Below are 60,948 nucleotides of genomic sequence, written 5' to 3'. Positions count from 1 at the left end.
GCTTCAATTCATAAGCTACCTCTCCTACCTTCTTGATGATCTTATAAGGCCCATAGAACCTTGGCTTGAGTTTCTCTGCCCCACTCCTCTTAAGGGTGCTTTTCTTATATGGCTACAACCTAACAAATACCAAATCTCCCACCTCAAAAGATCTTTCAGTCCTTTTCCTATCAGCATACAACTTCTGTTGGTTCTGTGCATGTTGTGGATTATCCTTGAGGGACCTTATTATGTCTTGGCTTTGCTTGACAAAATCACTTGCTATAGGTACTTTTCTATCTAAAAGTACTAGATCAACAAAGGAAAGGGCATCATAACCATAAAGAGCACAAAAAGGATGCATACCAATAGACATGTGATGAGATGTATTGTAACAATGCTCCCATAGGTGCAACCATTTCACCCAAGCATGTTGTTGATTTGAAACATAGTTCCTCAAATATTCCTCTATCCATTTATTAACTATCTCTGTTTGTCCATCTGTTTGAGGTGATAGCTAGTACTGGGAGTGAGTTCAGTTCCTACCAAATGAAAGAGCTCCTTCCAAAAAGAGCTGAGGAATCTACTGTCCTGGTCACTGACAATGTTTCTAGGCAGGCCATGTAATCTAAAAATTTTCTTGAAGAACAATTCGGCCACTTGTGATGCCTTGAAATTAGATGTGATAGGAAATAAATGTGCATAGTTAGTTAGTCTATCTACCACCACATATATGCAATCCTTACCTTGAACCTTGGGCAAACTAGTGATGAAGTCCATGGAAATACTTTCCCATTTTTGTTCAGGAATAGGAAGTGGCTACAACAACCCTGCAGGAAAAATTTGCTCACTCTTGCTTTGTTGGCATACCATACATTCCCTAATGTGTTTAAGGACATCCTCCTTCATACCATTCCATGAAAACTGCTCTCAAATTTTCTTGTATGTCTTGAAGTATCCCTGATGACCAGCCAAAGGTGTGTCATGAAAGGCCCTCAATATCCTCTCCTTAGTTTTTTATCCTGGCACTAAGAAGATCTTCTTCTTGTAATAAATAAATTTATCAACAACCTTGTACCTATTATCATCAACTAACTTATCCAAAATCTTGGTGGCACAGGAATCTTTAGCATACTCTAAAATTATGGAGACTTTCCAATCAGGAGAGATAGATGTTAAGGAACACAATGTGGGCTTTCTTGAGAGAGCATCAGCAACCACATTATTCTTTCCTTTCATGTATTCAATATCAAAATCATAAGCTTGCAATTTTCTTACTCATTTTTTTTTATGATCATTCAAATCCCTTTGGTTCAAGAAGAACCTGAGGCTATTGTGGTCTGTCTTTACAATGAATCTCCCACATACCAAATATTGTCTAAACTTATGAAGTGCATGCATGATTGCCAACATTTCATTATCATAGATGGAGTAACCTTTCTCTGATTCATTTAATTTTCTACTCTCAAATGCTATTGGATGTCCCCTTTGAGTTAGGACAGCCCCTATACCTTCTCTAGAAGCATCACATTCAACAACAAAAGGTAAAGAGAAATCTAGAATTGCAAGCATAGGGCATGAACTCATTACCTCCTTAAGCTTATCAAACATTTTTTGTGCCTCTTCTATCCAAAAAAAAGATCCTTTCTTTGTCAAATTAGTCAAGGGGGCAACAAGATGGGAAAATCCCTTGGCAAATCTCCTATAGTAGCTATAAAACCCAAAGAAACCTCTCAACTGTGTAAGATTAGTGGATGGACGCCAATCCAAAATTGCCTAGATTTTTTTGTTCATCAACCTGTACTCCTTTAGAACTTATAATATGTCCCAAATATAGTATCTTTGTCAAACGAAACTCACATTTAGATAGCTTAGCATAGAAGGATTGCTGCTCCAAGATTTCAAAAATAGTGTCTATGTGCTTTAGATGCTCTTCCCATGTTTTAGTGTAAATCAAGATATCATCAAAAAACACCAAAACAAATTTTTGAAGATGCTGGCTAAATACCTTATTCATACAAGATTGGAATGTTGTAGGTGCATTAGTGAGGCCAAATGGCATAACAAGAAATTTAAAGTGCCCATAGTGACATCTGAAAGCAGTCTTTTTCACATCTTCACTCCTCATTTGGATTTGATGGTACCCTGATCTTAAGTCAATTTTTGAGAAGTATATAGCACCATGTAACTCATCAATGAGTTCATCTATGTGTGTTATGGGATACCTATTTTTTATGGTCTTCTTGTTTAGAGCCCTGTAGTCTATACACATTCTCATTGTACCATCCTTTTTCTTGACAAGTACCACAAATGATGCAAATGGACTAGAGCTAGGCCTTATGAATCCCATGTCCAAGAGTTCTTTAATAGTTTTTTTAATTTATTCCTTATAACCTTTTGGATGGTGGTATGAGGTTGTTATAACTGGTTTGGCACCCTGTTCTAACTCTATAACATGCTCAAAATCTCTATCTAGTGGTAATCCTGGAGGCAAGTCATTGAAAACTATATTATGCTTATCAAGAATCTTTTGAATTTCAAAATGGAAATTACCTTGATTCTTTGGAGAGCTTGTTGGATGGATTATGACTCCTTCTACCCATGCTACTTGTCCTCTTCGAAAAGTCCTCTCCATCCTCTTTGCAGAGACCGCCTTAGGTGCTTCATTCAATAAGCCTCTCAATAAGACTTCTTTCCCATTGGAATGAAATTTAAACTCCATAGTTTGATGGTTCATGTAATAGCCTCCAATAGAGTGCAACCATTGAACACCCAATACAAGATCTGTCTCCCCAGTGCCAACCACAAAGAAGTCATCACATAACTCATAATCTCCTAAGGTCATCTTGAGTTGTTTCACCACCCGTGTGCAAGGCATAGTGAATCCATCAGCTATAGTAACATTGAATCCCTCAAAATCTTCTACTTTAAGCCCTCTTTTCATTACAAATCCGTCATCAATAAAATTGTGAGTTGCCCCACTATCAAGAAGAACTATCAACCTTTTCCCTACTAGTACCCCTCAGATTTGAAAGGGATGGTATCTTGGGACTCCTGATAATGCTGCTAAAGTGCCATCCTTGCTGATTTCTTTTTCTTTCTCTTCTTCTTCCTCCTCCTTAGTGTCATGAAATTCCTCATGCTCATCTGAATCAGATTCTGAAGCAACTTCAATATAGTGCACTTGACCTTTCCCCAAACGTCTGTGTCCCGGAACCCATGGTTCTCTACAAGTGAAACAAAGCTTTTTCCTTCGTAATTCACTCCTAGTCTCTTCATCTACCTTGTTTTTTGCCACATTTATCACATCTTTTGGTGGTAGTGTTGGAAAAGTCTTTTTCTAAAAATTCCCCTTATGTTGCCCAAGATTTGGGGGTTTTTTATTAGTGACTGGTTTCATAGGCACACAAGTTTCAAGTTGCAAGCTTCTTTTGATAGCTTCCTGTAAGGTTGAGGGTGAGAAAGCCTTAACCAAACCCTTTACAGAATCTTCCAAACCATCAAAAAAAAGATAAACAATCCTCTTTTCACTCATATCAGGTACCATAACAACCACCTTTTGAAACTCTTCTATATACTCATTAACTGATTTGGTTTGCTTCAACTTTGACAATTCTTTAAAGTACACTTCATCATCCTTGAGGTCAAATCTATCTATCACACTTTGACTAAAATCATCAAATGTAGTTACCTAATCATGACCTTGAGTAGTCATTCCATGATACCACCAATCATAGGCTGCATCTTCCAAGTGTAGACTTGCAAATTGAACAACATCACTCTCCTCATGGGGTTAAGTCTGAAGAAGGTATGTAATTTTTGTAGCCATGCTCTAGCTGAGATTTTATTTGTTCCATCAAAAGTAGGTGCTATAAACTTGCTTATTTTATTTTTGAGCTCTCTTCCACTTATGCCATGCTCCCTCCTATACTCTTTTTTGGGCATCAAAGTGTTCATCATATCCACATATACTCTAAAAGGAACCGAGCTGCTAAAGTCATCATCTAAGCCATTGTAAGTAGCTCTTAATGCAATCAAGTTACCTATAACCTCTTCCACTGAATTAAGGGCTGGATCTGGTACTGGTGGCTCAACTACAGGCAGAAAAATAGTTTTTGTTGATTTAGAGGGCATGGGTTTCATATTTCTTGGCTCCTCTGAAGTGCTCCCTTTCTCATTAATAGATGCAACTCCTTGCAGTTTTTCTGTCAATATTCGCAAAGCCTCTCTAGTTTCTGCCAAACTATCCACTGTTTGCTTCTTTGTATTTTGGATGTCTTGGAAAAATTTATTTGCCATCTCATCTTGATCAGCCATACTTTTTCCTTGGATTTTGTACTTTTACAAGTTTAACTGGAGGTTTGATCAAAATTTCTTTATTCTTTTCTAGCTGCAAATATCTCTTTTCTCTTTCACTTGGTTGCATGCAAACTTCTACAAACCCTCAAGCTGGAAAGATCATAGCTCTGATGCCACTGAAATGTCCCTTTTCTGATTTTATATTATATTTAAAGCCTCTAATCAGATTTTTAAATCAAACAACCAAATATTTCAAAGATCCACCAATTTCTCAATAAAACCCAAATCGGGTATGCCCGAAATAGTGCCAAAAACTTCACAGCTTCACATATTATTAATAAATCTGAAAGTAAAAATTTTTACAAAAATTTCACTAGCATAACAGCCTTAAAATAACATGTCCAGATCTGTATAGCATTTACACAATAGCTCCCAATCGTAGGACAAAAACCATGCTCATCGGGCTCCAAAATTAACACAAAAATGCCCGAAAACACCACAAGAACACTAATAATCTATAACAGAAGTATAATCATGACCAAATACATATATTCAGCTCTATTTTAACATCTAAATGTCTAAAATATAGTAGCAACCCAAACTGATATGAAATACTCAACCAAAAATACCAAACTCTTTCAAAAACACACTCGAAAACCCACAAATTTGCATTGTTCAGCACAAGGGAAAACTCTACATGAGCTTGCAAATGGAATGGATTTAAACTCCCATCCTTAGCCTTCTTGGAAACCTACAAACTTCCATCCTTGAGTCTCCTTCTCCACAATTTTGGCAACCTCTGAAGAACAACAAAGCAATGAGCAAAATCAAGTTCTGGAATAAGCCCAAAATGCCTCCAAATCTCTTAAAAGAGGGCATAACCCTAACTCACATCCAAGAGGGGTTAATAAAACATATTTCAATGATAATTTTCATTTATTAGTCCATTGGTTTCCAAAGATTAGCCCCTTTTTCCGAAACTTCACCTTTTTGAGCCTGCCTGCCTTAGCAAAGATTATTATTTTTAATTATTTGAAAAGGGGACATGACATAATGCTCCCATGTCAGCCTTCTCTAGAATTTTGTGACCTAGATCTCTATATAAGGAAGCCTTCTTACCTCATTTTGACATCCACTTACTAGGAGCAACTACCTACTTTTCATAAGAAGATATTAGATGATCCATTATCAAACATTCAAGTGTTCAAGGTCCAATTCATCAAGGAGATCCATCGTTAGCTATTGAAGGATTCAATCTCGATGGAGACCTCTTGTTGAAGATTTCTCCATCCATATTCATCCAAGCCTCTTCCAGTTCAAAGATCCATTCAAGATTGGTGTTGAAGATCTAATGTCATTGATTTGAGACATCCTACATACGTTTCTATATATATTTGGAGCATTTGTACTTGTGGATTCAAGGATTTGAATCCTCCACGAGGATTTCAAGATAAGCAACATGAATAGTTCCATTTTATTTGTTTATACATATTATAATTTCAATTACATTTCAAGGTTGACTCAAAACTAGGATTTGACCAAGGCAAAACCCTCATCCAAAAAACAAAACCATTTTCTTGCAGGTGCAGGTGTGGAATAGTGAATTGAAGTGTAGATTTCGATACCCTTTTCACCAAACATTTGGGATCTACGAACAAAAATTTAATCAAAGTAGTTCAAGTCAAGGTTAAATTTTTGGGGTACAATTGTGCCCTGAGGTAAGATTGTGCCCTACTATCTGGGTCAAGGTCAACCTACCTTCAAAAGGACAAAAGTTTTCTGGGTTTTCTCCATCTCGACATTTCTAGTCTAGAATGGATTACAGAATTCCTTGAAACTAAACATAGATATCAAAAATCAACATTTTATAGATTTTCCCTACTTTGAGGTTAGTATTTTTCTTCTATTCATTCAAGATTTCAAGCACATACTTTCTATAGTAGATTATGGCATTTCCTCCTTTCTTCATATGCTCCATTGATTGATTCATTTATGTATTGATCACTTCTTTATGATTGATCAATTTGGATCTTTCCTCTTGGGAATTTAGGTTAACGATAGGTCCTATATTCCCCCCTCATATCACATCCTATTAATTCATTTTTTTCTCTCTTTTTAGTATTAAGAAAGAAAAATTAGTTACTAAGGGGGTATGTTAATGAAATAGCAGGTCTGATTGACCCTAACCATCTAGAGGTTTCTCTAGGGGCTTCTCTAAAGAAGAAAGAGTGAGGACAGGTTAGAAAAAAAAGTGATTCATGTTTGGATACTTGTAACAAGTGGCATCACAAGTTTGAAGATAGATGGGTACAAATAATTGTAAGGAAACTCAGGTGTGGAAACAGCTTCCTACACTAATCTCTTAAGAGAAGTATGGTGCAAATCCTATTAAATAAATTTTACACTTACAGATTCAATATCATGTAAACAACAATATTACAGCCAACCAAGCATAAAGAAAATAGATAGAGAAAAAAACCACATAACACAAAGATTTTTCGGTGGGGAAAAACCTTTCGATAAAATAACCCCACCACTCCAGAACCTGCACAATGTATTATCTTCAACACAAGGTTACAATACACTTGCAATGCAAGTTCAACAGCAACAACAGAAGACACCAGTAGAAACTTGTAGTACAAAAAATACACTTTCTCACATCCCACCTCTTCATAACCCTACAAATGCTTATAACATGTGCTTCACTTTTAGGGCTACTCCCAAAGGTAACCGTATTAGGGTTCTACCATTCTCTAAGAAAATAGGAACCCTGAACCCCACTATTGGGGTAGAGTGTATAGTATTCAAAATTATTAGTTACCACATGTCTTCACCTATCATTGAATCTTCCTGACATAGCTCTTACGTGTCATAGGAATCTGTCATAACCATTTTAGCAATGATCTCCTTGTACACAATTCAAGATGTCGACACATCAACATTATTTGCAAGAAATACATTTTACAAAATAAATAATAAGAATAGGAATTATCCAAGGTTGAGACACCTTATTCCTAACAATAATTAAGGGTAATTTGAACCTTCTACACAACATCCATAATAATGTCGACAGATTGGTCACAATAATAGACCAAGATTTTGGGGGAATGGGTAAAGTACATGCCTTGGCTGATGATTTGGTAGCATTGAAGATAGTCAAAGGTCAAAGGTATTGGATGTAGATGGACCTCATGAAAGAATTAGATAAAATAGATGACTAGATAAAGAAGGTATCAGCCATCAATAGAGTTATGGTAGGATTATATGAGAATATTCAAGAAATTAAGAATAAAGCTCAAAGACAAATTTTGGAAGCAAATAAGTACTATAATGTTGCCAGCCTAGAGATTTTTGGGAATGATTCAAGAACTCAAATTTCTTTAGTAGAAATAATAGTACAACATTTCATATAATTATTTGAGGCAGCTTCCTCCAAAGATGATATTACAAAGATCTTCAAAACTGAAGAAGCACTACTGGAGTTAGATTCTAGGTTGGGAGATTTGGAAAATATTAGGTTGGAGATTAGTAAATACCACCAAGTAGTGCATAATAAGTATGAGTCCTTAGATTTGCTAGAAACTCAAGAAATCATGGCCATAATCCAAAAGTTCAAAATAGCACATCTAGACATCGCTTTGGTCTAGAGGGAATAAAACCCAAATGTTGGAAATTGAGTTTTGATACTACAAAAAATTCTGACAATTTTGATCCGGTCACCCAAAGGTGTGCTTTTCACAAGGTGTGCTTTTCATGCTATGTATTTCAAAACAAGAGGTGCACCAACAATTTTGAAGATGAAGTAGTGCACTGTTAGTTAACTATTAGTTGCTAGTTTTAAGCATTAAATGCACCAAATGCATTTTAACTGCAATTTGACTACCATAAACACCTAGAGAAGGCCGATTTTGCATTTTTAGAAGTCTCAATGACTCCTAGATCATCTCATGGCTTCTATCTTTTGAAATTTTTCTTCTTTTATTATCTTAAGTTATGTAAAGGCTCATGCACTCATTAATTGATGTAAACAAGGGTGGAGACCTACTTAGCACCATTTAGAGAGTTAGTTTGTACATAATTAGCTTTATTTTATTGGTGTTTAGCATAATGTTTGCATTAGAAGAGCTCTTACTCCTAAACACAAAAGGAGGAGCGGTTTTCTTATAAATACATGGATGTAACATGTACTCCAAGCCGATATTTTGATGCAATAATAAATATTATTGGTGCTTTCATTCTAAGTGTAGTAAATCTTGTCGAGGTGTATTATTATTTTTAAATTCAAAATCATGAATAGTAATGGAGCTAATAGTTTTATTGTGTTGTGATAATTGTGAGATATTTTAGTTATGGTGTTTTCCTTATGTTAATAAACTCCTCTATTGTGACTAATTGGAGAAAGGATCACTATTGTTCTTACATAACATTTTTTCGCATGTGCAGATACTTTCTATAGCTGCACAATTTTATGAATTGTGAAACATATTTTGGTTTTCATTAAAGTACCCATTGATAATTGCATTAGTGGAGTTAAGGAAGCACTACTCCTAATTTTATTGGTTTCCTATCAGGTCCTTTTGATAATTTAATTCACAAATGTGTTATTTCTTTGGCTTATATCTATTGGGAATTTTCCCTTCAATAATTTTCTTTAAATCTCTCATGAATCTATCTTCATTATTTAATTTTCAAACATGTGGTTAAAATAGGAATTCATATAGTTGCATTAATAAGAAATTGCATTCATCATAAAATAGAAAAATACAAAATATATTGGTTTTGTGGTTGTATTTCAACAAAGTTGTCTAGAATCAGTAGATACCAGTTGTGAAAATTCACATTAATCTTCAATTGAGTTACCTAATAGATTGAAAAATAGCATCCATAACCTTGGAGTTGGTCATTGATCAACTTTTCAAGATAGAGATTTGTGAGAATTTATGTCGTTAGCATCATGTAAAATGAACACTCAATACTGCCTCCTTCTATCTTCTCTATCCCTATCATAGTCTCCTTATCTCTCTCCCTCTCCTCCTATGGACCCTTCTCTCTCTATCTCTTATTATCTTTCTATCTTGGGGTAAAAGCAGAAACATGTGTCATCTTTTTGTAAAGGAAAAGGCTAACAAAAGTATAATTGTTCCCCTTCAATGACATAAAAGTGGTATTATTATTTAGAATTTGAAAATTAAGTAAACTAATGAAATGTGTAGAAATAGATGAAGTTTAAGATTATAATTTTTAATAATTATTCGGAATAAGAATTTATATATTTCCCTAATTTTTATAGATAATTTTTCAGTTGCTGAAAACACTGAAATTAGGGGTCTAGTTCCTACCACAAAACTACATGAAAATAAACTTATTTCTCTTTGATTTCAGATTATATGTTATAGATAACATATATAGCTAGAACAATCACAAGTAAAATTTGGTTTTAGACCTATATTTTCTCTTTTATAATGACTCAAATTTTAACAAACCTAAAATTGATAGTTTTCATCTCCCACCACATTTTTCAAATAAAATCTCTTATAACCAAAACAAACATTATACATTTTAGAAGATAACTCTCTCCTCTAGAACGTCATAAAAAATTTAATTTTTTTATGTGATTTAATATTTTTTCTTCTCAAAATGACATCTTTTTAAGTGTTAAAATACGTGCTTGTAGAACATTTTAATTACAATATACTATATCTAATTAAAACACTGTAAACTCTATATGATAATATTCTTGACTTTGAGCTCTATAAAAAAGTGTTTATATGTTAGCCACTTAATTCACTAGCATCTTGGTGCACTTACCCATCTGTTGACCAAACCCCAATCCACTTCATAAAAGAAGATCTCTCTATAAAAATGCACTAAATATATTCATTCCTTGTTGTCCACTTATAGGGATATTGTGACTTTAGAGTGGTCCAAGCATTGTCTTACTTTACTTTTTTGTAGTGTTGTGCCTTGGTTTTTTGGTAGCTAGAATTTTCTTTTCAATCTTTTTGAAATCAATTGGAACACTCTAGGCATTGATGCATAGCCCTATTCGTTTTTTGGAATGGTGCCTTCATGGTTGGACCTTCATACTCAAAAATATTTTTATAAAAATCTCTCCTAAGATTTGTGGAAACCTTTTTCAAGACACTAGTCATTGTTTCAATAACCTTCACTATTCCTTTGGCTAAAAAACTACCATATTACTTGTGAGCCACCATTGTCATGAAACCTTGAGTCTCTTTATTTCTATATGTATACATTTTTTTCTTATATTTAAATTGCATTAACTTCCAAATCAACTTTTAAATGATATTATATAGAATTTATCAAATTATCAAATACATGACGATTCTTTATAACTAGTAATAATACAATATTACTAATAAATTATAATATAAATATTATCAAAATTTAAAATCATCATATAATATATCTAGAATTGTAATTTTGTAACATATACATATTCAAACATAATTTATTTATAATTCCTACAAATTAAACAACTTGGACAACAAAACTATAAATATATGTTTATCAGCTCTATAAAACTTTTAAATTTCTAATAATATATTCTTATCAATCTACTGTTCACGATGACATCAAAGATGAACTACAAAAGAATTTATTTATTTTCATGTTAGCAGTCCCCAATACATTGCCTCTCAATCATGGAACCTTCCAGCCAACTGAAAAATCTGCCTTCAACATCTGGGCCTGACAGGGAACTGTCACCTGCTCTTTACTTTCTCTTCTGTTTGAAGCAAACTCTGTTGTATCGCTGTGATGATTTGGTTTAATGCAATATAAAAGCCAAATACCTCAGCTCTCGTCACAAAACTTTTCTAAGTTAAAATATTTTAATGGCCATAAATATACCACTTTTAATTTGCTTATGTTTCTTAGCTTCCGTGTACAATAGCAACGGCTAAAATTTCATGATATGTGTATTGTAAATCATGATCGACGTCAGTCATATGACTTTACGAAAGCCCATGAGAATCATGGTTCTTTTTGGAAAAACCGTACTCAAAGGGACGGTGTATTACGTCTCTTCATTTTTACGACCAGGAACAAATCCCAAAAGCAAGTAAACCATAACGCCAACGCAAAGTATTGGAAAGCACTAACAAGCTTGCCTTTCAAGCAATTTTGTGAGCAGACGGGTCCCATGTAAAACACAGCGTGCACTGCTTGTTTTCAACCTTTATCTGTTCATATATAATCTATAAAATAGTTCATTCAATGCAAGCACTTACCACTTTAAGAAGAACTTAATTTTCAATCCAGTTCAACGATAGAGGAAGAACTTGATTTTTGAGAATGCAGGTTCCTGTCCTTGTGATTTCATGGCTGCTCGCTATAAGCAGTTGCCTTGTACTGTACTGTTCCGATGCAGCAACAGCTATGTCTGGTTGGTAAATTTAATTTAGTTTATTGTAATCTGACCATCAATTTTAAGTACAATTAGAGTTGAATTTGAAAGATCTTGAATTAGATTGTGTAAATATTTTTGAATTAATGTTTTAGACTTTATTTTATATTTTATCACCAGAATAAAATGATGTCAAAAAGAATGAATTTCATCAATGCTTTGGATCATATTTTCTGATCTATTATCAGAGAAAGTAGGGTGAAAAAGAGAATTAGTTCTATCAACATTTCAGATTATAATTTATAATTCACTATCCAAATATAGTGGAAAAAGGAAAAATGAATATCATCTTCATTTAGTTTTGCACCCTATGACTTCTATTATGGTGTATAATCTCAAGCATTGATACGATTAATTATCTTCTCTCCCTCCCTTCATAAAGCTGAAACATGGATGGGAAAATATTAATGCTTACATATTCAATAAGATGAACAGAAGAATTTTAATGTCTTCATTTGTGATTAGAGTTATCAATTTCAAATAAGACTTCCTTTTATGATATTTATATATGTTGCTGATAGCATAGCATGCTCTACGATCAATTATAGGAGTGAAATCTCTACCTCACTTTATCCTAATAATAGATCATAGAATATGATACAAAATGTTAACGGAATTCATGGTCTTCTTCAACTCATTCTATAACTCCTCATTTTATATGACACAAATGAATTGGAAAAGCTTAGCATCTAAAATTATGACAAACTATCAAATTCCAGGATATGAAATGATTGATTTTTTCTTCTTTATCATACATTTTAACAAAACACCAACTGTTCATAAAAATTTGAGTTATCTATCTTAATGACAACAGATTTCCACAATCCATGATATATATTCTTGTTTCTGGATAAGATTGTGTGTGAATTTTTACGTCAACATTTTGTATCATATTCCATGATCCATCATCTTAACACAGATTATCTATCTTCTCCAATTTTAGTTTCTAAAGAGCATCTCACAATAACTGATTTCTATTAAGAGAACAGATTGAACCATACATTTTGACAGGTGCTGCTATCTTCCATACAAAATGTATCTTTGACTTTTTTTCAAAATTACAAAAATATAATAAATTTTTTGAAAATTTTAGTGTGAATTCGTGTTAATTTCAATGATAAATAGGAGAAAACAATACAAAATCTGTTAAAAAATCACCACGTTTTATCAGATTCGAAAAAAATTTAAAATTTTGACATTAAGGTATCTTTTATCATAAGGATAGCCCGTGATTGTTGTTGATGGGACATGTTTTGACAATTGCAGGATACCCATATCCATTTATGACAGTGGATGCTGACAAGGCAGCTGCAAGATCATATGATTACATTATTGTGGGAGGGGGGACAGCAGCATGTCCCCTGGCAGCAACCCTTTCACAAAACTACTCAGTGTTGGTATTAGAGAGAGGAGGGTCTCCTTATGGAAATCCTGACATTGAAGACTCCACACTATTTGGAAAGCCCTTGGGAGAAACGAACAAGTACACATCTATAGCTCAGGGATTTGTTACAAAAGATGGGTTGCAGTTGCATAGAGCAAGAGTTTTAGGAGGGGGAACCGCTCTGAATGCTGGTTTCTACAGCAGGGCAAGCTTGGAATACATTCGAGGTATGAGATGGAATGAGAAGCTTGTGAGTAAGTCATATGAGTGGGTGGAGAAACAGAATGCCTTTTTCCCAAAGAAGCTTTCTCGTTGGTCTTCCTCTTTTGGAAGTGCCCTTTTGGAAGCTGGAGTGCTCCCTTTCCATGGATATACTGTGAATCATGTGGAGGGCACCAAAATTAGTGCCTCCACTTATGATAACAATAATAAGAGACATACGGCTGCAGATCTTCTTAAGCAAGCAAACCCAAAAAATATTGTCGTTCTTCTCAATGCTACAGTCAGCAGAATCCTCTTCACCACTGAATTCGGTTTGTCAATTTATTCAAGACTATTTGATATGTATTTATTTTATGTCTTATTATTGTTTCATACAAAGATTCACCATAATCATTTTGATTATCGAAAGCTTCTATAATATCATTTTAGGTTTTGTTCTCTTATTACAATTATTAAGAGCTTATCTTTTATCAGTGTCTTTTTATTCTACATAGCTTCTCTATTATTATTAGTTTCGATTTTATTTTCTTATTACTAGTTCAATTATGAAGGTCTTTTCTATTATTGACTTCCTTTTATATCTCGCATAGCCACTCTATTATTATTTTGAATACCATTTCCTCTCATTATTACGTGCCATCATTTCCATTTCTTACTAGGATCGAGCTTAGCTTCCCTTTGTCCTTATCCCTTTGATTTTTATTTAGTTTCAATTAGAATGTGATGGGCTTTCCTAAATATCCCTTCCTCAAGAAGGGGTCCCAAATGGCTCGTAATCCTACAAGCTATTCTATTTCAAATTCTTCACTTTTAAACCAATACTGGTAAGATAATCTATCAGCCATATTTTTTTTTTCACTTCTAGCTTCTTCCTAATGAACAGTTAAACTTTAGGAGCTTTTCCCTTTAATGATTAGGAAAGAACATAAATGGTTTGTATTTTAAATTCTTCTCATAACGTGAACAAATTTTTGACTTAACTTTTATGAGTTTCTTTTGGACACAAAACAGATTAGTGCTTTAAAACAGGAACTTCCTGATAACAGAGTAATTAGTGGATGGCTACATGGTAAATGGAGTTTTTATGTAAAAACAAATTTATGGAAACATGTTATTTTGAATAACGATGAAGATCCTTAAAATTGCCCATTTAAATAAAATAGTCCACCTTGAATTCCCCACTTTATATTAATCCAATCTATGCTACCCTCATATCATCCTACTGAGCATCGCTTGATATGGTGCTGTATATGCCTTATTTTTATTTCTTGCATGTTTAAATGAACAGATATACATTAAGAACGATTACAAACATTCTGTATTATAGTTTATTTCTGACATTGTGAACAATGTTTCAACTTCCTCAACTTTTATCTAAGATTTCTTTGAGAGGCCAAGACCCAAAACACGTTTGTACAAATGCTTTAAGCAGGGACTTTCTCAAAACTCTCTAGAAAAGAGAAATTAGAAATGGATAAAATTTCAGAAAACATGGTATTTTTGAATGAAGATGAAGATCCATCGGATTGCTTATTTGTAACAAACCTGATCTGTTGCAGGAAAACCAAAGGCTCAAGGGGTTGAATTCATAAACTCGGTTACTGTTGGTAAATCTCGTAAAGTTCTACTGAACAAAGATTCAGGCCACAGCGAGGTAATTGTATCAGCAGGAAGCATAGGCACTCCTCAAGTCCTCCTCTTGAGTGGAATTGGGCCTTCCCAACATCTGAAGCAATTCAAAATCCCTGTCCTTGTAGATTTACCCTCAGTTGGGCAAGGTGCACAGGATAGTCCTCGAGCAACCATGATAGTGGAATCACCAATACCCCTTGAAATTTCAAGCATACAGGTGGCAGGCATACTTCATGATTCCCGACTTTACATTGAATCAGCCAGTTCTGTGTCACAAGTAACCACAAGTGAAGGGACAAAAAGAAACCAATACCTTGGGCTGATTTTTGCCAAGATAGCATTTCCCATGTCAAGAGGACAGATCCAACTAACAAGTACAGACCCCAGAGATAATCCTTCAGTTAGTTACAACTACTATTCCCACCCTCTGGATATGGGAACTTGCATGAAGGGTGTGCAAGAAATGGCCAAGATTAGTGAGACTTTCTCTATTCAGCAGTACACATTTAGGAACAAGTCCAGTGGAAAGAGTGAGCTTCGATTCATTGGACAAGCATTGCCTGAATCTACATCGGATGAAGAAGCTTTGCTCAAGTTTTGCAAAGCTACACTGAACACAATGTGGCATTTCCATGGAGGGTGTCATGTTGGTGATGTGGTTGATCGAAGGTATAAAGTAAAAGGGGTTTGTGGTCTCAGGATTGTGGATGGTTCTACTTTTAAGGATGGCCCTGGAACCAATCCACAGGCAACTACTATGATGCTTGGCAGGTGCGTAGAATTCAAATACTTAAGCCCATTAGTGTCTATATTATCATGAATATAATCCTGAGTAGAAAGTGGTGCTTTTAAAATCTATATGAAATATGAAAAGGAAACATAAAACAAAATAGATATATAAAAAAACAATAATGAAAAACAATTCTTATCACCTGATTTTCCCATATATCAAATGGATCTAAAATGTCCACAAGAAAATGTACTTGTTTTGATTCTTTAATTGCTAAATAATTCATTATATGACAATAAAGATGGATGTTTTCAGGTACATGGGAACGAGGATCCTCAAGGAGCGTCTGAGACAGAACCGTAGCCAAGTCTTAGAAGAAGGAAAGAACAAGGAAGCTTTCACTGATATGAATATCATTAATGCCTTCCATGAATAAGTAAGATAGATGTCTTTATGGATTTATAACCATTGAACGTTATTTTGGCTGCCATTGAAAGAGTGAAGTGTGCAGTGTTCATCAATACGGTAATGGCAAATAAAATGGCAATATCTCTGTATTATCAGTAATGAAGATATTCCCTGAAGCGAAAATTGGTAGAGACTTTTCAACATAATTAATTGTACCGAGCAATTATGTTTGTAGAGGGAACATGATATACGTTATTTGTGTAAAATTGGTTTAAAATTATATTAAAATTTGTTTTCTGTCTTTTTATCAACGAAAAGTCTTAATTTGTGGGTACTCGTTTAGTGTGATGGTTTTAGTAAGGTGTTGATGTTCTAAAGTTCAAATTCTATAGTAATGTTATAGTAATGTTGAATATTAATATTGGGGATGAGGTTCCTTATTTGTGACTTCACTTGTTCATGGCTCTTTTAGAAAATGGTTGCAACCTTAATACAATAGATTTTCAAAGAAATATCATGTTGCATGTACATATCAATAAAGGAGGGATTCTTGTGTAAAGTTGACTCATTCCTTTAGCTTTTTGAATAGTGTTTGTTTTCATATCTTGTATTAACCATGCACTTTTGGTAAAAATGATGTTATTTTATAGAATTTAAACATGTTTGATCACATCGTCTCAAATCTCTCAAACATCCTAGAGTTTAAACACATCTTAAATAGTATTATTTTAATATATTTATTGTAAGAATTATTATTTATAAATAATATTTTAGGATAAGCTTATGATATAATGAATTGAAAAAAATATTATAATAGATTATAAATAATTGGAATATTATCATTAATATTTTGATAGTATTAAGAATATTTTTTACCATTAGAGTTGGGGGTAGGGTTGGTGTTAAAAATTGAATCGAGGTACTAATGAAATATTAGGATTCTATTAGAATAATGGTTCAATTAATTCTATTGGAATACAAATTTGAATTTAGCATCAATGTTATAGTTAAATTACATGTAATATTCCAATAGAGTTGGAGTTTGATTTAAAGTTCAATAAGGTTAAGGTTAGGTGAGGGTATAATTAAGGCAAAATATTTAAGTTAGGAGTATTAGGGTTAGCCTTAAGTTAGGGTTAGATTCAGTGTTAGTGTTTAGTAAGGGACCAAGGGTTATAATCATGTTCTAATTAAATTTAAGATTAGGATTCAATTAAGGTTGGGGATAGGATTAGGAACTAATTCAAGTTATAGGAGAAATGTTTGATTTATGCTTAGGGCTCCGATCAGAATGAGGGTCCAATCAAGGTTTAGGGATAAGGTTGGGTTGGGGTTAAGTTTCAATTAGGGAAATATATTTGAGTCAAGGTAACAATTAGAGTTAGAACTAGGTTTTAATTAGGGTAGGGTTATAGTTAAGGTTCAATTTGGGTTAGAGATAGTATGAAAATTATTTGATGTTCAAGATATAGTTATGATTAAATTTAGAGTGAGAATTAGGATTCGAGATACAATTAGAATCAGAGATAGGATTATGATTAAGGTTAAATTAGAGTCATATTTCAATTACAAATCAACTACCAAATAAACCACAAAAAAACTACTATTTTATAACAACCTGTTGGCACTCAAAATTGTAGCCCTACTTTTGAGTACCATTGAGAAACTAAGCCCTATAAACGCTTTTTGATGCACGTGTACCCGCCTATACTTTTGAACCCCAAGAGGTGTTTAATGTTTCTACTACCTTTCATTCAATGTGTCTATGTGTTTCATGATGATAAATTGTCATTTCAAGCCATTTTGTGAAGTCTCGTTTGAGCATTTGTCAAATCTACATTTTTGCTTAAGTGTCAAATAGCAATAGGAGCCTATGTTTGCAATTGAATATCTCGCACCTAAAAATGTTTCATAACTCGCCACTTTGGGAGTGTTTACTGTCCATACCAGAGGACCTATGTTTTAAATTTTGAATCGTTTTGAATCCGTTTGACTAGGTTTTGAATCTTTCAAAGTTGGTTGTTTATTGACATCATGTTGATGCAATTTATTTTTAATTCTGGGAAGCCCTGTTTAATGTGTTATAACTTTGACCTAGTTGACCAAAATGTGAAAAAAAAAATTGTGTTGCATTTTAGACGTTAGAGACTTTCTATATTTCAAGTTTGAGCTTATGATGAATCCGTTTGGTTAGTTTTCAAATGCAATTCCAAATGCAACTTGTAACTTTTTACTGGTGTCATGAAGTGCAGATTTATCAGAACCTCTGTTTGTGATGTCATATCTTGAAATATATAATAGGTGAGATCAAATGGATTGTACCACTGTATTATACTCTGAAAATACTTTAAGTGTGCCAATTTTTAAGTCTTAACGAATCTGTTTACACACTTTCCCAGGTCAATTCCATTTACAAAAAATGTTTTTCTGCCAATGTTTCCAATCTACAATTTTGAGTACCCTACTTTGACCACTCGCCATTTGCACCCAGTTATTCATCATGAGCCCAAATCATAGATCCATACTCTCCTCGTGACAGTGAACCAATGCCCCAGTTTTCATTCTCCCAAGTGTCAATTTGCCTAGTTTTCAGAGCCAAATTCGAAACCAATATGTTGTTTTTTGACATGTTTATGTGCAGGTGAATTTAAGAAGGCAACTTTGATGGTCAATATCTTTTGACCCCGAATGCATCATGAGAAAAAATTTGACACGATAGGAGTATGCGGAATAGAGAATCAGTGTGCCAATTTTCAGAGCCCGGTCAGGGGTTTGGATCAGTTTTCAAGGATAGTCAAAAAACCTTCTAGTATTAAATTGACAGTTTGCAGTAAAATGATAAAATGAGTTTTAAGGATCAGTTAGTGCTCGAATTTAATTCCAGTGAGCATCATATGGTTAATGGATCACTTTGCCAGTTCAGTTGTTTGAAAACAAAAAAAAAAAATGGCTGGACCCACTTTGGAGGTCTGACTAATTGCATCAAACTTAATAGAAAAAAGAGGCTAACAAAATGACTAAGAGTGAACCAAAAGTCAAGCAGTTGATAAATGAACTTGGAATTCGTGGACAACAACAATTTCCTATTATGCATAACAAGAGATATATTGTCAAAAATTGGGGACCACAACTACTACCTTCAAATTCTTTGGTATTAATTGCTAGCAAGTTTCTATTTGCACATGTCAATTTAAAAATTTATATGGAACCTATCTTGTGGAAGTGCCAAGAACCAGATGAGATTTTGGGATCTAATTTAGCAACAAGAAAGTGTTGAAAACTTTTTTAGCGGCACTATGGTGAGGAGATTGTAGAATACTTACTTGATCCCTTTGTTGTGGGCACCCCTGGAGCAGATACCGAGTCTGTATCAATGCAGCATGCTTTCACTGAAATGTGGAATTTGGAAGAAAGGTTGGTAAGGATGAAGGTTTTGGTTATCAAAACCCAAATTTAGTGGGTGGTTCAAATTCTATAAATAAAATGCAAAGTTAAACTTATTTTGACAATGATTATATAGTGCAATACTGAGAAAAAGGTCAAGATTCATGTCATTTGATATCTTCTCTTGAAATCAGACAAAGCGCTGTTGAGTTTTAAGGATAGGTTGGGTTCTATAATTTTTGGTGGGATGAAATTAATTTGGTCAAGGAAATAGGACATGGAAGAGCGAAAAGAAAGTAATTGTTGCTCTCGCCATTCTTTTTTTCAAATACATTACTAGTTCTAGAGTCCATGAACGTTGGATGCTGAACACAAACCACCATGGGCGCAACTAAGGGAGTTGAAGGTTATAAAGTGCACCCAGTTTGCAACAATGCTGGTAGATATAGAAGCACACCAAGTGTTTGAAAAACCCGCAGTCAAAAGTAGAGATATACCACGCAATGAAACAGGGGAGCTTTCTATGCATAACAACTATGGCATGTGAAAAGAAAGTTGCTGAGAAATATTAATCCCATGTCAAATGAAAGGGCCTGTACATTTGCATGAAGCTTCTTAAGCAATTTTGGAGGATATCTCACACGCAAAGAAGGAGTTTCAAGCTGCAGCAGGGGAAATTAAAAAACCCACGCCATAAAAAGGAGAGACCACATGCAAGAGTGAAGTCAAAGTAGTCCACGCATGGAAGGAAGACCCAATGATAGACAAAAGAAGCTCCACATTCAGTAGTAGGGAGCCAGTCAAAGGAGCCTCACACCAGTAGATGATGATAATGCCCAAGCAAAAAGAAAAACCCCATGTTGAAATCTGCGTGTGAAGAGCAGAACAGGATGAAGCCACCTAGAATAAAAGGAGGAACCCATGAAATGATAGAAGCTTAGAATTATAAAATAGTGATAGGGGAGGTGTCTCAGCATCAAAATCAGATTACAAAAAGAAGGAATAAGAAAATATCAGACAAGAGGAACTCCACGCTGGGAGAAGGGTGTGTTGGAGGGATCATGCGTAGGAGTAAGAGCAAAGAGAACTCACCATAAAAATGTAGAGCCTTATGCAAATAACATAGAGGTTGCATTAAAAAGTGAAGCCGTAGGACATAAAGAATACCCTGCGCTAAACAAATGGTCACCATGTTAGAGGAAAGGCGCCAAAGTTGAAGAAACAACTCACGCAAATAAAAAAAGGGTCAAATAAGCATCAAAAGCCCACACCCTTAAAGGAGAAGACCAAGCTGCTAAAGACATAGAGTGTCCACATAGGAAGCCGTCCATGTGTTGGAGAGTAGCCGCCTTATGTGTTAAACACAAAGGAGCAATCTTGAAGAAGCCGTGTGCAGATGAGTAAGCAAAACACATTAAAATTAAGAGAAAGTCACAGAGAGCAAAGGGGAAACCCTGTAAAGGCTATTATACCACATTGCCCGTGGGAGAGTCCTTTCATGTCTTTAAATATGAAAGCACACGTAAACATTGTGCCTAACAAGACAGCGCTTTTTAAAAGGCAAGCATGTGTTGAGTGGGCCCAACATGCACATGGAGGACCGCTGGCAAGTCGTAGGAATAATTTTGACCAAAGATGCAAGGACAATGATGTGGTGATGGAGGCTGAGATTTTGACACATGTCTTCATCCCACGGATGGCATAAGCCCGCAAGATCAAGATGCTCGAGGTTTTGACCAAAGATGCAAGGACAATGATGTGGTGATGGAGGCTGAGATTTTGACACATGTCTTCATCCCACGGATGGCGTAAGCCCGCAAGATCAAGATGCTCGAGGTTTAAAAAATGTAGGATTGCGGGATGCCGCCACATGGTACCGAGTCTCAGCTGGCAGCAAGGTGGCAGTCACGAGCAGTTTCAGATGGAGGTCCTAGATCACAACATGTGTCCAGATTGAACGGTGTGTGCAATCTCACATTACAGAGGTGCTCACGAGATAAGAAATGCGGGTAAGTAGGTGATTGACACGTGTTAGTGGGCCCTGCTCAGGTGATGAAATGATGATGATGTGGCACTTGATGAACAGAGGCAAACCAGTCAAAGGCTACCACCTGGCGCTTAGTCAATGGAGGTTTGACCTCGAATTCAAAGGATAGGGGAAAGTTTGGAAATAATAATAAATAATATTTTATTATTTTCTCAAATGAATGCACGTTAGGTCTTTTAAATACAAAAAGGGGTTATAGTCTAAAGTTTCAACTTTAGATTAATTTAAATTTTTGAAAATTTAATTTTTCAAATTGCAAGCCAGAGTTTTATAATAGGAGGGCATATTTGTCAAATTAAGATTCAGCAAGCTTCCAAGAGGTGAATATAGACATGTTATATATTGTCGAAATTGAGAGAAACTAAATTTTTTGAATATGAGGTTAGTTTTCACATAGGAAGCAGTTTGTTCGAGCTATAGGATGTTTTCTCCCAAATTCCCAACTTGTAACTATATTCAGGCGACGAAGTTCAAAACTATTTTATAACATGGTAATGACCTGAATAAACATAAAAGACAATGAAAATGCAATTGGGGTTGAATTTAACCACTTTCAAGTAAGTTGAATCAAGGTTTTATCAACATTCTTGATGCATATCAAATATTTTAGCAAACAAAAGGGGTTTTCATCATTGAACAGGAGATTTTTTACAAGTTTGTTACAAAGCAATGATGAAACCAAATCAGATCAATGTGTGGAAAGAGGAAGGAGGTTTTGCAACTAAAAAAGATTGAATTCCAAATAGACACATGTCATTTTGAGATGAGATCCACGAATTCATCTATCTTCTATCTCTTTCTGTCTTTCATCCATTGTAGGGGATCTAGTTTTTTCATTGTGAGACAACTGTTGGTTGGAATTTTCAGTCTTTTTGTGAGACCACTTTGTGGATCTAGATCTGTGATTCCACCTTCATTCTTTAGCATAATTCTCTTGTATGAATAGCAGTAGGAAAGCAAATACAACAAGTTCTGATATGTTAGGTGTTTTCATGTTTTGATTTCATACATTTGATTGTATTATTTCAAGGAAATGAATACAAATGAGCAAGAATTTCATTAGTTTCATTCTGATTCTCATCTCCTATCTCAATAATCTTCAATGTTTTATGATCTTTGAACAAAGAGCCTAGGTCATAGTTGCAGTCCCTTAAGGCTGGATGTTGTCTCATTATTGCTTATAACTCAAGGGGTTATGTAAAAGCTTCAGGGAAATCAATAGGGTTACAAGTTTACTAATGGGGATATCATGTAAGAATGAGATCTAGATTGAACATGGATGTATATTTACAAGGTGAATGGGTAGATCAGATGTCTGAAGATACGAATAGGTATTAGGTATCCATATGTGTGATTTTGATTCATGAAATTACCCAATGGTTAAAGCACTGATCAGCTACAAGATCATTAGTTTTTTACTGGTGCATATTAGGGGTTTTATTGAATTCAACATTATTAATCAAATGCTTTTCCCTGTCATCTTGAAGAGCTACAATAGAATTCCCTCACTCAGCTTATGAAGTTCATAGATTTGCATCTAGCTACTGTAGATCTCTATTATTGCATGAGTCATTAGGAGATATAAGGGTTTTTAATCTACTGATTATAGATTCATGGATATGTTTTGCACTAGTACTATATTGATTGAATCTAAGGTCCACCCATCTATGTTTTGTAGAGCCTGAAGTGAAGAAGGGTCAAGCCTTATAGTTGTTCTAGTGTCTAAAATAGTATGTTGAAGATGGGAGTTAGCTACCCCTAGATGTACCATATTCTCATCAGGATAATTTAAAACCTATAATGTTTTAAAACACCAACACAACCAATTACCAAATACACTAGCAATAAATTAGTATTCAATAACAATCAACAACGAAATTATCAAAGTACTTTAGTCATAAATTTGATTGCAAGATGAATGACTAGCAATAAACTACTACTGGTCACGTAATCAAAATTAGTCATAAATCTACATTTTTTGTAGTTTATTTAGTCACATATTGTTTTTTTGATAGATAATTATTATAAAATAATAATTTGTAAATCATGATCAATATTAATGGTTTTATACGAGTCGGTGCAAGAAGTTGGGTTTCACTTTTGGCCAAAAAGTAGAAGTGTTTTTCCTATTTTTGAAATATATTGTTAATTGATGCCAAAATTTGAGTCATTTAGAAATTAAATATTAAAAAACTTTAGAAATAAAAAATTTAGTACCTAGGATCTTCTTTTTGAATATATTATTTATTTGTATACCCATATGATAGTTTTTTTTGTATGGATCTTTAAAAACCACTTTTTCAAAATGTCTATTTCATGACCATATCATCCTCATATACAGACACAATAATTTGACACAACTTAATACTTTTTGTGAATCCTTTTAAATGAAGTTACCTAATGTTGAATCTGATTGAAAAGATCATTATTGAAGAAGGGAGATTGTTGCAAAGAAGGAGATTATTGATAAAGAATACTTTTGATCACTATTTGGTCACTGATGTCAAACTTGCTGGAATGAAAATTGCTTATAAGATCCAAGTACTATCATTTAGTTGATTGATGAAGAGGATTTAATTAATAAGATGTAACAAAAGCACCTAATGGAAAGGTTGATTTATGGTTTTGTAATGAAGTACAAGGATCAGTTAAGACAATGATAAAATGATGTATTGATAATATAATTGAAAATACAGAGGCTAGCTACACTTAGAAACTTTAGAAGAATAAGTTGTAACAAAGCTGTCTACAAAGCTTGACTAAGTTCATCAATGGATGCCGAGCAAGATAGGTCATGCCGCATAGATTATCAGTAAGTGTCGAGAAAATATAAAATCTAGTGTGTGTCAAGTGAAATAGAAGGAGCCAAGCAAGTTCAAGTCTTGAGCATTAGAGAAATTTAGTTGATGCCGAGTGAATCCATAGTAGGTGCTGATCATTAGTAAAACACGGTTGGTGCCGAGTAACACAGTATGTGTTGAGCATCACAAATTCAATAGTGTTGAGCTGCTGCATTATTTGAAAAGTCAAAGATTCATCAAATCTGAGCCAACAAGTTTGTTACCTTGAATTTTGTAAACCAAATGGAGGATAAGGATGATGAGCTGGTGACACAGAATTTTAGTTAAACCATTTTTGGGTGAATACAGGTGGATTCTTCATGATGTTTCTAGAAGAAACAAGATAAAGGGTAGATTCATTTAATCTTACCTAATCCATTCAAACTAAAATTAAAAGAGGGAATATTAAGAGCGGGAAAAGTATTCCAGACTTCTATTTAAGGAGCTATAGGTCACGAAGTAAGAGTTGTTGGAAAGATGTCAAGGTGAAGGCATTGAGAGGGAAGAATAGAGTACAAAGACTCTACTTTGATATGTGACTATAGAGATGATTGCATTGGTACATCAAGAATGGAGACTCAAGGTGACAAAGCTTGAAAGGAGGACAAGCTGTCAGAGCTATAGAGACTAAAAGCCAAGAAAATTTGTGAGCTGAATTGAGATCTGAAATCCGCAAGTTATGTTGTGAGTTGTATCAAATCAAAAGCCCTTGTTGTTACTCTCTAATAATTATATCAGTTAGGGTAAAATCCTATGGACTTAGGTTGGTTTAACAACCATTGTGTAAATCCTTTAATAGGGTGACATTCTAAGTGAGTGTTCAAAAGTCCTTTAACTAGGCCCACTTTTAACAGGGTGGATGAAATCCTTTAACTAGGTCACATTTAACAGTGTCGTGTAGCCTTTAATAGGGTAGGCCTTTCATAGGACATCACTTCAGAAGAGTGAGAATTGAGTAGCATGTTAGTAGTGGTTTTAAATCACTGTGTTATGTGTTGATCTTTCATGTTTTATTCCTACATGTTGATTTTCAGTAACTTGCTAAGTAGAATGTTTAGCTTGGATGCATGATTAGTTAAATGAGCTCACTATAATTAGTGAAAAAAAATTATCAAGAAATTTGGACCTTGAATAACTGATTCACCCACCCTCTTAGTTATTCTAAAGCATTTCTAACAATTGGTATCAGAGCCATCTACTAATTTGGTTTAAAGGTACTAGAAGCAGGAAGATCAAGATGTCCAAGAAAGAAGTTACCAAGCTCAACAGAGATAACTTTGCTGCATGGAAAATTTTAATTAAGTTGCACCTTGGATCAATAAGTGATTGTGCACAAACATCAATTGAAGTGGAACATGTTGACCTAGCTGTCCCCACTGCAGAAGATATGAAGAAAAAGAAGGAACATAATCAGGCAATGTTGGAGATTGCCTCTATCCTCAACTATGCTGAATTTGATGACATCGAGGGATGTGACTCTGCATTCAAGTTGCGGAAAGCCCTAATAGATATTTATGGAGGAGATTAGAATGTCCAAAGAGAAAAAAGAGAAAGCCTCAGAGGAAAATTTGATGACATGAGAATGGAGGAAGGTGAGAACATTTCTCAATATGCCTTTAGAATAAAGGAAGTAGTAAGTGCAATAAGAAGTTTGGGTGGTCATTTAGATGATGATACTACCAATAGAAAATTCTTAAGAACCTTGCTCCCTATCTATGCTATTAGAGTTTTAGCCATCCAAGAGTTAAGATGTGTACTAGGAAACAAGCTAACACTTGAAGGTATAGTGAGAAGACTTACTACATTTGAGTTATCCAACTTTGATAACTACATAAATAAGAATCTTGAATCTACTTTCAAGGCCAAGCTATCATTGAAAAAAATTGAAGAGGAGAAACCAAAGAAGAAGAAGAAAAAGGTAAAATGTGCATCTAGTGATAGCAGCACAGATGAAGAAGATGTGGAACAATTGGAAGTATTGTTGGTTAGAAGATGTCACAGAGGGAAAGGTAAATTCAAGGGTAAGTTGCCTATCATATGTTTTAATTGCAATGAAGTAGGACATATTGCTGCAAGATACACACATAAAAAGAACTACAGAGAAGGAAACAAGACAAGAACAAAAGAGAAGGTGGTAGCAGAGATTACAAAGGAAAAAAGTGCTACATTTCCGAAGAAGAGGATTCTAATGAAAATGATGATGAGGTAGTCTATGTAGCCATGAAGGATGAGTCAGATGAAGATGAGGCAACAACATTGGTAACTTGTGTAAACAAGAATGACAAATAGATCATAGACAGTGGGTGCTCACATCACATGACAGGAGACAAAAGCAAGTTTATTACCTTTACTTAGTATGATGCAAATAGTGTTAGATTTGGAAATGATGCTCCATGTCTAATCAAAGGAAAAGGTTCTATTAAACTTACAGATAAAATTTCATGTGATAATGCATATTATGTTGAAGGATTGAACTACAACTTGTTGTGTGTGTCACAATTAGGCAATGTAGGATGTAAAGTAGAATTTGGAAACAAAACTTCCAAAATCTATGACACTGATGGAAATCTGATAGGAAAAGCATACCAAACTAGGAGTAATCTGTTTTACCTAGATATGGAGGATGCAACCTTTCTTATTGTAAGATTTAATGATGTGTGGCTATGGCATAAAAGGCTATGTCATGTCAACTTTGATAATTTGATTAGCATCGAAAAAATGAAGAAAGCCAAAGGTTTACCTAAACTGAAGAAGCCTGACAATACAATGTGAAAACAATGTTAACTAGGAAAGATGACCAAGTCAAGTTTCAAAAGAAAAACCTATATTTCCAAAAAAGTACTAGAGTTAGTGCATACTGATTTATGTGGCCCAATAGAAGTGCAAAGCTACAAAGGAGACAGATACATAATTTTTTTTGTAGATAACTATTCCAGAATGATGACTATCATGTTCTTAAAGCAAAAATTTGATGCATTTCAAATGTTTAAGTAGTGTTTGGCTAGGGGTGAGAAAGAAATAGGAAAGAGTCTAAAGTGCCTAAGATTAGAGAGAGGAGGAGAATTCACATCACAAGAATTTGAGACATTTTACAATGTTAAAGGAATCAAGAGACAAACATCGGTACCTAGAACTCCCCCATAGAATGGCATTGTAGAAAGAAGGAATAGATCAGTAATAGACTGTCCGAGAACATTAATGATGGAGAAAAATGTTGCTCTAAAGTACTAGAGAGAAGTTGTAAGTACTGTTGTCTACACCCTGAATTGAGTACAAGTCAAGAAAGGTAAAAATGCAACACCTTTTGAATTATGGTATGGTCACTTACCCAATGTAAAACATTTAAAAGTGTTTGGTTGTAAATGTTACATTCTTAAATATTCTAGAAATGGTAAGTTTGATGCAAAGATTGATAAAGGTATATTCCTTGGATACTCCACTAGAAGTAAAGCATATAAGTGTTTGAATACTAACACTAAGAAAATTGTGGAGAGTGCAAATGTAAATTTAAATGAGCATGCAAAAGCTCAAGATGATGAATCCAAGAAATCAGAAGAGTACAAATCTGTTGTATACTTCTATGAAGAAATGTCTGCTGAAGATGGAGCTGACAATCAAGTTGAGAATCAGCAACAAGTTTCAATATCAGCCAAGTCGCAACCATTGAATGTCAAGTTGCATTCAGAAGCTAAGTTGTAGAATGAGGATAATGCACATTATGACTTTGAAATTAGTACACATGAAAGAGATGTGCATAGTGACTCTGAAGCTAAAAGACCAAACATGGAAACAAGGACAAAACCAAGACTATCCAAGTATGTGAGAAGACATCACGCTGATGAAAAAATCATTAGTGACAAGGAAGCTAGACCAAAGATAAGAAACTGACTAAAGAATCAATCATGTCTGCTAAGCAGAATCAACCCAAAATAGTGAAGGATGTGCTACAAGATGATAATTGGTCTAAGGCTGTGGAAGAGGAGATTGAGTAGATAGAGAAAAACAAAACTTGGACATTAGTTCCAAGACTAGCTGATAATAATGTGATTGGTACCAAGTGGGTATTTAGGAACAAGCTAGATGAGAATGGTGAGATCACAAGAAATAAGGCTAGACTAGTGTGCAAAGGTTATGCACAAGAGGAAGGACTAGATTATGGAAAAATATTTTCTCCTAGTGCAAGGATGGAAGGAGTAAGAACTTTACTTGCATATGCTGCCTACAAAGGTTTTAAAGTCTACCAAACAAATGTAAAGTCTGCTTTTTTTAATAGTATACTAGAAGAGGAAGTCTACATAGAACAACCAGATGGATTTGTAGATGATAACAACAAAGATGTGTTTTGCAAAATACATAAAGAACTCTATGGTTTGAAACAAGTTCCTAGAGTATGGTATGAGAGACTTCACAAATATCTTGTAAATATAAGATCTAAGAGGACAAATGACAATAGCACCGTATATATCAAGGTAGAAAAAGGTAAAGACATTTTGATATCTAAAATCTTTGTTGATGATATAATATTTGGTGGAAAATATGCCCTATGCAAAGATTTTGCTAATCAAATGAAACATGAGTTTGAGATGTCAATGTTTGGGGAAATCAAGTTCTTTTTTGGATTACAAGTACATCAACTAAAACATGGCATATTTGTGACTCAATCAAAATACATCAAGTAGATACTCAAAACATTTGGCTTAGAGGATTCAAAATCAATCAGTAAACCAATGGTAACAAGACATAAGTTATCCAAGAATGATGAATTGGATAAAGTAAATCAGACAATCTACAAATTAATGATTGCAAGATTGCAGTATGTTGTACATAGTAGACTAGATGTCACATTAGTTTTTGGAATAGTGGTAAGATTTTTTGCAAACCCAAGAGAAAATCACCTTATGGCAGTAAAAATAATAATGAGGTACCTAAAAGGAACAGATGATTTTGGTTTATACTACAAGAGGACTAAAAATTTTGAGTTGGAAGCCTACATTGATGCCGATTAAGGAGGTAATATAGATGACAGAAAAAGCACCAGTGGAGGAGCACTCTTCTTAGGTAAAAGATTAGTCACTTGGACTAGCAAAAAGAAAAGTTATACTTCATAGTCCACAACTGAAGCTGAGTATGTTGCTACTACTATCAACTACACCAATATTGTATGGATCAAACATATGTTGTAAGGTATGAAGGAAGAGATGACTGAACTTGTGGTACTCTATTGTGATAACACAAGTGCCCTCAACATATCAAAGAACCTTATGATGCATGCTAAAATAAAGCACATTGTAATTAAGTATCACTATTAAAGGGAATTGGTGGAAAATAAGCAAGTGAAGATGGAATATGTCAACTCAAAGGAACAAATTGTTGACATCTTCACAAAACCATTACCTAAAGATGCATTTCAGTATCTTAGAGGTAAGTTAGGGGTAATAACCCTATCCAAGACCATTTAAGAAACAACAAGACTACCCTACATCAAATGACTTGATTGTTGAAATGTTATAAATTCATGCAGGGGATACTTACTTTAGGTTTTTGGCCTGAAGTAATTAAAGTACTAAAATTCCAAATTAGTCACAAGTAAGGTGACAAAGGGAGAAATTGGAATTCCTACAAATGCTATACTTGCATGATAAGATATTGAATTAATATGTCTTTGGCATTATTGTCAAAGAGGGAGAAATAGCAGAAATTGATCAAAGTAGTAAGCTATAGAAAAGAGGAAGATGATACCAAAATAGAAAAAATTGATCAAACATGCAGAGGGAGAAATAGCAAATCAAGATTAAAAGTGTAAGAGGGAGAAATAACAAAAAAAGGAAAATAATAGTATATCAGTTAAGAGGGAGAAGCCGAAGCAAAGGAACTAGCGAGGATAACAAATCAGAGAGGGTGCAAAACAAAGAAGAAGAAGACAATGTATTAGTAAAAGTGAAAGTTTTATTTTTGGCATTTGACTTACTATTTTAATCTAGTTAGCATTTTGATAACTTGGTTGATCAGTTTGGTTTGCCATCAATGCCAAAGAGGGAGATTGTTGAAATTTGATTGAAAAGATCATTATTGAAGAAGGGAGATTGTTGCAAATAAGGAGATTTTTGATAAAGAATATTTTCAATCATTGTTTTGTCACTGATGTCAAACCTGCTAGAATGAAAGTTGCTTATAAGATCCAAGTACTATCACTTAGTTGATTGATGAGGAGGATTTAATCAATAAGATGTAACAAAAGAACCTAAGGGAAAGGTTAAGTTATGGTTTTCTAATGAAGTACAAGGGCCAATTAAGACAATGATAAATGATGTATTAATAATATTCTTAAAGTTATAGAGGTTGGCTACACTTAGAAACTCTAGATGAATAAGTTTTAACAAAGATTTCTACAAAGCTTGACTAAGTTCATCAGTGGATGCCTAGAGAGAAGATTATTAGTAAGTGTTGAGTAAATGTAAAATCAAGTGTGTAACAAGTGAAATAGAAGGAGTTGAGCAAGCTTAGGTGCCAAGCAAGTAATAGGTGTCAAGCATCAGAGAAATTTAGTTGATGTCGAGTGAATTCATAGTAGGTGTTAAGCATCAGTAAAACACAATTGGTGTTGAGTAACATAGTATGTGTTGAGCATAAAAAATTCAATAGTGTTGAGCTATTGCATTATTTGAAAAGTCAAAGATTCACCAAATCTGAGCTGATAAGTTTGTTACATTGAATTTTTTGAACCAAATGGAGGATAAGGATGACAAGCTGGTGGCAGAGAATTTTAGTTAAACCATTTTTGGGCAAATACAGGAGGATTCTTCATGATGTTTCTAGAAGAAACAAGATAAAGGGTAGATTCATTGAACCTTACCTAATCCATTTGAACTAAAATTAAAAGTGGTAAGATTAAGAGCGAGAAAATTATTGTAGACTTCTATACTCTACTCCATATGAAGCAAGAGTTGTTGGAAGGATGTCAAGGCGAAGTCGTTGAGAGAGAAGAATAGAGTACAGAGACTCTACTTTGATAGGTGACTACAGAGATGATTGCACTGGTACATTGAGCATGGAGACTCAAGGAGACAAAGCTTGAAAGGAGGAAAAGCTATTAGAGTTGCAGAGACTAAAAGGCAAGTAAATTTGTGAGCTGAATTGAGATCTAAAATCTGCAAGTTATGTTATGAGTTGTATCAGATCAAAAGCCCTTGTTGTTACTCTCTAACAATTGTATCAGTTAGGATAAAATCCTATGGACTTAGGTTGGTTTAACAACCATTGTATAAATCCTTTAATAGGGTGACATTCCAAGTGAGTGTTCAAAAGTCCTTTAACCAAGCCCACTTTTAATAGGGTGGATGAAATCCTTTAACCAGGTCATGTTTAATAGTGTGTTGTAGCCTTTAATGTGTTGATCTTTCATGTTTTATTCCTACATGTTGATTTTCAGTAACTTGCTAAGTAAAATGTTTAGCTTGGATGCATGATTAGTTAAATGGGCTCACTATAATTAGTGAAAAAAATTTATCAGGACATTTGGACCTTGAATAACTAATTCACCCCCCCTCTTAGTTATTCTAAAGCATTTCTAATACCTAACACACCAAAGATTGATGAGAATTATTTTCTTGAATTTTTTAATGAATATAGTTTTATTAATTTTTAATTGATGAGTAAGCTAATTTCTAAAACTTCTCATGTACGAATGCCATAATTTAATCAAAATGTTTTTTTTTGAGTTTTTTTTTTTTTTAACTTTAAAAGAATTGTGTGAGGATTGATGACATGTAAATTAATTTACAAAATATGAAAAATTTAAAAAGTTTTTAAAGTTTTAGTGAATGTCACTATTTAACATTTAAGAGATACTTTTGATTAATAAATAATGGAAAATTAGCAAATGAACTCATAACACTATAAAATTTACATTTTTGAAATTGAAAAAATAAGACCTATAATGGGTTTTTATTTTGTCAAAAAATTCAATGGGAACGACCATATACAAATTACGACAATCCCTAAAATTGTTGATTAAATGCCTTAGTAAAAAATTGGTGTTGGAATTCTTTAGAATAACTAAGAGGGGGGGTGAATCAATTATTCAATGTCCAGTTGTCCAAGTAAAACTTTTACAATTTAGTGAACCCATAAAACTTGCTTAACCATGCATGCATTCGTTGTGTAATAAACTGAACTAACGTGTTACTGTAGCATTAACATGCAAAAACGTAAAATATAAAACACAACACATCCATCAGTACACTTGACACAATAATTTAATGTGGAAACCCAATTTGGGAAAAACCACCAATAACATGCTACTCTTTTTTCACTCTTTTGAAGTGATGCCCTGTTAAAGGCCAACCATGTTAAATGTTACAAAACACACTGTTAAATGTGACCTGGTTAAAGGAATTCAATCACCCTATTAAAAGTGAGCATTGTTAGAGGACTTTAGGTCATTCACTTGGAATGCCACCCTATTAAAGGATTTTCCAATGACTGTTAAGTCAACCTTTCTCTAAAGGATTTACTCTAATTTGATACAATTGTTAGAGAGTAAATGTAGGGTTTGATCTAATACAACTTACAACCTTACTTGTAGATTAAAAATCACTATTTAGTCCTCAACTCTGTTAGGCTTCCAATATTTGTAGTTCTGATAGCTTGTTCACCCTTCAAGAATTCATCTCCATTAAGCCTTCTTGCTTAGTTTGTCACTACAAACTTCTCCTCTCGAGTCATTTGATGAAGCAAACCCTCTTCCTTCACCTTGTCAGATTTTGGCATTCAAAAACTCTCTGACCTCTCTACCTTTTCTTCATGACTAGACATCCCTAGATATAAAGAATTAGAAATCTTTTTCCTACTCATTATCTATCTCAAAAATTAGGGTTTTTGATGGATTAGGAAGGATATAATGTATCTACCCCATATCTTGTCTTCTCTAGAAACTTCTCCTAGAATCCATTTGAATTTTCCTCGAAAATGGTTTACATAAGATTCTATGCCTTTAGCTCATCAATCTTATCTTCCTCCTAATTCACAAGTTCCAAGAAAAAAAACTTGTTTACTTTCATTTGGCAAATCTTTGATCTTTTTCATAATGTAGCAGCTCGGCATTATCAACTTACTGATGCTCAGCACATATTGTGTTACTTGGCATCAATTGGATTTTACTAGTGCTTGGCATATACTAAAAATGACTCGACATCTAATAACTTTCTCAGCACCTATTAGTTTGTTTGGAATCCACTAGAAATTGCTTTCACTTGGCTCCAAATGACTTTTTGCTCAGCTTGCACTAACTTTACTCGGTACCTTCTATCAATTTGGTCAAGCTTGACAAATGAACTTTGTCCAACCTTTTTCTTCTAAACTTTCTAACTATAGCCAAACATTTTGTAACCCCAAGTAGATCATCAATATATTATGTTATCACTATCTTAACTAATTCTCGCACTTCAATACATAATCATAACTCAACCTTTTCTCTAGGTACTTTTGTTACATCTTTTTGATCAAATCCTCTTCATGAATCAACTAAGTGATAGTGCTTGAATCATATAAGCAATTGTCTTACCAACATATAACAGGTTTGACATCAATGATAAAATAATGATTGAAAACACTTCTTCAACAATAACAATATTTCTACTCAAATGATCTTTTCAATTATATGTCAACAATCTCCCTCTTTGGCATTGATGGCAAGCCAAACTGATCAACCAGTCAATAAAATGATAAACTAACTAGGTTAAAACAGTAAGGCAATACCAAAAAGAAAGCTTGTGAATAAGACTTTTCCCTTTATCAGCAACTCCTTCTTAGGTTACAAAATCTCACTTATTTGATTCTCTTTTGTCATTAATCAGCAGAATATCATAATATCTCCCTCTTTCTTGCTTCTAGTCTTCTAATCTTCTGATGATGTACCTTTACTTCATAGTTCTTCTTTTATACTATACTTTCTTCCAAATGTACTTTCTCCTTCTAACTTGATTTTCTACTTTGATCATCTCCCTCTTAATTAGTAAGCACTTGATCAATTTCTTGTACCATCTCCCTCTTTGACAATAATGCCAAAGACATACTTAACACTTGACATCTTTATATATGTAGATATAAGCTTTTGCAAGATTTTCAGTTTTCTCCCTCTGTCACCTTGCTTGTGACTGATTTAAAATTCTAGCTCTATGATTACTTTAGGCAACTTCCTAAAGTAAGATCCACTACATCAATTTGTATGAAATTAATATCAGCTTGTTCGATGCAAGATACTCCCTCTATCTTCTGCATAGCCTTTGATAGGGGTATCACCCTAGTTTACCTCTCAAATACTCATAAGTATCCTTAGGTAATGCTTTAGTGAAGATATCAACAATTTGCTCCTTTGTGTTAATATATTTCATCTTCATTTGTCTTGAACCAACTCCCTTACATAATGATACTTTATTGCAATGTGCTTTTTTTTTGCATGCATTATAGGATTCTTTGATATATTTATAACACTTGTATTATCACAATAAAGTGTCACTAGTTTAATGATCCCTTCCTTCATTCCTTTTAGCAGTTGTTTGATCCATACAATGTTTGTGCAATTGATAGCAGCAGCAACATACTCTACTTCAGCAATGAATTGGGAAGTACAACTATACTTCTTGCTTGTCCATGTAACAAGTCTTCTAACTAAGAAAAATTCTCCTCCACTGGTGCTCTTTTTGTCATCAATATTTCTAGTCTCATCAACATTAGTGTAGGCTTTCAGTTCAAACTTTTCATTCTTCTTATAGTATAAACCATACTCTTCTGTTCCTTTCAAGTATCTCATTATCCATTTTACTGCCATCAAGTGATTCTCTCTAGGATTAGCAAAGAATCTAGAAACTATTCCCATAGCTAATGCAATATCAGGTCTATTATGTACTACATATTGCAATTTTCCAATCATGAATCTGTATAATGTTTGATTAACCTCGACTGATTCATCATTCTTTGATAGCTTGAGTCCTATTACCATAGGTGTACTTACTGGTTTTGAGTCCTCAAGTCCAAATGTCTTCAATATCTCCTTGATACATTTTGACTGAGTGATATATACACCATACCTCATTTGATATACTTGTAGTTCCACAAAGAATTTGATCTCACCAAAAATTGACATCTCAAACTCTTCCTTCATTTGATTTGCAAAATCTTTACACAAAACATCTTGTCCTCCAAATATAATGTCATCAACAAATATTTTAGACAATAGTATACCTTTTTTCTTTATCTATTTTCATGTACAAATTGTTGTTATCATCTGTTCTTTCAAATCCAATCTTAACAAGATAAGTATGAAATCTTTCATACCATGCTCTTGGTGCTTGTTTCAATCCATATAGGGCTTTGTGCAGTCTACATACCATATTCTTATTTTTTTATCCACAAATCCTTCTAGTTGTTCTAAGTAGACTTCCTATTCTAATATTCCATTTAGAAATGCAGACTTGACATCCATCTAGTAAACTTTGAAACCTTTGTATGCAGCATAAGCAAGCAAAATTATTACTCCTTCCATTCTTGCAATAGGGGAAAATATTTCACCATAGTCAATTCCTTCTTCTTGTGCATACCCTTTGCAAACTAGTCTTGCTTTATATCTTGTTACTTCACCATTCTCATCTAGCTTTTTCCTAAATACCCATTTTGTGCTAGTCACATTCTTATCCTCTGGTCTAGGAACTAGGCTCCAAGTCTTATTCTTTTCTATATGCTAAATTTCTTCTTCCATAGCCTTGTACCAATCATCATCTTTCAATGCATCTCTCACTGTCTTAGGTTCCTTCATTCTTAGCAAACATGATTCATTTATTAACCTATTTCTTTTCATTGACCTTTCATCTTTGTCTGCAATTATTTGATCTATAGGATGGTGTCTTTTAACATATTTGGATAGCCTAGGCTTAGTTCTTATAGCTACATTCTATCTCTCAGCTTCAGTATCACTATGTGCATCTCTATTAGTTATTTCAGCATCTCTTTCATGTGTGACAATCTTAGAGTCAGGTTGTGAAATCTCCTCATTCTACAACTTGGCATCTAAATGCAACTTGACATTCACAGAATGTGACTTGGTAGTTGTTGAAACTTGCTACTAATTTGTTGCATTATTTGTGGCATCTTCTTTAGTAGGCATTCCTTCATAATAGTATACAAATGTCTTATACTCTTTTGGTTCTTTTGTAGGTTCATCTCCATGTGCTTCTATAAACTTATCAAAATTCACATTTGCACTTTTCACAATTTTTTTAGTGTTAGTAATTAAATACTTGTAAGCTTTACTTCTTGTGGAGTAACCAAGGAATATACCTTCTTCATTCTTTGCATCAAACTTTCCACTCCTAACATCTTTGAGAATATAGAATTTGCTTCCAAATACCTTAAAACATTTCACATGAGGTGGATGACCATACCATAGTTCAAAAGGTGTTGAGTGAGTACCTTTCTTTACTTGCACATGGTTCAAAGTGTATATGCAATACTTACAGCTTCTCTCAAGTATTTTAGGGCAACACTTTTCTCCATCATGAGTGTTCTGGCATAGTCCATTATAGATATATTTCTTCTTTTAGAAATTTCATTTTGTGAGGGGGGTTCTAGGTGCTGATGTTTGTCTTTTAATTCCTCTATCATTGTAGACCACTTCAAATTCATGTGAAGTGATCTCACCTCCTTTGTCTGATCTTAAGCATTTCAAGCTCTTACCTATTTCTTTCTCAACTCTTGCCAAGTACCATTTAAATATTTGAAAGGCATCTAATTTCTATTTTAGGAACATGACAGTCATCATCCTAGAGTAATCATCAACAAGCAACATTATATATATGTCTCCTTTGTAGCTTTGCACCTCAATAGCTCCACACAAATTAGTATGAACAATTCCAAGTATTTCCTTAGAGGTGTAAGCTTTACTTTTAAAGCTTGACTTTTCCATCTTGCCTAGCTAACATTGTTTGCACATTATATTTTCTAGATTCTTCAATTTAGGAAAACCTCTAACTCTTTTCATGTTACTTATACAAATCAAATTATCAAAGTTAACATGACATAATCTCTTGTGCCAAAGCCATACATCATCAAATTTTACAATAAGATAATAGTATGTTCTATATCAAAATAGAATAGATTACTCCTAGTTTGATCACCTTTTCCAATTAGATTTCCATTTGTATCATATATCTTGGCTAACTTATTTTCAAACTCAACTTTGCATCCCAAATTGTTCAATTGTGACACACTTAACAAGTTATAATTCAATCCTTCAACATAATAAGCATTGTCACATGAAATATTGTATGTAAACTTGATAGACCCTTTTCCTTTTATTGAACATGGTGCATCATTACCAAATCTTACACTATTTCCATCATAATAGGTTAAGGTAATGAACTTACTTTTGTCTCCAGTCATGTGATGTGAGCATCCACTATCAATGATCCATTTGTCATTCTTGTTCACACGAGTCATAAGTGCAGTAGCCTCATCCTCATCTAATTCATCCTTCATTGCAACATACACCACTTCATCATCATTTTTGTTAGAGTTATTTTCATCAGCAATGTAGCATGAATTCTTGCCTTTATCTCTATCAAGGTATAATATAGTGGTGAATTTTTTTATTTTGGAAAATTTGACATTTTTCCAATGTTATTTTTGGTGATTTCTGAGCCCTTCCATGGTTTCCTGGTCACCAAGCTTTGTTGGGTTTACTTGGTTTCCTAGCATTGTAATCGCCAATGCAAATGTTACGTTTAAGTTTTTCCCTGGCAGTATTCGCCTTTTACATAGCCGACTAGGTAATGCTTATCATGGAATGTTCGCCAGGTTTCAAGTTTCTGTTTCATGCAATATGGGAGAATTTGCCATCCCAGTTTCATTTTACGGTGGAGGAGTCAGCTCGTTTCACATTATGAGAAGTCAAGGAGTCGGCTCATTTCGCCAACACACTTTCATTTTGTCGTGGAGGAGTCGGCTCGTTTGGCATGGTAAATTGGTAATTGTATTGATTTGTAATATGTATAAATCCAAATTTTCCCAAGCAATGAGACATTCACTAAATACCACTAGCACTCCATCAAATTTTTGGCAGTGCAGGACACATCGCAGGCATGACTCAGACTCCAAAGATAGCTTCCACAAGTGGTGGTACACTGGTATGTGCATTGTGCAGTTGTGCTGTAAAATACTCTCCTTGAGCTTATGTAGTTTAATTTAATCAGAAGCTTATCTACAGTTTCCTTTCTTATCTCATTTTCATTAGTTTTTTTCAAAAAGTGGATGCAATGCTGAAAGTTGCTGGCGACGTTAATGGTTTTTAAAGCTTGCATGCATGGATTCGTGAAAATGTGAAGTCTATTTCCTACCAACTTTCAAGTGAGATTCGTGAAAGATTCCCTCGAAGTCTTTTCCCTTTAACCGCTACGAACATGCGAAATCCTTGCCATCATGGTCTCATGGCTGTTGGAAGTCTTTTCCCTTTAACTGCTGCGAACATGCAAAATCCTTGCCATCGCAGTCTCGTGGTTGCTGGAAGTCTTTCCCGTTAACCGCTGCAAACATGCAAAATCTTTGCCATCGCAGTCTTGTGACTACTGGAAGTCTTTTCCCTTTAATCATTGTGAACATGTGAAATCATTGCCATCATGGTCTCATGGCTACTGGAAGTCTTTTCCCTTTAATCGCTACAAAGTGCCAATATCCGATGGTGTGATCTCCCTTTTTTGTGACTTCGCAACATAAAAGTTCACCATCATTTAAACTAGTGATGATGCGATCTCTACCCTCCTCACGATTTTGCAACACAATCTCCTTTATCTTTTCAACCGACGATGATGCGATCTCTGCCCTCCTCGCGGTTTCGCGACACACAAACTATTAACTTTCACTTTGACAGCAACATTGTGATAGACCTGTTAAAGCCTTTCTCACAGTTTTGCAACTGCCAACTTCAAACTGATAAAACTATCATACCACTCCTTTGTACCAATTCCCTAGCCCTTCCATGGTATGTTTTTTTTAACCTTGAATAAAATGAAATGATTTGCCCAAAAAAATAAAATTTTTCTATGATTATTATTTTTTGTTCACCAATGTATAAATATTTTGTGGTTTTAAATAGATACTGAAAGTAATACTGCTTATTCTCAGGGAAGTAAAGTTTAAACGGATTATCAGTGGATTGAGATGTTAGCGGAGGGTGAGTCTGTAACTAATATTGCTTAGTCTTAGGGAAGTGACAAGGGTAAGACCCCCAAGGGCAATGAAGGGATTAATCTTACATCAAAATGCTGAAAACTTAGAGATACTACCATAAAGGCTTTCTTTGGAATTGACAATGTTTCTAGTCCACCAACTTTGGCAAGTACAAGTGTAGAAGGAAATCACAATACCTCACCACCACTAGAAGAGCAGGTTGTTATTCAATTAAATCAAAATGCATCAAACAAGGATAACAATGTTTGAAGAACAGAAGATGTTACAGGTAATAGAAGATAATATTGATGTTGGTAGGAAGAAAAGAAAAAGGAATGTAAAAATGGGGCGAGAGTGGGAAATGAAAAGGACTTTCTAGGTTGATTGGGTAGCAAAGTACTAGTTTATTGAACCAGTCACAAACAATGATGAACCACCAACAGAATGCAAGTGTACGATTTGTACCTGGAAAGCTAAAAGAGAAAAAGTTGTAGTTAAAGCTCAACACTATATAAAAACATATTTGTAAGGTTTATGAAGAACAAATCATAGATGGAAAGGAAGAATGCCTTCATGTTAAGTATGCCATAAAATATGAAAAGCATTTCAAGAAAATAGCAGTAATTGGTAGTGGCAGTAGTGGCAATCCAATCAAGGATGGGCTTCAACATGCAACTAATGATGCAAACTTGGCAAAGATCGTTCAGATGAGTGTTATTTTCCATATTCTATCTAGAGGGCATCCTATGAGAGACTTTTCAGAATATGGTAATTTATTATCTTTTTTGAGAGTTCCTCACTATCCTATGTCACATTGGTCAATATACGTTGGATGGGAAATGGCAAGCTATCTTGCTAAGGTGGAAAAAAAAAATGAACAGGAGAGAGTAAAAGAATCCAAGTTCATTTCATTATTCTTAGATGAAGTCACTGCAGTAGATAACACTGCTTGGGTCTGTATGCATGTACATACTGTAAAAGATCATGTCCGTCAAGCTAATCTACTTTGTGTTCATAAAATGAGGACCAATTCAACTATAGAAAATTTATATTTAGAAGTTAAGAAAGCTTTGAATGAAATTGCTAGTATGGATGACTTGACAATTGCAAAGAAGTTGTGTGTGTCAGAGCTGATGGAGCTACAATAATGCAAGGGCAAAGGACTGGTCTTTGTTCAAGATTACAAACTAGTATTGTACCTTATATGCTTGGCATTCACTGCATGGCCCACCAAATGAATTTAGCATATAAGATTGTAAGTACTTTTCCTACAGTGTCAAAAGTTGAAGATCTAATCCATGAGCTCCACTCGTACTTTTGCAAAAGTCCTAAATGCTTTGCAGAATTTAAGATTTTTTTTGAGGGAGTAATAGAAGGAAATAAGATTCTCAAGGATGTTGAGACCAGATGGATATCTTTGCATGGACCAGCAGAATGAGTTCTAGCAAAATATCAATCCTTGATTGGAGTTCTATATGAGCAACGCCTTATAGTGGACAGAGCTCCTAATTTGTTAAATAAGTTAAGTGATATAGAGAACCTATTAACTTTAGCCAGTCTTCTGTCCATGCTGGATTTAATGAAGAAACTTGTTAAGAAAGCCCAAGATAGAACTATGTATATTCATGAGTATTTTGATTTATGTAAAATGACATGCATGGCTCTGGATTCTTTGTATTCAGATCTCTTAGGTCATAGCCCAATTTTTTCAAGGTGGGAGATAATTACAGATTTGAATCATGCTGAGAATTTTTTACAATTCAATGGGAAAAATGAGCTATGCGTGTTTGTGAAAGGATTTCAAATACCAATGCACCAATCTAAAACAACCAAGAGAGGCAAAGTACTACCAGTTAGATAGGATGATTTTGACAAGATTTTTAAATCTGTTAGTGAAAATGTGAAGTCTATTTCCTACCAACTTTCAAGTGAGATTCGTGAAAGATTCCCTCGAGAAGAAATTCTTGAAGCCATGAGTTGTGTGTTTCCTCAATTTTGGAAACACTTTGGACATAATCCAACTGATGCAAAGTTGTTTCATAATAAACTTGATGAATTGATAACATAGTTTTCAAAGCATACAGATTGCAATGGACAACTAATACAAGGAATCTTAGATTCAAATAATCTTAAAAATCAATGTAAACTTTTCGCATTGTGTATGAAAAACCAGATCGAAAACTTTGAGAATCCATTCGATCCTGGTCCAATAACAAGGCTCTAGAAAAGGATAAGTCAGAGTGAAGTATTACGTACTTCAATATCAGAATATTTCAAAATTTTTGATTTATGTCAAACAATGATATTAGGGTCGGTGGAAGATGAGAGAGTTTTTAGGGCATTGGGGTTTTTGAAATCAAATGTCAGAAACAAACTAGACAAAAATTTGGAAACTTGTTTGAGGTTGTTTGTTACTCAATACAATGTTAGAGATTTTCCTTATGATAGGTCATTAGCCATTTGGAATTCCACACGTGAAAGACGAGGCCTTTACAACACTTTAAAAGATGGTGGTTCTACTTCTACTGCTGACTCCAACATAAATGATGAATTTAGGTCTCAAAGTCAAAATGAAGATGAAGATTTTATGGATTTTGAATACCCGATTTAGAATGAAGAGGAACCTATTAGTACTAGTCAAACTTCAGTTTCACATTTGAGACTGAGTCAATGAAGTGAATTGTGATTTAGTAATGTAGCATTCAGTTCTAAGGAATTTATAGGTCTACTTCAGTTCTTCCATATTCATTATTCAGTCATATTGCAATTACAATTTACAAAAATTGAGTTCAAGATTTTTGTTACTCTATTGTTGACATAATGTTATTTTTGTACCTTTCTCTTGATTTGAGTTCAAGATTTTTGTTAGTTGTTACTCTATTCATGTTTTTGACACAATGTTATTTTTGTATCTTTCTCTTGATTTAGTTGTTCGATAATAATAAAAGAGATAATAGAGACATGTGCAAAGCCCATAACATCACAGAGAACTACTGACTACAAAACATAATGGAAAATTGAAATACATAGAGTTGAAACAATATTTGCTCTTAAAGAAAATTATACTTAAGTCTTAATCTGAAAAATAACAATAGATTGAACAATTTCTAAGCCTTGGGAACTCATATTTATATCACTTGAGTTGCAACAAGCTTCGGGCTTACAAAGGTTACATCATGATTCATTACAAAAGACAAAAGATAACAACAATTAAGATAATCATTACAATTTGTTGAAACCTTTTGTGACATTTTAACAGAAAAAGGGGAAATAATTACAAAATGTGACAAGTGGCAAGTGATCATTAAGCCTGTCTTCTAGTTCTAACTATAGTATTACCCATAGCGGATGTACCGCAAAGGTAAGGTAATCTGTTATGATGAACAACTTCTCTTTGATATTCTTCTACAACACTTGTCCTCCAATTGATTCCCTGTGGCCACCATATTTTGTGCTAATCATCTTCTACTGAAGGGATTGCTTTGATATCTGCTATAACCTCCCAGATGGCAATATTTGTATCCACAACAGGCCATACTATATTTCTAACTGCCTCTAATTCACTGATGCTTTTAGTCCATTTTGCATTTGTGATGGCTTTACCCTCTCCAGTAATTTTGTTCATATCTGCTTCAATTTGGTATGTCATATCAATCATATCATATACAACTTGATCACTTGATTCACCTCTTGAAAATGCTATAAATCTTGGATGGTCTAATATTAGATCAAAAGATTCAGACCACTCTTGCCAAGATTTGACATACCCTTCATTGTTCAAAATTGTTGGAATGAAATCTAAGGTACCCAATGCTATGCTTTTCAATTTTCCCTTTACTGCTTTGATCTTACCAATGAAGAATGAATCCAATTCTTTAACTTGATGTATCATTTTCCTTATAGGAATAATGATCTCCTTAGGTAGTTCCTTTTTTTGTGTGAGTAAAGGAACTAACCTATCAAAGAATTGAATGTATGCCCCCCACTGGGCAAACAATGGAGATAATAGTGATAAAGCCTCAGAGCATTGGTATTCATTACTCTGCAGAGTAATGTACATACTATGTACATTTATAGAGGCTCTTTTTAAAGCAGTGATTCTATGAATCAAAAACTGTTTCATTGTCCTGATCTTTGCATCATTGCTAATCTCAAACTCATCCACATCCATATGTGTTACTAGATGTGGTTCTTCTGCTATGTGGTCAGTTTGAATATTCTGGTCTTGTACCTCCCTTACTCTTAGTGACCTTTCTTCTCTTTTCAAATCTTCATTCTCCTTTTTTGATTCCTCTAAAGCATGTTGCAAAACATATGTTTTTCTCATTTCCTCTTCATACTTCTTCCTAACATCAAGTTACTTTTCATATGTCTGCACCAATTGTTCTTGAAGAATATCAATCTTGTTCTTGCCTAGCATAGCAGTAGTATTTTGGAGGTTGTAAATTTGATCTGAAGAAGTTGAATGTGCATTCCAAAAAATTGCATTACCTGCCAGTGTCTCTTTAATTTCCATCAGGGTAGGCTTATGTAATTCTAGAGCTACACTCCAAATAGCCATTGTCTTAGTATCTATATTAAATCCTGCCCCCTGCAATTCACCAAATGGATTAATCTCCTCATAAGAGATTGATTTTTCTTGTCTCCTCATTTGATCAAGCAAGAATTATGAACTAATATCCCATCCTGGGAAAACTATCATACCTCTCCTTTGTACCAATTCCCTAGCCTCCTCTATAGTGAGGCTTTCACTATTAGGATCATAGGCTTGGAGCTTCTGCACCATTTCAGTCACTTTTTCATCTATGTCTCCAAGTTTTACATGCAAAGAAAGTTCATTCTATTTGAGTTTATAAAAAAAACTTTTGAATTCTTCAATCTTGATAAAATATTCATCCTTCATGAATTCTTGAGCCTATATAATTCTGTCATCCAGCATCATGGACTACAGTTCTAAAATATTGGGTCTCCTCTCCTCTTCAGTAGCTTGATCAATTAAGAACCTTTTTCTGGCATCATCAAAATACCTAGTTCCTTTTGGAAGAACTTGTAAGGCTTTCTCTCTAGTCTTTTCTAGAACCTCAATCAATTTTTGTTTCTTCTTGTCCCCTTTATCCCAGTCTGAAGGGCTAGGCTGATCTTCTTCGTCATTAATTTCTAATACAACATTTGCCTCTGGAGAGGAAGGGTTTACCCTATCTCTAGCATTTTGAGAAGCTTGAGCCATAATGTTATCAAACTCCTTAATACACTTATTAATTTGTTTAAAATAGGGTAAATTAGAATAGAAGCCCTGTAAATTAGGATCTACTTTCTTCATTTCTTCCTCTACTAAGAGGATTTCTCTCCACTTTTGCATCCTATCAGCATAGACATCTTCATACAATACATCCCTAATGACATCCTCTTCCCAAATTTTCCTTCCAATGACGACATTATAACCCCTTATTTGTTTAAGAGCACTTGTAACAATGTTATATGGGTCATAAACCCTAGTGGGGGCAGTGGGGAAATTTAACTCTCTTAGGAAGGCATCAACTTCCTCAATGGCTTCTTTACCAATTTTAAAATCCCCTACTTTGAAATTTCTACACACAAAAGACCCCTTTTTAATGGTTGGCCCTAGATATTCTCTATTCATGGATAACAACTGCCAGAAAATTTCCACTACACCCACCCTCTCTAGTACATATCTTGGCAAGAAATGAGGGGGCTGGGAACAACCAAAAATTCTAATCACTATACAGTTTGCTAACAAAAAGGCATTGCCCCAATCATGATCAATTGGTCCCTCATCATCAAAACACAAAGTTGGTCTAACAATCTTCCAGATTAACCTAGGTAATCTTTCCAATTTTGAACCTAACATCCTATGAATAGTTGCAACAAAATCATTATAAAAAGAGAGGGAATTAGAAAAAGAGTAGAACCTCTGCCATAATCTTGTCCATCTTTGAATAGGCAATGCCTCTCCGAAATTGTCCAAACCTTCAATGAAACTGGAATCCACATGGCCCACATTGTAGAAGAGGATGAGATGCATAAGCACCGAGTAATGTAGAAATTTGAAATTGCCAAGATCACCTTGTTGAGCTGTCACCATCTGCTAATGAATACTATTAGCAATGAATGTTCCAAAATCATACCCCACATTAGTATGTGGGTCCTGAATGTCTAGAGCTATCACATACAATGTTGGGGAGGCATCCATGGATCCATCTACTCCTAATAGTTTGTTCAATCTGAAAACTATTTTTTGAATGTATGCACACAAATATGACAAGGGTATAAAATTAGTAACCATTTTCAAGAATTCTCCTTTCATCTTGTTTTGATTTTCCCTTAGGATATGTCACAACATTGCATGTGTTGTATAGAAATCTCTCTTTTTCTCAAATGCTGGTTCCAATTTTTCAAGGTTAATAGGAACTAACATGGGACCCTACAAGTCAAATGCTTCAACAAAAGCATCCTTACTTAACATACAAAGAATTCTCATATCCTTTCTATGAAAGGACCGAGTGGTTGGATTATATGCATTTACCAGTGCCTTGATAAGGTCAACATCCATGTATACCTCCAGCATTATCAACTTTCCCAAGTTTCTTGTCCATGGATTTGAGACGAGAACCTTCTGCACCCTATTCTTGTAAAAGTACCAAAATAATTTAGTTCCATTGGTGTACGGTACTTGAGCATCTCTACAGAAGCTGTAAGGGTCTCTAAACGTGTGGACATTAGCACTTTGAGCATTGGAAGTTTTAGGGAGAATCTTCAACCATTCTTCTACAAATTTGGCGGACAATGAAACCTTGCTGCCCTCTCCAGTGCCCTTCTTTACTGATGATTTTGCTTCTGCCATTCTGAATCCTGATCTTACTACAAATTCTTGAATCTTTTTTCTCTGTTAGCTATAGATATCTGAGAATTCTAGTTTTTTGCAACTTCATGATGGGCCATGGCATTAAATTGTTAAATTTTAATGGCTTTAAAGTTTAAAATCTTGCATGTGCATGGATATCTATTATCAACCACTACTAGTAGTAACTACTACCTTTATTTTATTTTCCTTAGAATGTCAACTCATCAACTGTCCGAAATGAGATAATAGATTTGAAAACTTGTTCTTTTTACTTTCAAAGTTTCAAGCTTTAGAAATACATTATCATTGTACAATCTTATGAGTTGAGAAACACTTCTTTCTATGCTTTGTCACAATCAGTTCAACTTAACCTTGAAATCTTTTCGTGAAACTGCAAAACCCTTCTTTTTCTTTTCTCGAGCTATCACAACTATTAAATCAAATATTTACTTTATCCTTGTGACCCTGTGATAAGCCTTATATCCTCTTCTAATGAGATTCCCCTTCTGTCACAGCTTCAGAGCTTAAACATTTCACATCACATTGTTGTAGTTGTGAAAACCCATTTCCTTCTAACCGGTGCGAAGTGGCAAACACTGCTTCATCTTAACCTTTCGCGACTTCGCAAGATGACATATCTTTCCCTTTAACCATTGCAAACATGCAAAAACTACCTGAATTAACATTTTGTGGTCTCACAACCAACAGACTAATTTCTTGCATAAAACCTCCGATGATGTGATCTCCCTTTTCGCGACTACTGGAAGTCCTTTCCCTTTAACCGCTGCAAACATACGAAAATTGCTTGAATTAACATTTCATGGTCTCGTAAACAATAGACTAACTGCCTAAATAAAACCTCCAATGATGCGATCTCCCTTTTCGTGACTTTGTAACATAAAATTTCACTGAATCACCATCATTTAATTGCTACTGTCGATGCTGCGAAATCTCCTTTTCACAAAGTTGCAAAGTTAACTCCTCATTTATCTTTTCAATCGGTGATGATGCGATCTCTACCCTCCTCGTGGTTTTGCAACACACAAACTATTAACTTTCACTTTGACAGTGACATTGCAATAGACCTGTTAAAGCCTTTCTCGCAGTTTCATAACTGCCAACTTCAAACTGATGAAACCCTTTGCGAACCTCCGATGCCATCGACTTTGCATATATTTTTTTTAACCTTGAATAAATGAAATGATTCGCCCAAAAAATTAAAATTTTACTTTGATTATTATTTTTTGTTTGCCAATATATAAATTTTTTATGGTTTTAAAATAACACAATTCACCCAGATTTTACACATTGTTTGAGAGACTATGAATGATTCGCCAATGGAGATTTTTTTTTTCTTTTGTAAACTATTTTTTTTGCCACAAAAAATATTTTTTTTTGTCAAGTGTTTTACACCTTTTGCCAATTTTTTACACCTTTTCTAAAGGAGGGGTTTCTTAAAGTATACCCTGATCTCTATAGTCTCTTCCATCATCTTCTCTTCTATTTTTGTCCTTGTTCCCTTCTTTGAAGTTCTTCTTCTATGTACATCTTGTTGCAATATGATCAACTTCAGTGCAATTAAAACAAATGATAGGCAACTTACCTTTGAATTTACCTTTTCCTTTGTGAAATCTTTTGGCGAGCAATGCTTCCAATTGTTCACTGTCTTCCTTATCTGTACTGTTGTCATTGGATGCATAATTTATCTTTCTTTTCTTCTTTTTTGGCTTTACCTCCTCAGAATCCTTTAGTAACATTTTTTCTTTGAATGCTTATTCAATATTTTTGGATGGTAGTTGTCAAAATTAGATAATTCAAATGTAGTGAGTCTTCCCACTAGACCTTCAAGGGTTAGATCATTTCCTGATATACATCTTAGCTCTTGGATTGAAAACACTCTAATGGTATACACAGGCAATAGTGTTCTCAAGACTTTACTTAGCATAGTATCATCATCAATTTTACCAGTTGCGCCTTTTATAGCACTAACAACTTCTTTTATTCTAGCAACATATTGAGCAATGTTTTCACCTTCTTCCATTCTCATGTCATCAAACTTACCTCTAAGGCTCTCTGACTTGGCTCTTTGAACATTTTTTGTCTCCTCCATAGATGGTTTTTGAGGCATCCCACATCTACTTTGCATTTTTTAGGTCTTTGATATCATCAAACTTAGCATAGCTTAGGGAAGAGGCAATCTCCAACATCACCTGATTGTGCTCTTTCTTTTACTTCAAATATTCAGTAGTTAGGGATCCTACTGGATCATCATGTTCTGTTGTAATGCAAGTTTGTGTATAATCTTCAAGTCTTCCATGGTGTAGCTTCATCAAACTTTTTCATGCAAGAAATTTATCTCTATTTAGCTTGGGTACCTCTCTCTTTTACATCTTGATCTTTATGCTTTTAGTGCCTTGAAACTAATCCTCTTAAGAAACTACGCTTTGATACCAATTGTTGAAATTCTTTAGAATAACTGAGAGGGCAAGGGGGGGGGGGGGGGGGGGGGGGGGGGGGGGGGGGGGTGAATTAGTTATTCAAGGTCCAAATTTCCAAGTAAAACTTTTACAATTCAATGAACCCATAAAACTTTCTTAACCATACATGCATTCATTGTGTGATAAACTGAATTGATGTGTTACTATAACATTAACATGCAAAAATGTAAAACATAAAACACAACACATCCATTAGTACACTTGACACAATGATTTAATGTGGAAACCCAATTTGGGAAAAACCACCAGTAACATGCTACTCATTGTTCACTCTTTTGAAGTGATGCCCTATTAAAGGCCAACCATGTTAAAGGTTACAACACACACTATTAAATGTGACCCAGTTAAGGGATTTCAATCACACTGTTAAAAGTGAGCCTTGTTAGAGGGCTTTAGGTCATTCGCTTGGAATGCCACCCTGTTAAAAGATTTTCTAATGACTGTTAAGTCAACCTTTTTCCAAAGGATTTACCCTAATCTAATATAATTGTTAGAGAGTAAGAGTAGGGTTTGATCTGATATAACTTGCAACCTTACTTGCAAATTACAGATCACTATTCATTCCTCAACTCTTATTGGTTTCCAATCTTTGTAGTTCTAATAGCTTGTTCACGCTTCAAGAATCCATCTTCATTAAGCCTTCTTGCTTAGTTCGCCATTGCAAACTTCTCCTCTTGAGTCACTTGATGAAGCAAACCCTCTTCCTTCACCTTGTCAAATTTTTGCGTCCAAAAATTCTCTAACCTCTGTACCTTTTCTTCATAATCAGACATCCCTAGATATAGGGAATCAAAACTCATTTTCCCACTCATTATCCACCTCAAAAATTAGGGATTTTGATGGATTAGGTAGGATACAATTTAAGTACCCCATATCTTGTCTTCTCTAGAAACTTCTTCTAAAATCCATTTCAATTCACCTCCAAAATAGTTTACATAAGATTTTTTTCCTCCAATCCATCAATCTTATCTTCCTCCTAATTCACAAGTTCCAAGAAAACAAACTTGTCATCTTTCATTTGGAAAATCTTTGATCTATTTCATAATGTAGTAGCTTGACATTATCAATTTACTAATGCTCAGCACATACTGTGTTACTTAGCATCAACTAGATTTTATTGGTGCTTGGCACATACTGAAAATCACTCGACATCTACTAACTTGCTTAGCACCTATTAGTTTGCTTAGCATCCACTAAAAATTTCTTTCAATTGGTTCCAACTGACTTTTTGCTCAGCTTGAACTAACTTTACTTAGTACCTTATATCGATTTGGTCAAGCTTGACAAATGAACTTTGTCCAGCCTTTTTCTTATAAACTTTCAAGTGTAGCCAAACATTTTGTAACCCCAAGTAGATCATCAATACATTATATTATCACTATCTTTACTGATTCTTGCACTTCAATACATAATCATAGCTCAACCTTTCCTCTAGGTACTTTTGTCACATCTCGTTGATCAAATCATCTTCATCAATCAACTAAGTGATAGTTCTTGAAATATATAAGCAACTATCTTACCAACATATAACAGGTTTGACATCAGTGACAAAACAATGATTGAAAACACTTCTTCAACAATAACAATCTTTCTACTCAAATGATTTTTCAATCATATGTCAACAATTGATTCATAAAGGCATAGGCTTGGTAAGACCAAGCCTATGCCATGCCTTTCCCCAAGGCAAAAATATTGTCACTTAGGTTTGCACCCTTTTCCAAGGCCTATGCGCGAGGACAACCTAGTGAAACATGGAAACAACCTCCAAGCTGTGGGACTTGAACTGCGAGGTTGAGTCTCCGGAGAAGGCCGGCTTCCTCTTACTGTCATGGTGCACCTATCTATTCTCAGAAGAAAAAGGGAGAAAGAGAGCACTAAAGCAAATCTACCTAGTCTAATATAAGGCGGTGATGCACCAAAACAGAGTGTTCAGACTCATTCCTGCCCATATATGCACTACAGAACTAGGGTAACATCCAAAAGTCATACACGTCCAGACTTATATCGATCAATAATCACATACAGATCAGGAAACCAACTGAATGACACCAGGAAAAGAAGATTTCACTTGTATATTATTCAATAGGCCAAAGATAGATACAGTATGTGGACCACTAATCTCAATAATGCATCAATGAGAGGCAAAATGAAGCACATACACATTGACCACTGAAAAGAATGACACAGGATGCTATGTAGCTCAGAGACATAGGGATTATGCACTGCAAGTCTGCAAGTAGTAGTAGAGAAAATTAGGAAGAGTCGACCAGGAACAAAATCACAAAATTGCCTTTATAGATCAGGCATAACTTGAAGATTTCTGCGTTACATTTACTTCCTACCTACTGGCCCATCTTGAGAATCCAATCAAAGATCTAATTGAATCCTAGCTTGCATACCAATAAATCTCATATATTTCTGAGAAAGAGCCTGGAGGAGATAGAAACGGTGCCACAACATTCCCTGACATGGTAGATGGATCGACTGGATAGATGGAGTGTCCCTCTGCACCTGATATTCACTCTGAGTTGGTGGAAATTGATTATGAAATCAGATCCATGGCAAAAAATAAAAAATAAAAATAAAAAAGATTTCTATCCTTTCTGGTTCACAAAACAGCAGGGTCAAAAAGGTCAACCAGGTCCACATGCTGACTGGGCCACGTGGGGCAATCACTTTCTTCCCCTTTGCCACCCTGGCAATCCTCTTCATGCGCTGACCACACCTTTATGTTTGACTGGGTGCTATGTTGCTATGGGCGCCATGCCCTGAAGTTCCTAATAGCGACATAGCACCCAACAGTTACCTCTATCCGTGGTGGTACCAAACTGTGACTGCGATGCCCCAACCAGACCATATCATTGACTTGGAAACTTAACTGTCAATTGTAACTGTGATGTTAACTGCGCATCCCCCCTGGACCCCAAGGACACGTGGTAGAAAGGCTCCAACTCACTATGGAAAACCTCGCGCAATTTCCCCATAGTGCGATGGTGCCTACCCTTGATCTCTGCAGATCTGACAGCTCAAAATTTAACCACTGACTGCGCTAGCCACGTTGAAGATCTAGTGCCACCTCATGTCTATGTTTTGATCCAGCACACATGGCTGTTCCTGATTCATTGTAACACTAACCACCGTCGGTACACCTTTTTGACGATGCAGTCTGCCCGTCGTGAGACTTCTGACCTGCCACAAACTTTTCAATCTGCAACTGGGCCCATTCCACTTGGCACCACCTCAGCGATGCATCCTGGCAAGACTTGACCCTACCGACATGTGGTAATAGGGTGCCATGTCGCTATACTAAAAATCTTGCAGCTTCACCAAAGTGACATGGCACTACCGTTGATCTATTCTAATCTGACGGTCGCAAAACCTGACCTCCTGCGACCATCCTTCTTTTATGATTCGCCGGGCTTGTCGAAACGTGGTGTCAGCTTATTGTTCTATCGGTCACCCTAAATCTGATCGCATCCGGCGGCATGGAATGCGGTCCCGCCAGGACACGTGGCGCAAGGGTGCCAAGTCATCGATGTTATCTATCGAGCTGTTCTCAATAGCGAGATAGCGCCAGTCGTAGATCTCTACGGATCTGACGATTGTGAAGACTCGCCATTCCTCCTGAAACTACTGGGCCTGCTGAACGCGTGTCAGCATTTGATTCGTTCTCCTGACGCCAATGGGTAAGACCTGATTCCCTCGACACATGGCAGATGGTCGCTATGTCGCCATGTTAAAACTCGTGCATCTCTGCCATAGCGAGATGGTGCCATCCGCTGATCTGAATCGATCTGATGGTGTGTAAGGAAGATCATTCCCCTCAACGTATCGATGAATAAGAACTAGCCACATATCAACGATCTGATTAGTCCTCGCTGACATCCCTGGACCCATGAGGACGCATGTCCTTCAGGCGCAATGTCGTTAACATAAGACTCGCGCAGCTCTTCTATAGCGCGATGGCGTCTGCCGTCGATCGGCCCTGATTTGATGGTGGAGATCTTACCTTTCCATGTACTGGTGACGCTGACTGAACTCTGACTTGGGGGACATGGTCGCTCTTTATTGGCCCAATGGAACACCTCCCTGGTCTGATAAAGCACCAACTCGGAGCGTTTGTATTGCCTTGACCCCACTGATGAATACGTGGCTACATCTGATTTGCCACCATGGCACTGGGCTCCTGACTGCTCATGCGAAGTACTTGCTGGGACCCAACGTGCCTGGTCACTTCTCGCCACGGTGGATTTTCCGTTTGGGTGTTATGTCGCCATTAGAAAATGCATTGGTTTTCCGTTGGTGCCATAGCGCCTCACCATGTTTTGAAACTTTCAGCCCGTGGAAACGTGTCGCCCGTCGACGTGAGCATTTTTGTCAGGCGCTATGTCACTATGGAGATTTTTTGGCCGGCATGCGATAGTGACATAGCGCCTGCGGCACCAAAAAACTTTCCCGACCTGCCCTCTGTTGTAGCCCGCTCACCGGACCCACCAGACACGCGTCAATTGGGTGCGATGTCACTGATGCTATTTCTCGTGCATCTCTAATGACAAGATCGCACCGACCGTCGATCTTGCTGAAATCTGATGGAGAAGATCCTGCGGTCTACGAAATACATCATAAGGTCCGATCTTGGCATAAAAAATAATATTTCTGTGGCTAGCCATTGGACAAGCTGAGCATTTAAAATTTAAACCTTTGGTGGGTGAGTGAAAGGTAACAAAAACCACATTCAAATTTGCGCCCATGTCACTAAGATCGAGCACCCAATTTGCAATTTAAAAGTCAAGTGCTCAATTTGGATTTAGCTATTAACCAAATTGGGTACCCACCTATTTAAAAATTGGGTACCTAATTTTTAAATAATTGGGTACCCAATTATAATCTACTTGGTGGGCCCCAAAAGATGCCCCACAAACCAATTTTCAATTATTGCAATGATAGCTTCAAATTGCAACAACAAATTTCTGTCATAATTATTTTGTTTTCTTATCTTCTACAATTTGCAAGCCATTGATTTGAATTCAAAAATCGGTGCAAACATGGGATCAAAAAAATGAAGAAAGAAGAAAATAAAAGTTCTAACAAATGAGGAGATTGCAACAAATAAAAAAAATGAAGCACAACATCAACAAGAGAGAAGATAAAAAATTAGAGAGTTGAGTAATGTTTCAAAGGAGAAATACATTGACGATACCACAATGGATGAAAAGGCTGAAGAAAAGAACCCAATACAAGGAGATTTAGGTGCACATTCTAATCAAACATTCAATATAGGTGTGTCTTCAAACACTCAAGTTTTGTTTCATAATAAAATTAGAGATTTTTTAGAAGCAAGTGATGATTTAAATGATTTATATTTTCTTCATGAGAATAGATTTCCAAAAAATCATGCACAAAAAACTCTAATGGAAATGCATGCCCCAAAAGAAATACCAAGAAAAATTGAAAATGAGATTCAAATTTTAAATAACAGTGAAAATGAAATGCCAATTGAAAATAACAATTGTATGAATGTAAACATGGAAACACCAATTACTGAACAAACATATCAGAATGATACTAAAGTGCCTAAACATAATTTTCATTTTCCTAATGATGTCCTAGATAATCTTGAGGGATTGTTTTCATGGAGACAAATTAGGACACATGATAATAGATTATATAGAAATTTTTTTATAATAAGAAATTTGGGTTTCAATGTTAGTTGATGTTGCAACTAATTAAAATGTCTAAAATGTGAAAAGTAATGAAAAGGTTAGGAATGTATGCAAAACTCAAGAACAAAAATGACTCTTTAAAACAAGTTGTATCCACTATTACTAGCGCCTTTGATGTTATTAGAAAGAGAATTTGCTCTAAAGATAAGAATGCAGTATGACAAGCAATAACAACATCTTTAATTAACAAATCAACAACTGACAAAAGATTGATTAGTAACATAAGTGGATATCTTAATGTGAATCATAAGACTTTAAAAAGAGTTGTAAAGAGAAGGGTTAACTTTGAATATGATCCAACAAATATTTTGCGGACTTCTAGTGGTAGACTCTTGAGATGTGATATGAAACTTACTAGTGAAGTCAAAAGTTTGGTTGAAAATTTTTGGCATGATACAAGAGTATCACCTGATTTAAGAGATGTTCTTAACTTGGTATTTGGCTCAAAAATACATGATCCACATTCTAAACACCTTTTGGATATTACTCAAACTGAATTGTTTAGAAAATATGTAGATGGTAAGGTGTTAACTATTACCATTAGTCAAAGATCTTTTGAAAAGTGTAAACCATGGTATGTAAGGATTAATAAGGAAAGAATCGCATATTGTTGTAAAACTCATGTTCAATTTCATTACCATTATGATGTATTTCGATCTATATATGGTACCATGCATATTAAAGAAATATTGTAGGAATGTGGTATAAAAATACTACCTCAAACTATAAAGGATTTCATATCAAATTTTTTTTGTAAGCCACCTGATGATTAATGCTTTCTTTTCAATGCATGTCTTTCTAGTACATGTGATATGTGTGGTAATATTTTTTTTTTAGATGAATGTTTGCATGAAAATACTTTGACTACTTTTGGACAACAATTAGTTGATGTAATTAAAAAGATTTAAAACTATTGAATATCCATTAAAGGATGGGAAGATTGGAAGAAGGTGTGATCTAGTTATAGATAAAGTTAGTTGTCATGCATTTATGGATGATTTTAAGATTGTGATCATACCTAAATATGTTAAATACTCTCAATATACTAGATGGCTTGATGGACAATTTTGCATATGTAAGAATATATTTTCAATTGTTACTATACTTTTAGTTGTTGACTTTGCAAAGAACTACACACTTGCACCCTAAGATGAGGAACAACTACAACATTATGATTCACTGCAAGTAACAATTTATGTTCATATAGTTTATAGGCATGCACTATTGATATCTAATTGAAAAGATCACTTGAGTAGAAATATTGTTGAAGAAGACTGTTTGTTTTAATAATTGTTTTGTCAATGATGTCAAACCTGCTACATGTTGGTAAGACAATTGCTTATATGTTTCAAGTACTATCACTTAGTTGATTGATGAAGAGGATTTGATCAACAAGCTATAACAAAAGTACTTAGAGGAAAGGTTGAATTATGATTATGTATTGAAGTGCAAGAATCAGTTAAGACAATGATAACATAGTTTATTGATGATCTACTTAAGGTTACAAAATGACTAGCTACACTTAGAAAGTTCAGAGTAATAAAGTTAAACACTACTCATTTGCTAAGCTTGAACAAGTGGATAGTAGGTGTTGAGCAAAGTTAGTACAAGTCAAGCAAAAATTCAGGTGGAGCCGAGTGAAAGAAAATTATAGTGGATGCCGAGTAAAGTTAGTAGATATCGATCAAGTTAGTTGATGCCGAGTAATTTTGAGTTGATGTCAAGCGCTAGTAAAATCTAGTTGCTGCCAAGAGATTTTATAGTAGATGTTGAGTAGCACAGTATGTGTCGAGCATTAGAAGATTGATAATGCTGAGCTACTACATTATAACAAAGATTGAAGACAAAGATTGAAGATTCACTAAATAAAAGCTGATAAGTTTATTTTCTTGGAACTTGCAAATTAGGAGGAAGATAAGATTGATGAGTTGTTGGCATAAAATCTTATGTAAACCATTTTGGAGGTGAATTCTAATGGATTCTAAGAGAAGTTTCTAAAAAAGATAAGATATGGGGTAGATACATTGTATCCTAACTAATCCATTGAAAACCCTAATTTTAGTGATGGATAATGAGTGGGAAAAGTGTTCTAATTTTCTATATGTAGGAATTTCTAGTCATGAAGCAAAGAGTTAGAGAGTCTTGATGCAAAAATTTGATAAGGAGAAGGAAAGGGCTCTTTCTTCATCAAGTGACCCAAGTAAAAAAGTCTACAATGGTGTACTATGCAAGAAGGCTTAAAGAGGATGAATACTTGAAGGGTGAACAAGCTATCAAAGCTGCAAAGATTGGAAGCCAAATAGAATTGAGGACTAAATAGTGATCTATAATCTACAAGTAAGGTTGTAAGTTGTATCAAATCAAAGCTCTACTATTACTTTCTAACAATTGTATCATCCTAGGGTAAATCCTTTAGAGTAAGGTTGACTTAACAGTCATTGGAAAATCCTTTAATAGGGTGGCATTCCAAGTGAATGGCCTAAACTCCTCTAACAAGGCTCACTTTTGATAGGGTGACTAAAATCCCTTAATCGGGTCTTATTTAGTAGTGTGTATTGTAACCTTTAATAGGGCATCACTTCAGAAGATGAAAAAGGAGTAGCATGTTACTGGTGATTTTTTCCAAATTGGGTTTCCATGTTAAATTATTGTGCCAAATGTGTTGATGGATATGTTGTGTCTCATGATTTATATTTCTACAAATTGATTTGTTAGTAACGTATCAGTTTAAGTTAACACACATTGAATGCATGCATGATTAATAATGTTTTATGGGCTCACTAAATTGTGAAAAAAATTATTTGTACATCTGGACCTTGAATAACTGATTCATCCCACCTCTTAGTTATTCTAAAAGAATTTCAACAATTGGTATCAGAGTCATCTGCTTAAGAGGATTAGTTTTAAGGTACTAGAAGCTCTAAGATCAAGATGTTAAAAAGAGAGGTATCCAAGCTCAACAGAGATAACTTTCCTACATGACAAAGTTTGGTGAAGCTACATCTTGGAGGACTTGGAGATTATGCACAATCTTGCATTGTAGTAGAACATGTTGATCCAATAGGAACCCTAACTACTGAAGATTTGAAGAAAAAGAAAGAACACAATCAGGCGATGTTGGAGATTGCCTCTACCCTAAGCTATGTCAAATTTGATTATATCAAAGGCCTCAACTATGAAAAGAAGATGTGGGATGCCCTAGACACCATCTATGGAGGAGACAAAAATGTTCAAAGAGCTAAGTCAGAGAGCCTTAGAGGTAAGTTTGATGAAATGAGAATGGAAGAAGGTGAGAATATTGCTCAATATGTTGCTAGAATAAAAGAAGTTGTTAGTCTAATAAAAGATGCTATTAGTAAAATACATGATGATACTATGCTAAGTAAAGTCTTAAGAACATTGTTTCCTATGTATGCCATTAGAGTTTCTACAATCCTAGAGTTAAGATGTATACCAAAAAATGATCTAACCCTTGATGGTCTAGTAGAAAGACTCACTACTTTTGAGCTATCTAATTTTGACAACTACAGACCAAAGAGTATTGAATCAGCTTTCAAAGCAAAATTGTTACTGAAGGATTCTAAGGAGGTAAAGTAGAAGAAGAAGAAGAAGAAAAGAAAGATAAAGTATGCATCTAGTGATAGTAACATAGATGAAGAAGACATTGAACAATTGGAAGCATTGTTGGCAAGAAGATTTCACAGAGGAAAAGGCAAGTTCAAAGGTAAGTTACCTATCATTTGTTTCAATTGCAATGAAGTTGATCATATCACTACAAGATGTACACAAAATAAGAATTACAAAGAAGGAAACAAGCACAAAAATAGAAGAGAAGATGATGGAAGAGACTATAGAGACAAAGGAAAGAAGTCATGCTACATTGCTGATGAACATTACTCTAATCAAAATGATGATGAAGTGGTATATGTTTCAATGAAGGATAAATCTGATGAAGATGAGGCAACTGCACTTAAGATTTGTGTGAACAAGAATGACAAATAGATCATTGATAGTGGATACTCACATCACATGACTAGAGACAAAAGTAAGTTCATTACCTTAACTTGTTATGATGGAAATAGTGTAAGATTTGGTAGTGATGCACCATGTTTGATAAAAAGAAAAGGGTCTATCAAACTCATAGACAAGATTTAATGTGACAATGCTTATTATTTTGAAGGATTGAATTATAACTTTTTAAGTGTGTCACAATTGAGTAATTTGGGATGCATAGTTGAGTTTAAAAATAAATCAACCAAAATATATGACACAAATAGAAACTTGATTGGAAAAGGTTATCAAACTAGAAGTAATTTGTTCTATCTGGATATAGAAGATGCCATTTTCCTTATTGCAAAATTTGATGGTGCATCGCTTTAGCACAAGAGATTATGGCATGTTAACTTTGATAATTTGATTAGTATCAATAACATGAAAAGAGTTAGAGGTTTGCCTAAGTTGAAGAACCAGAAAATATAATGTGCAAGCAATGTTAATTAGGCAAGATGACAAAGCCAATATTTAAAAGTAAAGCTTATACCTCTAAGGAAATACTTGAAATTGTTCATACTGACTTGTGTGGACCTATTGAGTATATAATGTTGTTTATTGATACCTACTCTGGGATGATCAGATGCTTTTCAAATATTTAAATGGTACTTGGCAAGAGTTGAAAAAGAAATAGGTAAGAGCTTGAAATGCTCGAGATCTAAAAGAGGAGGAGAATTTACTTTAAATGAGTTTGAGATGTTCTGTAATGATAGAGGAATTAAGAGACAAACATCTGCACCTAAGAACCCTCCACAAAATAGAATTGTTGAAAGAAGAAACAAGTCTATAATGGACTATGCCAAAACACTCATGATGGAGAAGAATGCTACTCTAAAATAATGGAGAGAAATTGTAAGTATTATTGTATACACCTTGAACAGTGTGCAAGTTAAGAAGGGTACTCATTCAACACCTTTTGAACTATGGTATGGATATCCACCTAATATAAAATACTTTAAGGTATTGGAAGCAAATGCTATATTCTTAAAGATGTTAGGTGTGGAAAGCTTGATGGAAAGAGCAAAGAAGGTATATTTGTTGGTTACTCTACAAGAAGTAAAGCTTATAAGTGTTTAAATACTAACACTAACAAAATTGTGGAAAGTGCAAATGTGAATTTTGATGAGTTTACAGAAGTACATAAGGCTAAACCTACAAAAAAATCAAAAGCATACAAATCATTTGTATACTATTATGAAGGAATGCCTGCTGAAGAAGATGCTACAAATCATACTACAATAGTAAGTCTCAATAACTACCAAGTCACAACCTATGAATGTTGAGTTGCATTCAAATGCCAAGTTGTAGAATGAGGAAAATGCACAATCTAAATCTGAGATTAGCACACATGAAAGAGATGTTGAAACACCTAATAGAGATGTACATAGTGATACTAAAGCTAAGAGACAAAATGTAGTCGATAATATGTCAAAAAACATCACCCTGCATATCAACACATTAGAGACAAAGATGCAAGGCCAATGACAAGAAATAGATTGAGAAGTGAATCATGTTTTTTAAGCATGAAGGAACCTAAGATAGTGAAAGATGCATTGGAATATGATGACTAGTACAAGGCTATGGAAGAAGAAATTCAACAGATAGAAAAGAACAAGACTTGGAGTCTAGTTCCTAGACTAGAAGACAAGAATGTGATTGGTACAAAATGGGTATTTTGAAATAAGTTAGATGAGAATGATGAAGTGACAAGAAAAAAAGAAAGACTAGTTTGCAAAGAGTATGCACAAGAAGAAGGAATTGAATATGTTGAAACATTTTCCTCTATTGTAAGAATGGAAGGAGTAAGAATTTTACTTGCTTATGTTGTATACAAAGGTTTCAAAGTTTATCAAATGGATGTCAAGTCTACATTTTTGAATGGAATATTAGAAGAAGAAGTCTACATAGAATAGCCAGAAGGTTTTGTTGATTAAAATAATAAGAACAAGGTATGTAGATTTCATAAAGCCTTATATGGATTGAAACAAGCACCAAGAGCATGGGACAAGAGACTTTATACTTATCTTGTTAAAATTTTATTTGAAAGGACAAATGATAACATCAATTTGTACATGAAGACATATAAAGAAAAGGGTATATTGTTATCTGAAATATTTGTTGATGATATCACATTTGGAGGAGAAGATGCTTTGTGTAAAGATTTTGCAAATCAGATGAATCAAGAATTTGAAATGTCAATGTTTGGTGAGATCAAATTCTTTGTGGGATTACAAGTTTATTAGAT

At 34.7% G+C, this 60,948-nt stretch overlaps 1 protein-coding gene across 1 annotated transcript; it reads left to right on the top strand.

The window, feature by feature from the left end:
- Positions 1 to 11,521: 11,521 nt before the first annotated feature.
- LOC149562955 (protein HOTHEAD-like) lies at positions 11,522 to 16,417 on the top strand. Its single transcript, XM_089826409.1, has 4 exons — positions 11,522 to 11,686; positions 12,974 to 13,624; positions 14,873 to 15,716; positions 15,991 to 16,417. The coding sequence occupies exons 1-4, from the start codon at positions 11,596 to 11,598 to the stop codon at positions 16,109 to 16,111; spliced, it is 1,707 nt and encodes a 568-aa protein (XP_089682535.1). The 5' UTR covers positions 11,522 to 11,595; the 3' UTR covers positions 16,112 to 16,417.
- Positions 16,418 to 60,948: the final 44,531 nt, after the last annotated feature.

The sequence above is a fragment of the Cupressus sempervirens genome, chromosome 4, assembly GCF_028749045.1.
Source record: "Cupressus sempervirens isolate cs-2001-9-10 chromosome 4, ASM2874904v1, whole genome shotgun sequence".
NCBI classification, from domain to species: domain Eukaryota; kingdom Viridiplantae; phylum Streptophyta; class Pinopsida; order Cupressales; family Cupressaceae; genus Cupressus; species Cupressus sempervirens.
The sequence above is the reverse complement of the archived record's forward strand: the minus strand, read 5'-3'. Positions and strand labels throughout refer to the sequence as shown.

Coding starts and splice junctions, on each gene's coding strand:
- LOC149562955 (XM_089826409.1), top strand. CDS start 11,596: ATGCAGGTTCCTGTCCTTGTGATTTCATGGCTGCTCGCTATAAGCAGT. Junction 11,687..12,973: donor TGCAGCAACAGCTATGTCTG/GTTGGTAAATTT, acceptor TGACAATTGCAG/GATACCCATATCCATTTATG. Junction 15,717..15,990: donor ACTACTATGATGCTTGGCAG/GTGCGTAGAATT, acceptor GGATGTTTTCAG/GTACATGGGAACGAGGATCC.